Source organism: Ornithorhynchus anatinus, chromosome 2, assembly GCF_004115215.2.
Source record: "Ornithorhynchus anatinus isolate Pmale09 chromosome 2, mOrnAna1.pri.v4, whole genome shotgun sequence".
NCBI lineage: Eukaryota > Metazoa > Chordata > Mammalia > Monotremata > Ornithorhynchidae > Ornithorhynchus > Ornithorhynchus anatinus.
The window spans coordinates 141267414-141338253 of NC_041729.1; the positions used below are offsets into that span (position 1 = coordinate 141267414).

Here is a 70840-nt window from a genome sequence, read left to right on the forward strand (position 1 = left end):
AACAGTGCTCTGCACATAGTAAGCACTTAGCAAATACCAACATTACTATTATTATTATTTATTAATTTCTATTAATATCTGTCTCCCCCTCTAGACTGTAAGCTCTCTGTGGGTAGGGAATGTGTCTGTTGTGTTATTATGTCACAATAATAATGATGATATCTGTTAAGTGCTTACTATGTGCCAGGCACTGTACTCAGCGCTGGGGTGGATAGAGGCAAAACAGGTGGGACACAGTCCCTGTCCCATGTGGGGCTTGCAGTCCCAATCCCTATTTTACAGATGAGGTAACTGAGGCCCAGAGAAGTAAAGTGACTTGCCCAAGATCATACAGCAGACAAGTGGCAGAGTCAGGATTAGAACCCATGACCCTCTGACTCCCAGGCTGGTGCTTTATCCAGTAGGCCATGCTGCTTCCCTTGCCTTCCCTTTTCTCGTACTCTCCCAAGCGCTTAGTATGGTGCTCTGCACACAGTATGGGTTCAATAAATACTATCGATTGATTGGTTGATTGAGGGAGTGATGTCCAGTTGGTCCGCACACCAGGTCCCGGGGCCAGTCACAATCCCCAGATCTTCGCTGGAGTGTGAGTTGGGGCAGGTGGGGGAGCCCTCCAATACAGTGCTCTGCACAAGGTAAGCGCTCAATAAATACAATGGACTGACTAACCGACTGCTGTGACCTCCTGGTCGTGGTGCTGGAGGTCTGTGCGGGAGCTGGGGCCAAGTTCCAGACTGTGGTGGACTTCTATTAATAGTAATTAATAATACTAATAAGCAGAGTGGCTTATTGGAAAGATCCCAGTCTTGGGAGTCAGAGGTCAAGAGTTCTCATCCCGGCTCCGCCTCTTGTCAGCTGTGTGACTTTGGGCAAGTCACTTCACTGGGCCTCAGTTACCTCATCTGCAAAATGGGGATTAAGACTGTGAGCATTCCAAGTGCTTAGTACAGTGCTCTGCACATAGTAAGCACTCAATAAATACTATTGAATGAACGTGGGACAACCTGATAACCTTTTATTTATCCCAGAGCTTAGAATAGTGCTTGGCACACAGTAAGCGCTTAAAAAATACCATCATTATTATTTTTTGTGATTAATAATAATAATAACTGTGGTATTTGCTAAGAGCCCATAGCTTGCCAAGAACTTACTAAATTCGGAGAAAATATGCACATTGGTCAGTTCCTGTCCCCCACAGGGAGCTCCGCTAAATGAGGCGGTGGAGCATGAGACTCTTAATCTCAGAGTCAAGAGTTCGAGCCTAATGTTGAGCAATATTCTCCCTCTAAACTGTAAGCTCGTTGTGGGCATTCATTCATTCCATCGTATTAATTGAGCACTTACTTTGGGCAAAACAATGTACTAAGCACTTGGGAGAGTACAATCCAACAATAAACAGACACACTCCTTACCGACAACGAGCTTACAGTCTAGAGCACCGTCCCTTGGTCTCGCCTATCCCTCCGTCGACCCCCGGGCCACGTCCTCCCACGGTCCTGGAACGCCCTCCCTCCTCACCTCCGCCAAACTAATTCTCTCCCCGTCTTCAAAACCCTACTTAAAGCTCACCTCCTCCAAGAGGCCTTCCCAGACTGAGCTCCCCTTTTCCCTCTGCTCCCTCTGCTCCCCCTCTACCCCCCACTTCACCTCTTCTCAGCTAAGCCCTCTTTTCCCCCCTTTCCCTCTGCTCCTCCACCTCTCCCTTCCCCTCAGCACTGTACTCGTCCGTTCAACTGTATATATTTTCATTACCCTATTTATTTTGTTAAGGAGATGTACATCCCCTTGATTCTATTTATTTACTATTGTTTTAATGAGATGTTCAGCCCCTCGATTCTACTTATTGCTATTGTTCTTGTCTGTCCGTCTCCCCCGATTAGACCGTAAGCCCGTCAAAGGGCAGGGACCGTCTCTATCTGTTCCCGATTTGTACATTCCAAGCGCTTGGTACAGTGCTCTGCACATAGTAAGCGCTCAATAAATACTATTGAATGAATGGGGGCAGGGAATGTGTCTGTTATATTGTTAGATCCCGGCTCCGCCTCGTGTCTGTTGTGTGACCTGGGACAAATCACTTCATTTCTCTGAGTCTCAGTTATCTCATCTGTAAAGTGGGGATTGAGACTGTGGGCCCCACGTGGGACAGGGACTGTGTCCAACCTTATTTGCTTGTATCCACCCCAGTGCTTCATACAGCACCCGTCACATAGTAAGCCCTTAACAAATGCCATAATTTGTATTATGCTATTATCGTTATTATCAATTATCATTATTGTACTCTCCCAAGCCCTGTCAGGATCACACCTGGAGAGTTTCCAGTCCTCTACCAGTCTCAGCCATGGGAGGGAGAGTCAAGCGGAGGCCTATCCTTTCCATTCCTGGCTTGGCTAGTGGCTAGCGAGTGGCAGACCATCTGCTACGAGTCAAAACTCCCCCGTGCTGGGCAGCGGTGGCACGGGAGAGAGTCGAGGGCGGAGAATCGAGTTGACTGCGGAAGGGAGGCGCTTCCAGATTTTGACCAAGAAAACTCTCTGGATCCACTACCAGAATGATGGCAGACGGAGAGCAGGGCGTTCTGGGAGAGATGTGTCTATGGCGTCGCTATGGGTCGGACACGATCGACAGCATAAGACAACTCTCCCAAGGACTTAGTACAGTGCTCTGCACAGTAAGCACTCAATAAACAATAATGTTGGTATCTGTTAAGCGCTTACTATGTGCAGAGCACTGTTCTAAGCGCTGGGGGAGATACAGGGTAATCAGATTGTCCCACATGAGGCTCACAGTCTTAATCCCCATTTTACAGATGAGGTAACTGAGGCACTGAGAAGTCAAGTGACTTGCCCACAGTCACACAGCTGACAAGTGGCAGAGCCGGAATTCGAACCCATGACCCCGGACTCCCAAACCCGGGCTTTTTCCACTGAGCCACGCTGCGAGCTCACAATCTAAGTAGGAGGGAGAGATGGCATTTGGTCTCCACTTTGCAGAGGAGAAAGTGAAGTACAGAGAAGCTAAATGAATTACCAGAGGTCAGGCAAGTGGCAGAGGTGGGATTAGAATCTGGGTTCTCGGCATTTATTCATTCATTCATTCAACTGTATTTATAGAGCGCTTACTGTGTGCAGAGCACTCTACTAAGCGCTTGGAAAGTACAATTCGGGCATGCCAGACCCGTTCTCTGTCCACTTCTCCATCACCATGACTGTCTCCCTGGGACCACTGGCCCTGGGGGTCCCTGTCCTAAGCTTAAATCATTCATTCATTCATATTTATTGAGTGCTTACTGTCTGCCGAGCACTGTACTAAGCCCTTGGAAAAGCACAATACAATAATAAACAGTGACATTCCTTGCCCACAACGAGCTCACAGTCTAAAGCTGGGGAGACAGACATCGATACAAGTAAATAAAGTTACAGATTTGGACGTAAGTGCTTTGGGGCTGGGAGGCAGGAAGACCAAAGGGATAAATAAAATTATCTGGTCTCCACCCTCGGGATCGGCCCCTTGACAGTGTTTTCCCTGGGCTTCTCCCACCCACCCGGTCTCAGTCGGTGCCTATGACACCTCCAGTGCAGGGTTCTCTGCTTCCTACTGTTTGGACAAGACCAAGACCCTCTGTGGATCAGGGCCCTGAAGGAGGCTACGGGTGGCAAGTGGCACAATTCTGGGAGTCAGAAGAACGTGGGTTCTATTCCCGGCTCCTCCATTTGTCTGCCGTGTGACCTCGGGCAAGTCGCTTCACTTCTCTGGGCCTCAGTAACCTCGTCTGTAAAATGGAGACGAAGACTGTGATGTGGGACAGGACTGTGTCCAACCCGATTTGCTTGTATTCCCTCCCGGCGCTTAGTACGGTGCCCGGCATCTAGTAAGCACTTAATCATTTGGGGATCGGGGCAGCCACTTGGCTATTCCTACCCCCACACGAAAAGGCTCATTTTGATCCCTGCTATTTCAGGATGTCTCCGAGGCCCAGATTCCCAATACTGGGATTTGAATCTTCAGGCAGAGATCTCTCCGGAATCAGGTACGCTAGCCCAATAGAGCCAGGGAACACCCTCGTGTTTCTACCAGTAAACCAGAATTGAATCGATTCATTCTTTATCTACAAGCATATATTTCAATAGGGAAGCAGTGTGGCCTAGTGGATACAACAAGGGCATGGCAGTCAGGAGGGCCTGGGTTCTAATCCCGGCTCTCACATTTGTTTGCTGTGTGACTTTGGGCCAGTCATTTCACTTCTCCGCAGTCCAGTTTTCTCATCTGTAAAATGGGGATTAAGACTGTGACCCCCAGCCGGTACCTATCCCACCGCTTAGTACAATCCCTGGTACATAGTAAGTTCTTAACAAATACCATTAAAAGAAAAACACACACATGCACATACATACTTCCTCACACTCACACACACATATCTCCTCACAGACATACATAGTCTTCACAAACCTGGCCCCTCACACACACACACACACCTCCTCACTCTCACACAAACACATACTTCCTCACACACATTCATCTGTGCACTTGGATCCTTGACCTTTGGATATTTGATATTCGCCCCTCCCTCAGCCCCACAGCGTTTATGTACCTATCTTTAAATTATATATTATAAATTACATATTTATTTATATTAATGTCTCCCCCTATAGACTGTAAGCTCATTATGGACAGGAAGATGCCTGCTAATTCTGTTGTATTTTATTATTATTATTAGCAATAATAATAATATGTACCTGTCTTTAAATTAAACATTATAAATTACATATTTATTTAATGTCTCCCCCTATAGACTGTAAGCTCATTATGGACAGGAAGATGCCTGCAAATTCTGTTGCATTTCATTATTATTATTAGCAATAATAATATGTACCTATCTTTAAATTAAACATTATAAATTACATATTTATTTATACTAATGTCTCTTTCCCCCTATAGACTGTAAGCTTGTTATGGACAGGGAAGATGTCTGCTTATTCTGTTGTATTTCATTATTATTATTAGCAATAATAATACTATTAGTGGTGTCCGTTAAATGCTTACTATGTACTAAGCGCTGGGGTGGATACAGAGTAATCAGGTTGGACACAGTCCCTGTCCCACATGAGGCTCACAGTCTCAATCCCCATTTTACGGGTGAGGTAACTGAGGCCCAGAGAAGTGAAGTGACTTATCCAAGGTCACACAGCAGACAAGCAGCAGAGCCGGGATTAGAACCCATGATTTTCTAACTCCCAGGCTTGTGCTCAAACCACTACGTCATGCTGCTAGTACAGTGCTCTGCACACAGTAAGTACTCAATAAATACTGTCATCCATGCCCCCTACCACACAAACATGCCTCCCATATATAGAAGCCCCTCACACACACATACAATAACCCCCTTTACACACACACACACACACCCCCTCACCCTCACATTTATGTCTTTACACACATACATGCCTCTCACCCATATACAAGCCCCCTCGCACACGCATATGTACAATTCCCACCCCCTCTCACCACCCCGACACACAAACCACCTCACAATCTATTCTGGGGTCGGCCAAAGGACAGAGTGTTGATCTGAAGCTGGGAAACACCACATACACAACTCCAGTTGATGCAATAGTTCCCACAATCTCAGTAACTGTAAACTCATTCATTCATTCACTCAATCTTATTTATTGAGCGCTTACTGTGTGCAGAGCACTGCACTAAGCCCTTGGAGAGTACAATACAGCAATAAAGAGAGAAAATCCCTACCCAACAATGGGCTCACAGTCTAGAAGGGGGGAGACAGACATCAAAAGAAGTAAACAGGCATCAGTAGCATTATTATAAATAAAAAGAATTATATATATACATCATTAAAAATAAATAGAATTATCATTATAAACATGTATATATATACACAAGTGCTGAGGGGCAGGGAGGGGGTAGAGCAGAGGGAGCGAATCAGAGGGGAGGGGAAGCAGAGGAAAAGGGGGGCTCAGTCTGAGAAGGCCTCCTGGAGGAGGTGAGCCTTCAGTAGGGCTTTGAAGGGGGAAGAGAGTTAGTTTGGCGGAGGGGAGGAGGGGAGGGCGTTCCGGGACAGCGGGAGGACGTGGGCCGGGGGTCGACGGCGGGACGGGCGAGAACGAGGCCCAGTGAGGAGGTGAGCGGGGGCAGAGGAGCGGAGTGTGCGGGGTGGGGTGGAGGAGGAGAGAAGGGAGGTGAGGTAGGAGGGGGCGAGGGGATGGACAGCTTTGAAGCCAAGAGTGAAGAGTTTTTGCTTGATATGAAGGTCGACAGACCGGAGATTTTTGAGGAGGAGGGTGACAGGGCCAGAGCAGTTCTGCAGAAAGAGAATCCGGGCAGCGGAGTGAAGTATAGACTGAAGTGGAGAGAGACAGGAGGTTGGGAGATCAGAAAGGAGCTAGGCTGATGCACTAATCCAGTCAGGCAGGAACTCATTGCGGGCAGGGACCCTGTCTACCAACTCAGATCTATTGGCCTCTCCAAGGTGCTTAGTACAGTGCTCTGTACTCAGTAAGCATCAAATAAATACCATTGATTGACTGATACACCTTTCTTGTCTAAAATCATTCAGGATGCTTATGCCCCAGAGAGTCATCTTTTCTCTTACCTGCTCTCTCTCTGGAACGGACTGACATAGTTTCTGCTGACCTGCAGACAGTGCCAACTCCTCTCGGCATGTCCTACTCTTCAAGTATCTGGGAGGTGTTGTCCAAACACGTTCTCTGGGCGCGTCTCCAGGAACATTTTACAGTCAGCAGGCACAGATCCTCCGGGGGGGATACGCGGGAGGTTTTCTTTACAGTCTTCTCCGTAGTCCTCCACCCGTTTTTACCCATAGCACGGCCATGTTCATTCATTCGATGAGATTTATTTATTATCTTACTGTGTGCAGAGGAGTGTACTAAGCACTTGGGAGAGTACATTATAACAATAAACAGGCACATTCCCTGCCCACGACAAGCTCATATATACTCACGCATACAACCAGCTTATTCATCCACCCTCTCCGGTCCTTTCCCTTCCCTTGACATCCTGCCAGCAAATCCTGTTGCTGAAGGATTTATTCACTTGGGCCTGGCAGTACTTATTCAAAACCAATCTGTTCTCCTGCTCTTTTTAAATATAATAATAATGATAGTTATGGTACTCATTAAGTGCTTATTATGTGCCAAGCACTGGGGTAGATACAAGTCAATTAGGGTGGACACAGTCCCTGTCCCACGTGGGATTCACAGTCTTAACCCCTATTTTACAGTTGAGGTAATTGAGGCACAGAGAAGTGAAGTGACTTGTCCAAGGTCACACAGAATACAAGCGACAGGGCCAGCATTAGAACCCATGACCTCCTGACTCCCAGGCCCGTTTTTTTTTTTTTTTTAACTCTAATCCATTCTATCCCGTCAGAATATCAACTCCTTCAGGGCAGGGATACAGTACAGCCTCCCACCTCCTCACCGACCCTGGTCTCGCCTATCCCGCCGTCGACCCCGGGCCACGTCCTCCCACGGTCCTGGAACGCCCTCCCTCCTCACCTCCGCCAAACTAATTCTCTTCCCCTCTTCAAAAACCTACTTAAAGCTCACCTCCTCCAAGAGGCCTTCCCAGACTGAGCTCCCCTTTTCCCTCTGCTCCTCCCCCTCTCCCTTTCCTTCCCCTCAGCACTGTACTCATCCGCTCAACTGTGTATATCTTCATCACCCTATTTATTTTGTTTAATGAGATGTACATCACCCTGATTCTATTTATTTGCTATTGTTTTAATGAGATGTTCTTCCCCTTGACTCTATTTATTGCCATTGTTCTTGTCTGTCCGTCTCCCCCGATTAGACGGTAAGCCCGTCAAAGGGCAGGGACTGTCTCTATCTGTTGCCGACTTGTACATTCCAAGTACTTAGTACAGTGCTCTGCACATAGTAAGCGCTCAAAAAATACTATTAAATAGAATAGAATAGTACAGTGTCTTGGTCCCCATAGAAGCAGCGTGGCTTAGTGGAAAGGACCCAGGCTTGGTAGTCAGAGGTCATGGGTTCTAATCCCGGCTCTGCCACTTGTTAGCTGTGTGACCTTGGGCAATTCACTTAACTTCTCTGGGCCTCAGTTACCTCATCTGGAAAATGGGGATGGAGACAGTAAACCCTGCGTGGGACAACCTGATTACCCTGTATCTACCTACCCCAGGGCTTAGAACAGTGCTTGGCACATAGTAAGCGCTTAACAAATACCAACATTATTATTATAGGTGTCCAGTGCAGCATTCTGCACAAGATAGACGTTCAGTACAGCACTCTGTACAGTGACACCCTGCACACACTAAGGTTAAGGTCTACAGGGGGAGACAGACATTAAAATAAGTTACAGATAGGGAAAATGGGAGAGAAATAAGGATATGCTTGTTGAGGGCAGGGAACACGTCCAACTCTGTTATAGTATGCTCTCCCACAGTTAACTCTGTGAACAGTTAAGAGCTCAAAAAATACCACTGCTTGATGTATTCATTCATTCAATCGCATTTACTGAGCGCTTACCGTGTGCAGAACACTACTAAGCACTTGGATAGCCGGCACATAGTAAGCGCTTAACAAATACCAACATTATTACAATTCGGCAACAGATAGAGACAATCCCTGCCCAACGACGGGCTCACGGTCTTGAAGGGGGAGACAGATGACAAAACAAGTAGACAGGCATCGATAACATCAAAATAGATAAATAGAATTACAGATATATACAGGGCATATATATAAATGCTGTGGGGCTGGGATGAATATCAAGTGCTTAAGGGATACCCAACTGCTTAGGTGACACGCTTACTCTGCACACAGTAAGTGCTCAAAAAATACGATTGAATGAATTGAAAGAAGGGTGAGAGAGTAGGGAAAATGAGGGTTTAGGTGGGAAAGGTCTCTTGCAGGAGATGGGATTTTTAGGAAGGCTTTGAAGATGGGCAGAGCGGCGGCCTGTCGGATATGAAGGTTGTTGGGATTTCCAGGCCAGAGGAGGATGTGGACAGAGGGGGTATCGTCGAGACAGAGGAGACGGAGGTACAGTGAGTAAGTTAATAATGTTGGTATTTGTTAAGCGCTTACTATGTGCCGAGCACTGTTCTAAGCGCTGGGGTAGACACAGGGGAATCAGGTTGTCCCACGTGGGGCTCATAGTCTTAATCCTCATTTTACAGATGAGGTAACTGAGGCACAGAGAAGTTAAGTGACTTGCCCACAGTCACACAGCTGACAAGTGGCAGAGCTGGGATTCGAACTCATGATCTCCGACTCCCAAGCCCGTGCTCTTTCCACTGAGCCACGGTGAAATGAGCATGCTAGGTTGTAGCAGGAGACCAGAGAAATAAGACGAGATGAAGAGAGATTCTTGAATGCCTTCAAGCTGATGGTGAGGAGTTTCTCTTTGAGGTAGAGGCTGGGTAACAGTATCTGTGGTATTTGTTTGTTAAATGCTTACTATGTGCTAAGCACTGCAGTAAGTGCTGGGGCAGGTAAAAGATCCTCAAGTCCCAAATGGGACCCAGTCTAAGTTGGAGGGAGAAGAGGCATTGCAGATGAGAGAACTGAAGCACAGGAAAGTTAAGTGACTTACCCAAGATCACACAATGGTACATGGTGGAGCCGGGGTGAGTATCCAGGCCCTCTGCCTCCCAGACTGTGGAAACACTAGGCCAAGCAACTTCCCAGTTTGCTTCCCAGTTTCCCAGGTGGAGGGCTCGACGCGTGCTGTGCTCTCCTAATGGCTCAATATACTGCATTTATCGAGCCCTTACTGTGTGCAAAGCACTGTACTAAGTGCTTAGGAGGATACAATCCAAGAGTTGGTAGAGTCGGTATGGTATTCGTTAAGTGCTTACTATGTGCCAGGCACCGTACTAAGCGCTGGGGTAGACACAAACGAATCGGGTGGGACCCTGTCCCTTGTGGGCCTCCCAGTCTCAATCCCCATTTTACGGATGAGGTCGCTGAGGCCCAGAGAAGTGAAGTGACTTCACAGAGCAGACAAGTGGCAGAGTCGGGATTAGAATCCATAACCTTCTGACTTCCAGGCCCGGGCTCTATCCACTACACCGTGCTGCTTCAACTGCCCACAGTGAGTTTACAGTCTGGGGGGGAGGTGTACGTTAATATAAAGAAACTATGGATCTGGACATAGGCACCTTGGGGCTGAGGAGCTGCCGGAGGGTCTGGGGCGATTCATGGATGAGCGGTCCATGTCTGGGTCACTTGAGGGAAGGTCAGGGGTGTCGGATGACCCACCCCTAGCTATGAGGTCTGGCGGGGGGGAGGTGGGTGTCCTTCAAGAGTCCTGTTGCAGCTGGGCTGCCTGGACCACGGGACTGAGGCTCTTATATCCGCTTCGGTCATGCCCATACGCCAGCTGAACGACTGGCAACATCCCCCGTCTCAGGAGTGGAGGCCTACTTACTCTGCAAGGTTGTTAGACTCCCCTCCCCAAGCCCCAAGTGAGGTGGGACGTGTATAGGCCCGATGCTGACGTGACTTCTCTCTCTTCCATCTCAGGACTCCTGGGTCTCAGGAAAACAGGAGCAGTAGAATCAGGAACAGGGCAGGATGAGACCGGGGTCCCAACCGCGCGACGCCGGCAGTCGCTTCTTGCATTTGTCCCGACTTTATCGTCTCCGTCTCCTCTTCCTCCCCCTCCTCCTCTTCCTTTTCCCCCCCTTTTCCTCCTCCTGCTCTCCAAGCAGGTCCTCACGCCCAAACAGGAGATCATCAATTAAAGAACCAATAAATGGTATTTATTGAGCACTTACTGTGTACAGACACTGTACTGAGGCAGTCGGGACAGCACAAGACAACGGAATAGGTAGACACATTTCCTGCCCTCAAGGAGCTTCCGGTGCACGGGGGGGAGGCATTAATACACATACACTGTAAATGATAAATCGATATACATTAATACACTTAAATAAATTACAGCTACGGACACGTGTGCTGTGGGGCTTAGGGTGAGGTGAACGTCAACATCGAGTACAGATCCAAGTGCAAGAGAGAGATCCAGCAAGAGGGACTCGGACAAGACACAGGCTACAGACCAGGATTAAATCAGTCGATCGGTGGGATCGACTGACGGAGCACTTCCCGTGTGTACAACACCGTACGATATTTTTAAGAGAGAACAACACCACTGACAGACACACTTCCCTGCTCTCAGGGAACTTACGGGCTAAGGGCCTGGCCTGCAGCTTCCAACCCTCATTCCCAAACACCCAAGGGAGCAGCTGGGAATTTGGGGGCGAATCACCCTGGGCCTGTTGCGATCAGCTGAGCCTTCTGGGGGGCTCCTAAATCCCAGCACCTAGGTTCGGTTCCCGGCTGCCCCGGGGCGGGGTAGAAACGGGAAGAGTTCGGCCGGATGACCGGCAGCTGCAGGAGAGCGGTCGCGGTCGCTCTCCCCTCCCCCAGCGAGGATCACTTTGCTCAGGCTGTTGTGACTCAGCTGTCCCTCGGCCCCTCTCGACCGGCCGCGCGTCACGTTTGAGAGGCTGACGGAAGCTGGGGCCACGCAGACCTTCACCGTGACCACGAGGCGGGCGCAGAAAGACAGCGGGAAGCAAGAGCCCTTTCCCCTTCCCGCCAATCCCCCCTCCCCAACTCTCTCTCACCCCGCTGAGAGCCGGCCAGGCCTCGCTGACTCAGAGGCCCCGGGCTGGGCCCGTGTTTCTTTTTTTTTTCTTTTTTTGGTATTTAAGTTAAGCGTTTACTATGCGTCAAACACTGTTCAAAGCACTACGGTAGGTTCGGCACGGTGTGGTGGATAGAGAAGGGGCCCGGGAGTCAGAGGTCGTGGGTTCTAATCTCGACTCCGCCATTTGCCTGCCGTGTGATCTTGGGCAAGTCGCTTCACTTCCCTGGGCCTCGGTTACCTCATCTGTAAAATGGGGATTGAGATAAAATGGGGATTGAGACCGCGAGCACCACGTGGGAGAGGGACTGTGTCCAACCCGATTGAGATAAAATGGGGATTGAGACCGCGAGCACCACGTGGGAGAGGGACTGTGTCCAACCCGATCTGCTTGTACCCAGCGCCTATTACAGTGCCTGGCACATAGTAAGCACTTAACAGATACACATACAATTATCGATTGTTATTACCAGTGAATTAGATTGGCAGAGTCCCTGTCCCGCACTGGAAGCAGTCTAAATAGGAGGGAGAAGAGAACTGAGGCACAGAGAAGTGAAGTGACTTGCCCAAGCTCAACCAGCGAGCAATTGGCAGAGCCGGGATTTAGATGGCCGGTCTCCCGACTCCCAGATCCATCCATTCATTCATTCAATAGTATTTATTGAGCGCTTACTATGTCCAGGGCACTGTATTAAGCGCTTGTAATGAATTGTACATCGCCTGGATTCTATTTAGTTGCCATTGTTTTTACGAGATGTTCTTCCCCTCGACTCTATTTATCGCCATTGTTCTTGTCTGTCCGTCTCCCCCGATTAGACTGTAAGCCCGTCAGACGGCAGGAACTGTCTCTATCTGTTGCCGACTTGTTGATCCCAAGCGCTTAGTACAGTGCTCTGCACATAGTAAGCGCTCAATAAATACTATTGAATGAATGAATGAATGAATGAATGGAAAGTACAATTTGGCATCAGATAGAGACATTCCCTGCCCAGTAAAAGGCTCACAGCCTAAACGGCTCTTCCCACCGGGCCACACTGCTTCTCCACTCTTCCTTTTCTTCTCGACAAACACAAGTTCCCTTCCGGCGGGAGAGGACCGGGGAGAGGTCCTGCCTGTTGGTGGTGCCAGGAAAACCACGATGGCAGCAGCTTCCCCACTCGGGATGCCCCCCGGCTTCCCGGCCTCGGGGGCTGCCATCCCGCCTCTCCTGGCTCCCAATCGCCCGAGCCCCGGAGACGGGTTCGAGAGGGTCCCAGCCCGGCGACCGAACGGCTGAGCGACGGGCCACCAAACTGCGATCCCAATCGATCGCATTTATCGAGCGCCGCCTGCGCGCAGGGCACCGTACTGAGCACTCGGGAGAAGACAACACGACAGTCTAACGGACGCATTCCCCGCCCAAATCAACGCGGGATCTGGATGACATCTGGCCGAGGTGGCCGCCAACCGCCCTGCTCGGGGAAACCCCGTCACCTCGCCGCTCCCCTAGCCTGCCGGGAACACTCCCGTCCTCCTCCGGGAGGCCTTCCTGATTAATCACCTCGGAGAGAGAAGCCCGGGACTGGAAGAGACGGGCTGGGAGACTACTCCCAGTTCTGCCATTTGCTGTGTGATCTTGGGCAAGAACCCCCACTTCTCCGGGTCTCAGATTCCTCGTCTGTAAAATGAGAATAAAATACAGATTCCTCGTCTGTAAATTGAGAATAAAATACACGCTCTCCCTTCCTCTTAGACCGTGGGCCCTGGTGAGATAGAGACCACGCGTGATTGAGCGTGGTGCTGGGTCTGATCTGATTATCTACCCCCAACTCTCAGCACAATGTTTGGTGCTCTGTAAGCTCCTCGAGGGAGGGGATCATGGCTGCGGACTACTTCATATCGTACTTTCCCAAGAAATGAGTGTAGCGCTCTGCACACAATAAGCGCTCAATAAATACCATCATCATCATCATCATCATCAATGGTATTTATTGAGCGCTTAGTGTGGGCAGAACACTGTACTTAGCGCTTGGGAGAGTAATAATAATTATAATTGTGGTATCTGTCAAGTGCTCGCTACGTGCCACGCACTGATCTGAGTACTGGGGTAAGGTACAGGGTAATCGGGTCGGACGCTGTCCCTGTCCCGCTTGGGACCCGCAGGCGTAATCCCCATTTTCCCGATGAGGCGACCGAGGCCCAGAGATGTGAAGGGACTTGCCCGAGGTCACGCAGCAGTCGGGTGAGAACCCGCCTTCTCTGCCTCCCGAGCTGCCTCCCTACAGTGACATGGAGTTGGCAGACACGTTCCCCGCGGGCAACGAGCTTTCAAGTCTAACGCTGATTAAGTGATCGATTGTCACAGTCGACACTGAAATAAATATCATCACATTTAGAAATCCGGGCAAAGCTTCATCCTGTGCCCTGATAGGTTCAGTCCTTGCTGGGCTGGTTCCCCCGGGGACGGGGAGGGGAGGAGGGAGCGTTGCAGCCAGGGTTTCCACTGAGAGGTTGATATTTACTAGATGCCAAACACTGAAGGGGATCCAGTACTTGCAAATCGGACACGGTCCCTGTCCCACGGGGGGCGTTTTCGGTTTAAGGGGGAGGGAGAAGATCCCCACTTTACAAATGAGGAAACTGAGGCCGGATGCGTGTGATTCCTTTTTTGTCCCGAACCCTTGCGGGGCTCCGCCCCCAACCCTGGCGTGTGGGCCTGGAAGTTTTACGGGGGGGGAGGCCCGAGGGTCCCGTCGTCACCCCTCCGAGCACCCGGTGCCGTGGGGGCACGGAACCAGGTAGGTGCTCAGACTTACTGCCGGTGGAAAGCAACCTCACACTGATCCCTGCCCAACGCACTGGCTTTTTCTTCTCAGCCTAGCGGAAAGAACCCAGTCCCGGGAATCAGGGGACCGGGCCTCTATTCCCGGCTCCTCCGCTCACCCGCTACGTCACCCCGGGTGGGTCACTTAACCCCTCTGGGCCTCAGTTTTCTCATCTGTAAACTGGGGATGAGACAGCCGCTCTCCCCTCTTCGACCGAGAGCGTTGCGCGGGACGGGGACTGTGACCCGCCCGATCGTCCCGTAGCTCAGCACAGGGTACGGGCCCTAGCGAGGCGGGAACGAACGCCATCGTCCTATCACCATTGTGCTCGACAAAAGGGAGCGAGAATCTGTCCCCGGGGCGGCCGGAAAAAGGCCCGCCACGTCCAGGGATAACCTTCCAGCTTAGGCGAGTGTCCGTGTGCCACCTCGGTGGGTTCGGTAACTTCGTTGCTTCATCTGAACCTGTCTTTTCCCCCCCGGGATCGTGTGCAGCACGATCAGACGGCCATTTCCCTGGGCAGACACCGGGCCTTCCACACTTTTGGCATCCACGCCCAACCACCAGGTAGAGGGTTCGGCGGCCCCAAGGGGTTCCCCCAGACCCCGGTAGACGAATTCCTTGCCGAATCGTATAGTCCAAGCGCTCAGTACAGTGCTCTGCACACGGTAAGCGCTCAATAAATACTATTGAATGAATTCTGCCTTCTAGCCGTGATCCCTCCCAAACACGGCGGTGTCGTCCCGCTTGGGGACGGGTCTGTGGCCCTTTCGGGCCGACGGGGTCGAGCGGCGTGGCGCGGTGGATAGACCAAGGGCCCGGGAGGCGGAGGTCTCGGTCCCGGCTCCGTCGCCCGTCCGCCGCGTGACCTTGGGCCGGTCACTTCCCTCCTCGGGGCCTCGGTTCCCTCTTCTGGAAAACGGGGATGGAGACCGCGAGCCCCAACTGGGACGGGGACCGTATGCGACCCGATTTGCTTGGGCCCCGCCCCGGCGCCCAGCACAGCGACTGGCGCACGGTAAGGGGGGGCCTCGACGGACACCACCGTTTGGATGCCCGTCAGAAAGAAGTCGCAGGCGGCGCTCGGGCGGAGGGGAGGGTCCGACCGACTCCACCGAGACCGTAGACTTCCGTCCCGCTGGCCGACGGTCGCGGGGCACAGGTCGTCCGGGTGCTCGCGTTCCCGACCCGGGCCTCGGCTACCCGGCCCCGAGACTCCGACCCCGGGATCGGGGTTAGAGGCGGGCCCTGGGGTGTTCCAGTCCGGGGGGAGCGAGCGGCCCGCCCCGTCCGTCCCCCCCCCACCCCGCCCCCGCCCCCACCCCCACCCCCGGCCGGGCTCCCGTCTAGTCTTCTTCGGGCCGGACGCGGTCCAGGAGCTGCCGGCCGGTGAAGAGCCGGAAGGCGATCTGCTCGCACTCCCGCTTGACCCCGCGCTCGAACAGGCAGCCGAAGACCCCTCCCTCCTCCCCGGCCCCGTCCTCCAGGACGGCCAGGTCCGAGTAGCCGCTGGGCCCCCGGTGGAGGACCCAGGGGCGGGACCAGGGCCCGGCCTCCAGCGGGGCGCGGTTGAGGCGGACGCCCAGGTCCACCCTCCGCTTCCGGCCCGTCGGGTGGGAGAAGACGAGCCAGGTCCCCCCGGGGGGCCTCGGCGTCGCCGCGGCCGCCGCCCCGTCGGCCGCCCCGTCCGCCGGCCCGGGGTGGAAGCTGACCACGCTGCCCTGGCAGCCCCGCGGGGGCTCCCGCAGCTGGCGGGACAGGACCGGCGGGCGGAAGCGCTCCCCGCCGTCGGGGCTGAACGCCTCCGCCCGCCACCCGGCGCCCGTGCGGGCGTTGCAGTAGAGCACGACGGGCCCGCCGGACGTCCCCCCGGCCGCCACCTCCGCCACCTCGCACTCGCCCGTGTCCGCCGCCAGGACGGGGGCCCCGTGACGCCACGTGGCGCCCAGGTCGATGCTGTAGAGCACGAAGGCGTGGGGCCGGGGGCGGCAGGGCGGGGCCGGGGGCAGGGGCAGGGGCAGGCAGGGGCAGCGGGGCCGTCGGCCGTAGGCGTAGGCCGGCACCACCAGCCGCCCGTCCTGCAGCTGCACCCCGTGGCCCGGCCCCACGGCGAAGGTGGCCCAGCGCCGGGAGTCCGGGCCCAGGGCCTCCCGGGTCACGTCCGTCGGCGGCCCCCAGTGGCGCCCGTCGTCCGAGCTGGACACGAGGCAGATGCGGGCGGCGCTGCGGCCCGACAGGATCTGCCGCCGCTCGCTGACGTGGTCCCGCACGCACAGGAAGAAGAGGAACAGCTCGCCGCTCTTCCACTCCCGCACGGGGCACGGGTTCATCGTGCGGTAGCCGGGCAGCCGGGCCGTCGTCAACGGCTCCGCGGGGCCCCACTGCCGGGGCGGGGACGGACGGACGGACGGACACGGAGGGCCGAACGGGGGGTGGGGGGGGAGAGAGAGGGACGGAGACGGACAGAGAGAGAGAGAGCACCACAAACCGACAGTAAAAACCACTGCGAACTCCTCAGTGATCACCCTGATAATTACAGTGGAATAATAATGGCGCTTATTAAGCGCTTACTAGGTGCCACGCACCCAGTGGGGTAGAGACAAAGTTACCAGCTTGTCCCACGGGCTCTGGGCCTCAGTTACCTCATCTGTAAAACGGGGACGAGGATGGCGAGCCCCATGTGGGACGACCCGATCGCCTTGTTAGGGAAGCAGCGTGGCTCAGTGGAAAGAGCACGGGCTTGGGAGTCAGAGTCATGAGTTCGAATCCCGGCTCTGCCACTTGGCAGCTGTGTGACTGTGGGCAAGTCACTCAACTTCTCTGTGCCTCAGTTACCTCATCTGGAAAATGGGGAGTAAGCCCGTGAGCCTCACGTGGGACAACCTCATCACCCTGTATCTACCCCAGCGCTTACGACAGTGCTCTGCACACAGTAAGCGGTTAACAAATACCAACATTATTATTGTATCCCCCCCAGCGCTTAGAACAGTGCTTGGAACATAGCGCTTAACAAATGCCATCATCATCATTCTTATTATAATGTGTCATATACCGTTCTCAGTACTTGGGTAGGTACGAGCTCATCAGGTTGGACACGGTCCACGTTCCACAGGGGGTTCACAGTCTGAATCTCCCTTTTCCAGATGAGGGAACCGAGGCCCAGAGAAGGAGAATAATGATAATGATGGTATTCGTTAAGCACAAACTATGTGCCAAGCACCGTACTAAGCGCTGCGGTGGATACCGGCAAATCGGGTTGGACCCAGTCCCCGTCCCTCTTGAGGCTCACAGCCTCGATCCCCGTTTGTCAGACGAGGTAACTGAGGCCCAGAGAAGCGAAGTGGCTCGCCCAAGGTCACGCGGCCGACGAGCGGCGGGGCCGGGACCTGAACCCACAACCTCTGACTCCCAAACCCGGGCTCTTTCCACCGAGCCACGCCGCCTCTCAATCTGTTAAGCGCTTACTGTGTGCCGGGCACCCTATCGAGCACTGGGTTGGTCGCATTCCCTGTCCCCCGTGGGGCTCACGGGCTCCATTCCCATTTTACAGATGAGGGAACTGAGGCCCAGAGAAGCGAAGGGACTTGTCCAAGGTAACAGAGCAAACAGGGGGAGGAGCCGGGATTGGAACACACGACCCTCTGACTCCCAGACCCGGGCTCCATCCACTCCGCCACGCCGCTTCTCAGTCTATCAGTGATATTGAGTGAATGGTCCCTGTGCGCAGAGCACTGAGCTAAACGCGCTATCCCAGGAGCAAAGCTTGACTCCAGTCCCTTCAAAGACTCAAACACAAATCTGTGTTGCCCTGACGTCAGCTGGCAAGGGGGCTGGGCCCGTTTAACGGGACTTAATGGAAGGGGACAAGGGGGCCTCCCCCTTCTTTTTTTTTTTTAATGACATCTGTTAAGCGCTTATTCTATGCCAGGCACTGTACTGAGCGCTGGCTTGGGAGTCAGAGGTCGTGGGTTCTGATCCCGGTTCCGCCGCTTGTCAGCTGGATGACTGTCACTTCACTTCTCTGGGCTTCAGTGACCTCATCTGTAAAATGGGGATGAAGACGGTGAACCCCACGTGGGACAACCCGATCACCTTGTATCTCCCCCAGCGCTTAGAACAGTGCTTGACACATAGTAAGCGCTTAAATACCATCATTTTTATTATCATCCAAGATACGCCGCAAGCATTCCCTCTCCCACTTGGGGCTCTCGGGTGGAGTAGATAGAGGTCAGGCCTGGGAGTCAGAAGGTCATGGGTTCCAATCCTTGCTCTGCCACTTTGCTGTGTGCCCCTGGGTAAGTCACTTCACTTCTCTGGTCATCAGTAAACTCATCAGTAAAATGGGGATGAAGACTGTGAGCCCCATGTGCGACAGGGACCCTGACCAACCTGATGTCCTTCTATCTATCTATCTACCCCAGCGCTCAGAACAGTGCTCGGCACATAGTAAGCGCTTAACTTAGAAGCAGCGTGGGTCAGCGGAAAAGAGCACGGGCCGGGGAGTCAGACGTCATGGGTTCAAATCCCGGCTCCGCCGCTTGTCAGCTGTGTGACTTTGGGCAAGTCACTTCGCTTCTCTGGGCCTCAGTTCCCTCATCTGGAAAATGGAGATGAAGACTGTGAGCCCCACGTGGGACCACCTGATCACCTTGTATCCTCCCAACACTTAGAACAGTGCTTTGCACATAGTAAGCGCTTAACAAATACCATTATTATAACAGATTTTTTTAAAAAAGCAAACCGCCTCCCCCAAGGCGAAAACCCAAAACGAAACCTGGCCAACTGCCCGGTGGGGGGGCAGCCACTGCCGGTGCCGAGAGCCTCGGCCCCAAGCGCTCTCTGTGACGGACCCCTGGAAATTTTGTGGGGAGGGGAGACTGTATGACCGGGGGGGGTGTCTGGCGGGCTGCCCCGCAACGGTGACCCGTACGGTCCGTTGAGCTGCAGGAAACCCGGCTGCGCCGGCCGCGGGGCTACAGAATCACCGAGCCTGGGCTGCAGGGCGGGGAGGGGGACGGACGGTGGCCCAGGCCCTCGGCTTTCAGCGTTGGGAGGCCTAGGGGAGAACGGCGAGGGCTCGTGTCAGAGGACCCGTGGTCTGATCCCGGCTCCGCCCCTCGCCTGCTGTGTGACCTTGAGCATGCACTTGTATTCCCTGGGCCTCAGTTTCTTCATCTGTAAAATGGGGAATTAATCCCCGTTCTCCCTCTCACCTAGGCCCTGAACCTCACGTGGGACAGGTAGAGAAGCAGCATGGCTCAGTGGAAAGAGCCCGGGCTTGGGAGTCAGAGGTCACGGGTTCGAATCCCGGCTCTGCCACTTGGCAGCTGTGGGACTGTGGGCGAGTCGCTTCACTTCTCTGGGCCTCAGTTACCTCATCTGTAAAATGGGGATTAACTGCGAGCCTCACGTGGGACAACCTGATTCCCCTGTATCTACCCCAGCGCTTAGAACAGTGCTCTGCACATAGTAAGTGCCTAACAAATACCAACGTTATTATTAGCGCCTGAGGTAATTATCTTGCACCTATCCCAGTGCTTAGCACATTGCTCGGGACATAGGAAGCACTACCACCCGTCCCGTCTCACAAGCCCGCGACGTTGGCGTCATCCTTGACTCCGCTCTCTCGTTCACCCCACACATCCGATCCGTCACCAAAACCTGCCGGTCTCGCCTTCGCAACACGGCCAAGATCCTCCCTTTCCTCTCCATCCAAACTGCTACTTTGCTGGTACAAGCTCTCGTAATATCCCCACTGGATTACTGCGTCAGCCTCCTCTCTGATCTCCCATCCTCCCGTCTCTCCCCATTTCAGTCTATACCTCACTCTGCTGCCCAGATTATATTTCTACAGAAACGTTCTGGACACGTCACTCCCCTCCTCAAAAGCCTCCAGTGGTTGCCTAGCAACCTCCGCACGAAACAAAAACTCCCCACTCTTGGCTTCAAAGCTCTCCATCCCCTTGCCCTCTCCAACCTCACCTCCCTTCTCTCCTTCTCCAGTCCAGCCCGCACACTCCGCTCCTCTGCCCCCGCTCACCTCCTCACAGTCCCCCGTTCTCGCCTATCCCGCCGTGGACCCCCGGCCCACGTCCTCCCGCGGTCCCGGAACGCCCTCCCTCCTCAGCTCCGCCAAACTAACTCTTCCCCTCTTCAAAGCCCTACCGAGAGCTCACCTCCTCCAGGAGGCCTTCCCAGACCGAGCCCCCCTTTGCCTCCGCTCCTCCTCCCCTCCCCATTCCCCCTACTCCCTCCCTCTGCTCTTCCCCCTTCCCCTCCCCACGGCACTTGCGCAAAGCTGTACAGATTTATTATTCTATTTATTTTATTAATAATGTGTCTCTGCCTCTAATTCTAATTATTTATATCGATGGTATTGATGCCTGTCTACTTGTTTTGATGTCTGTCTATCCCCTTGTAGACTGTGAGCCCGTTGTTGGGCAGGGATTGTCTCTATTTGTTGCTGAATTGTACTTTCCAATGGCTTAGTACAATATTCTGCCCTCAGTAAGCGCTCGGTAAATATGATAATGAATGAACTTAACAAATACCACCACTATTATTATTATTAATAATAATAATCGATCCATTGTGCTGGTTGGAGCGGAGGAAACTGAGAAGGACTGTGGCCTACTGGATAGAGCACGGGCCTGAGGGTCAGAAGGACCTGGGTTCAAATTATAATAACTGTGGTATCTGTTAAGTGCTTAGTATGCGCCAGACACTGTACTAAGCACTGGGGTGGATACAAGCAAATCAGGTCGGACCCAATCCGTGGCCCACATGGGGCTCACAGTCTCTATGCCCATTTTATACCTGAGGTAACTGAGACCCAGAGAACTGAAGTGACTTGCCCAAGGTCACGCAGCAGACGAGTGGCGGAGCCAGGATTAGAACCCATGACCTTCTGACTCCCAGGCCCTTGCTCTATCCATTGCACCACGCTGCTTCTCTGATCTCAGGTTCCAATCCCGGGCCCACCCCTGGACTGCGGTGTGACCTCGGGCAAGCCCCTTAACTTCTCTGGGCCTCGGTCACCTCATCTGTAAAATGGAGATTCAGTCTGCGAGACCCACATGGGATGGGGACTGTGTCCAAACCGATTTGCTCATAATTTTTTAAAACGGTATTTGTTAATCGCTTCCTGTGTGCCAGGAAATTGTACTAAATGCTGGGATAATTACAAGGTCGTCAGACTGGACACAGTCCCTGTCCCGCACGGGGTTCAGAGTCTTAACCCTCATTTTAGAGATGAGGAAACTGAGGCACACAGAAGATAAGTGGCTCAGTGAGAAAGTGAGAAGCACTAAGTGAGAAGCAGCCTGGCTCAGTGGAAAGAGCACGGGCTTTGGAGTCAGAGGTCATGGGTTCGAATCCCGGCTCTGCCACTGGTCAGCTGTGTGACTGTGGGCGAGTCACTTCGCTTCTCTGTGCCTCAGTTACCTCATCTGGAAAATGGGGAGTAAGACTGTGAGCCCCACGCGGGACAACCTGATTCGCTTGTGTCTACCCCAGCGCTTAGAACAGTGCTCTGCACATAGTAAGCGCTTAACAGATACCAACATTAGCGGGTTGTCTGAGGTCACACAGCCGACGAGTGGCGGAGCGAGGATTAGAACGCAGGTCCTCCGAGTCCCAGGCCTGTACTCTATCCACCAGGCCGCGCTGCTTCTCCATCGACCCCAGCGCTCAGTACAGTGTCCGGAAGAGAGTAAGCGCTTAGGAAATACCGTGAAAACAACCAGACTGGGGGAAGTGGTCCGGGGCAGCCGGGGCGAGGCGTGGGGGCCGGGACCCACCTGGACGGAGAGTCCGTCCCGCAGTCCGCGTCTGAGCACCAGGTGCAGGGCGTCTTCGTCCTTGGCGGAGGAGCGTTTCTCGGCGAAGGCCAGCAGCGTGCGGGAGGGTGGGATGTACAGCAGGGCCGGGATCCGGTAGGTCACCCCTCCCACGCTTTCCTGCTGGAACAGGGGCACGTTGGCCGCTCCGGGGTCGGCCTCCTCCATCGTCTGCGGACGCGCAAGAGAGGCAGCCGTTACCGACCGGGGCTCACTCCCCCTTTTCGTTCCCAACGCTAAGCGCCTACTAGGGTGCCGGGCGCTGTACTGAGCGCCGGGGGAGATCCCGGCTAATCGGAACGAGGTGAGATTGGACAGGGTTCCCGTCCCACGCGGGGCTCACAGTCCTCGTCCCCATCTGACGGAGAAGCGCGGAGAAGTGAAGTGACTTGCCCGAGGTCACACCGCTGGGATCAGATCCCAGATCCTTCTGACTCCCAGGCCCAGGGGTCGTGAGTTCTAATCCCGGCTCCGCCGCTTGTCAGCTGGGTGAGTTTGGGCAAGTCATTTCACTTCTCTGGGCCTCAGTGGCCTCATCAGTAAAATGGGGATGAAGACTGTGAGCCCCACGTAGGACAACCTGATCACCTTGTACCTACCCCAGGGCTTAGAACAGTGCTTGGCACATAGTAAGCGCTTAACAAATACCAACATTATTATTATTATTATTATTGGGACAGCCTGGTTCCCGTCCCAGATGGGAGAAATGGGGGCCAAGGGGCAGATAAGATGCAGTCAGATACAGGGCTCCCACTCCCAGGCCCCCCAAAACTCTGGTCCGCCATCCCCCCCACCCCCCGCTGCTGACCGGCAGCCGACCCTCGGGACCCCCAATTATCGTTCTCGCCGGGTGCCGTCGTGTCGTTCCCCATTCATAGCGACTCTTTGGATCTACTTTTGGCAGAACGTCCCGTCTTCTGCCATAATCTGCAACCTTTCTAACGGTTCCTCCGTTACCGTTGCTACGGTACTGCCAAATTGTACTTTCCAAGCGCTTAGTACAGTGCTCTGCACACAGTAAGCGCTCAATAAATACTACTGAATGAATGAATGAATGTAGTCTCTATCCATCTAGCTGCCGAGCTGCCTCTTCCATATTTTCCCTGGACTTTTCCTAGCATGAGTGTCTTCTCCAGAGAATCAGTCCTCCTGATGATGTGTCCAAAATATGCTCATCTGAGTCGAGTCATTTGTCCTTCCAAAGACCACTTTAGTTGAATTTGCTCCAAAATCCATTTGTTCATTTTTCGGGCAGTCCAGTATGGTTAGTGGCTAGAGCCCAGGCCTGGGAGTCAGAAAGTCACGGGTTCTAATCCCAGCTCTGCCCCTTGTCTGCTTTAGACTGTGAGCCCGTCGTTGAGGAGGGATTGTCTCTATCTGTTGCCGAATTGTACGTTCCAAGCGCTTAGTACGATGCTCTGCACATAGTAAGCGCTCAGTAAATACGATTGAATGAATGAATGGATGTGACCCTGGGCGAGTCGCTTCACTTCTCTGGGCTCAGTTACTTCATCTGTACAATGGGGATCGAGACTGTGAGCCCCATGTGGGACAGGGACGGCGTCCAACCCAATTTGCTTTTCATTCATTCATTCAATAGTATTTATTGAGCGCTTACTGTGTGCAGAGCACTGTACTAAGCGCTTGGAATGTACAATTCGGCAACAGATAGAGACAATCCCTGCCCATTGACGGGCTTACAGTCTAGTCGGGTGCTTGTATCCACCCCAGTGCTTAGTATAGCGTCTGGCACATGATGATGATGACGGCATTTGTTAAGCGCCTACTGTGTGCCGAGCACTGTTCTAAGCGTTGGGGTAGATACAAAGTAATCAGGTTGTCCCATGTGGGGCTCACTGTCTTCATTTCCATTTTACAGACGAGGTCACTGAGGCACAGAGAAGTTAAGTGACTTGCCCAAGGTCACACAGCTGACAAGCAGTGGATTAGAAACTATGACCTCTGACTCCCAAGCCCGGGCTCTTGCCACTGAGCCACGCTGCTTCTCACATCGTAAGTGCTTAACAAATACCATAATTACTATTATTATTCGCAAAAGCCTTCTCTAACACCACATTTCAAAAGAATAGATTGCTCCGTTCGATCGTATTTATCGAGCGCTTACTGTGTGCACAGCACTGTACTAAGCAATTGGCACTGTACGAAGTGCTCGGCACTGTACATGCTTAGTACACGCTTAGCACAGTGATAATAATAATAATGTTGGTATTTGTTAAGCACTTACTATGTACAGAGCACTGTTCTAAGCGCTGGGGTAGACACAGGGGAATCAGGTTGTCCCACGTGAGGCTCACACTCTTCATCTCCATTTTACAGATGAGGTAACTGAGGCACAGAGAAGTGAAGCGACTTGCCCACAGTCACACAGCTGACAAGTGGCAGAGCTGGGATTCGAACCCATGACCTCTGACTCCCAAGCCCGCGCTCTCTCCACTGAGCCACGCTGTGCTCTGCACACAGTAAGTGCTCAATAAATACGATTGAATGAATCACTGTCCAGCTTTGGGATCCAGACATTGTCACCGGAAATACTGTGAAAGTGACCATTTGTATTTGTGTGGCAATCGCTACATCAGCTCACCTGGAATTTTATTTACTTGCTGTGGGCAGAGTGTCACCGTTTATCGTTGTAATGCCCTCTCCCAGGCGCTCAGTACACTGCCCTGCACCCAGTAAACCCTTACAAAATACGGCTGAATGAATGAGTGCTCTTTCCATCCTTTTTCTTTTCTCCACTCTCCAGCTTTGGGATCCCTACGTTGCCACTGGAAACACCGTGAAAGTGACCATTTGTATTTCTGCGGCAGTGGCTACATCATCTGTAATTTTATTTACTTGTTTTGATATCTGCCCTCCCTCACGCCCCCCTCCATCCCCAGACTGTGAGCTCGTGGTGGGCAGAGACTTTCACTGTTTATCGTTGTAATGCCCCCCACCCAAGCGCTCAGTACAGTGCCCTGCACCCAGTAAATGCTCAATTAATACCACTGAAAGAATGAATGCTCTTTTTATGCTTTTTCTTCTTCTCCACTGTCCAGCTTCGGGATCCCTACACTGCCACTGGAAACACCCTAGAATGGATCATTCGTATTTTTGCGGCAATTGCTCCATCAGCTCACCTGGAATTGTATTTACTTGTGATGGGTCGAGACTGTCACTGTTTATAGTTGTAATGGCCTCTCCCAAGCGCTCAGTACAGTGCCCCGCACCCAGTGAACCCTTACAAAATACGACTGAATGAACGAATGCTCTTTCTATCCTTTTTTTTCCCCCCATTGTCCAGCTTTCAGATCCCTACGTTGCCACTGGAAACACCCTAGAATTGACCATTTGTATTTCTGCGGCAACTGCTACATCAGCTCACCTGGAATTTTATTTATTTGTGGTGGGCAGAGATTGTCACCGTTTATGGTTGTAATACCCTCTTCCCAAGCACTCAGTACAGTGCTCTGCACACAGCCCTCAATAAATATGACTGAATGAATGAATGCTCTTTCTATCCTTTTCCTTCTCCCCGCTGTCCAGCTTTGGGATCCCTACATTGCCACTGAAAACACCCTACAATTGACCATTTGCATTTTTGTGGCAATCGCTACATCAGCTCACCTGGAATTTTATTTACTTGAGGTGGGCAGAGACTGTCACTGTTTATGGTTGTAGTGCCCTGCACCCAGTAAACCTTTACAAAATACGACTGAATAAATGCTCTATCCTTCCCCCCCCCCCCCCCCCCCCCCGTCCAGTTTTGGGATCCCTACATTGCCACTGCAGACACCCCAGAATTGACCCTTCGTATTTCTGCGGCAATTGCTACATCAGCTCACATGGAATTGTATTTACTTGTTTTGATATCTGCCCTCCCCCCGACGACTGCGAGCTCGTGGTGGGCAGAGATTGTCACTGTTTATCGCTGTAACGTCCTCTCCCAAGCGCTCGGTACAGTATCCTGCACACAGTAAGTCCTCAATAAATACGACTGAATGAATGAATGCTCGTTCTATCCTTGTGTTTTTCCCACTGTCCAGCTTTGGGATCCCTATACTGTCACTGCAAACACCCTAGAATTGACCATTCGTATTTTTGTGGCAATCGCTACATCAGCTCACCTGGAATTGTATTCACTTGTGGTGGGCAGAGACTGTCATTATTTATTGTTGTAAAGTCCTCTCCCGAGCGCTCAGTACAGTGCCCTGCACCCAGTAAACCCTTACAAAATACGACTGAATGAATGAATGCTCTTTCTATCCTTTTTTTTCCCCACTGTCCAGCTTACAGATCCCTACATTGCCACTGAAAACACCCTAGAATGGACCACTTGCATTTTTGCGGCAATCGCTACATCAGCACAGCTGGAATTTTATTTACTTGTGGTGGGCAGAGACTGTCACTGTTAATGGTTGTAGTGCCCTGCACCCAGTAAACCCCTACAAAATATGACTGAATGAATACCGAATGCTCTTTCTATCCTTTTTGTTTTTCCCCCTGTCCAGCTTTGGGATCCCTACATTACCACTGCAAACACCCTAGAACGGACCATTCGTATTTTTGAGGCAATTGCTACATCAACTCACCTGGAATTGTATTTACTTGTTTTGATAACTGCCCTCTCCCCTACAACTGCGAGCTCGTGGTGGGCAGAGACCGTCACTGTTTATCTTTGTAATGCCCTCTCCCAAGCGCTCAGTACAGTGCCCTGCACCCAATAAACCCTTACAAAATACGACTGAATGAATGAATGCTCTTTCTATCCTTTTTGTTTTCCCCACCGTCCAGCTTTGGGATCCCTACGTTGCCACTGGAAACACCCTAGAATGGACCATTCGTATTTCTGCGGCAACTGCTACATCAGCTCACCTGGAATTTTATTTACTTGGGGTGGGCAGAGGCTGTCACTGTTTATGGTTGTAATGCCCTCTCCCAAGCGCTCAGTACAGTGCCCTGCACCCAGTAAACGCTTACAAAATACGACTGAATGAATGAATGCTCTTTCTATCCTTTTTGTTTTTCCCACCGTCCAGCTTTGGGATCCCTACGTTGCCACTGGAAACACCCTAGAATGGACCATTCGTATTCCTGCGGCAATTGCTCTATCAGCACACCTGGAATTGTATTTACCTTTAGAGACTGTCACTGTTTATGACTTGACGCCCTCTCCCAAGTGCTCAGTACAGTGCCCGGCACCCAATAAACCCTTACAAAATACGACTGAATGAATGAATGCTCTTTCTATCCTTTTTGTTTTCCCCACCGTCCAGCTTTGGGATCCCTACGTTGCCACTGGAAACACCCTAGAATGGACCATTCGTATTCCTGCGGCAATTGCTCTATCAGCACACCTGGAATTGTATTTACTTTTGGTGGGCAGAGACTGTCACTGTTTATGGCTGTGATACCCTCTCCCAAGCGCTCAGTCCACTGCCCTGCACCCAGTAAACCCTTACAAAATACGACTGAATGAATACCGAACGCTCTTTCTATCCTTTTTGTTTTCCCCCCCAGTCCAACTTTGGGATCTCTACCTCAGCGCTTAGAACAGTGCCCTGCACATAGTAAGCGCTTAACAAACACCAGCATTATTATCCCTACATTGCCACTGCAAACACCCCAGAATGGACCATTTGTATTTCTGCAGCAATTGCTATTTCAGCTCACCTGGAACTGTATTTACTTGTGGTGGACAGGGACTGCCTCTGCTTAGGGCTGCAATGCCCTCTCCCAAGCGCTCAGTACAGTGCCCTGCACCCAGCCAACCCCTGCACCGAATAAACCCTTAGAAAAAACGATTGAATGAGAAGGAATGCACGCAGACTGACCGGCAGGCGAAACTGGGGACCTCGAGCCCGAGCGGCAGCTGCTCCTCTAGGCCTCTGCTGTCACTGAGCTGCAAGCAGAGCCGGAGCTCCACCTCCAGCGCCCTTCACTTCCCCGGAACCTTAAAGCGGGTCCTCCTCTGGGTCCCCCGCAAACCCGGTCCCCCGCGGCACTTCCGGGTCCCTTCTAGCCCCGCCGACTCGGTGGTCATCTCCCCGTCTTCCGCTTCAGCCGCCGGGGAGGGGCCGAGCTCCCTCCCGCACACTTCCGGTCCCCTCTAGGATCTCGGAGGACTCCCCTCTTTGGTGATCTCGCCCTCTGGCTCCCTCTCTGGGTCGTCGGGGCACCTGCAAGGCGCGCAGGGGCTGGGGAGGCCGGGGGAGCCAAGCAGTCCCAGCTATGTAGTGAGCGCTTCCTGGGGGCAGAGCGCGCATTCGGTGGAGTTTATTGAGCGTTTACTAGGTGCAGAGCACTGTATGAAGCGCTTGGAAAGTACAGTTCGGGAACAGAGAGGGACCATCCCTGCCCCACACTGTAATCATGATAATAATAAAGTTGGAATTTGTTAAGCGCTTACTATGGGCCAAGCACTGTTCTAAGCGCTGGGGGAGAAGCAAGATCATCAGGTTGTCCCACGTGGGGCTCACAGGTTTAATCCCCATTTTACAGATAATAATAATAATAATAATAATGGTATTCGTTAAGCCCTTACTATGTGCCAAGCACTGTTCTAAGCACTGGGGGAGATACAAGGTGATCAGGTTGTCCCACCTGGGGCTCACAGTCTTCATCTCCATTTTAGAGATGAGGGAACTGAGGCACAGAGAAGTGAAATGACTTGCCCAAAGTCACACAGCTGACAAGTAGCAGAGCTGGGACTAATAATAATAATAATTATAATTATGGTATTTGATAAGCGCTTACTATGTGCAAAGCACTGTTCTGAGTGCTGGGGAGGATACAAGGTAATGAGGTTGTCCCACGTGAGGCTCACAGTCTTCATCCCCATTTTCCAGATGAGGGAACTGAAGCCCAGAGAAGTGAAGCGACTTGTCCAAGGTCACACAGCTGACAAGTGGCAGAGCCGGGATTGGAACCCACAGCCTCTGACTCCCAAGCCCGGGCTCTTTCCACTGAGCCATGCTGCTCGTATTTATGGAGAGCTTACTATGTGCAAAGCACTGTACTAAGCAGTTGGGAGAGTAAAATATAGCAACAGATTCCTGCCCACAAAGAGCTCACGGTGTAGAGTCCCTGCCCAGGGATGAAGACTGGGAGCCCCACGTGAGACAACCTGATGGCCTTGTATCGACCTCAGCGCTTAGAACAGTGCTTGGCACATAGTAAGTGCTTAACAAATACCGTCATCATCATCATAACCATAGGAGCTATGTCCAACCTGATTCTCTGGCATCTACTCTTGGCCTAGTGGAAAGACCCCGGGCCTGGGAGTCAGAGGACCTGGGTTCTAATCCTGACTCTGCCACCTGTCTGCTGGGTGACCTAGGGCAAGTCACTTCACTTCTCTGGGCCTCAGTTCCCTTATCGCCATTGTTCTCGTCTGTCCGTCTCCCCCGATGAGACCGTAAGCCCGTCAGACGGCAGGGACCGTCTCTATCTGTTGCCGACTTGTTCATTCCAAGCGCTTAGTACAGTGCTCTGCACATAGTAAGCGCTCAATAAATACTATTGAATGAATGAATGAATCTGTAAAATGGGGATTGAGACTGGGAGCTCCATGCGGGACAGGGACTGTGTCCAATCTGATTAACTTGTATCTACCCCCCAGCACTTAGAACAGTGCTTGGCACATAGTGAGCACTGACAAATACCATAGGTATTATTTTTATTATTATTTTGTAGGGCAGGGTCTGTGTCCAAGCTGATTAGCTTCTATCTCCCTTAGCGCTTAGAACAGTGCTTGGCACATCGTAAGCACTTTCCAGTTATTATTATTACTCCAGTGCTTAGAACAGTGCTTGGCACATAGCGAGCGTTTGTAACAAACACCATAATTATGATTTTTATGATTATTTTGTAGGACAGGGATTGGGTCCAACCGGATGAGCTTCCATCTCTCCTAGCGCTTAGAACAGTGCTTGGCACATCGTAAGCACTTTTCAGTTATTATTATTACTCCAGTGCTTAGAACAGTGCTTGGCACGTAGCGAGCGTTTGTAACAAATACCATAATTATGATATTTCTGACTATTTTGTAGGACAGGGACTGGGTCCCACCTGATGAGCTTCTGCTACTGCTGAGAACAGTGCTTGGCACTGTGAGCCCGTCACTGGGCAGGGATTGTCTCTATCTGTTGCCGAATTGTACGTTCCAAGCGCTTAGTACAGTGCTCTGCACACAGTAAGCGCTCAATAAATACTACTGAATGAATGAGTGGCACATGGCAAGCACTTATTATTATTATTACTCCAGTGCTTAGTTCAACGCTTGGCACATAGTAAGGGTTGAAGAATACCATAATTATTATTTGCCTCTCGAGGATGTGGCTCAGTGTCCAGAATGGACAAGGGCGGGAGGAAGAGAAGGGGAGACTCCCCGATGGCTCTTCGCTTCCAAATAAAAGAGGAAAGTGGCAGAGAGTCTTCAGCCATTCAATGGATTCATTCAATAGTATTTGAGCGCTTACTATGTGCAGAGCACTGTACTAAGCGCTTGGAATGGACAATTTGGCAACAGATAGAGCCCATCCCTGCCCATTGACGGGCTCACGGTCTAATCGGGAGGGTGACTTCTTAAACGTCCACGGGGAAGGTGCAACTCCTAGCTTTTTTTTAAAACAAAATAAATTACATTATCGGCAGAGATTTTGAGAAACTATTGCAGTAGAGAAGCAGCGTGGCTCAGGGGAAAGAGCCCGGGCTTGGGAGTCAGAGGTCATGGGTTCGAATCCCGGCTCCGCCGCTTGTCAGCTGTGAGACTGTGGACAAGTCACTTCACTTCTCTGCGCCTCAGTTGCCTCATCTGTCAAATGGGGATGAAGACTGTGAGCCTCCCATAGGACAACCTGATTACCCTGTATCTACCCCAGAGCTTAGAACAGTGCTCTGCACATAGTAAGCGCTGAACAAATACCAACATTATAATTACAGCTCACTGCCTCTAATAATATTAATAATAATGGTATTTGTTAAGCACTTCCTATGTTCCAGGCACCGTCCTAAGCGCTGGGGTGGATACAAGCTAATCGGGTTGGACCTGGTCCCCGTCCCACATGGGGCTTAGTCTTCATCCCCATTTTACAGAGGAGGGAACTGAGGCACAGAAAAGTGAAAGGACTTGCCCAAGGTCCCACAGCAGACGAGTGGCAGAGTCGGATTAGAACCCACGACCTTCTGACTCCCAGGCCCGGGCTCTATTCACTATGCCAGGCGGCTCCCTAGGCAGGGATGACTAAAGCAGCAGCGATGCTCAGTGGAAAGAGCCTGGGCTTCGGAGTCAGAGGTCACGAGTTCGACTCCCAGCTCTGCCACTTGTCAGCTGTGTGACTGTGGGCAAGTCACTTAACTTCTCTGTGCCTCAGTTCCCTCATCTGTAAAATGGGGATGAAGACTGTGAGCCCCACGTGGGACAACCTGATTCCCGTGTCTACCCCAGCGCTTAGAACAGTGCTCGGCACCTAGTAAGCGCTTAACAAATACCAACGTTATTATTATTATGATTCCCCCAGGGCAGATGTCTGCTGTGTCGTTTAGACTGTGAGCCCCTTCTTGAGCAGGGATTGTCTCTATCTGTTGCCAGATTGTACATTCCAAGCGTTCAGTACAGTGCTCTGCACATACTAAGCGCTCATTACGATTGAATGACCTTGGGCAAATCACTTCGCTTCTCTGTGTTTTGATTACCTCATCCGTAAAGTGGAGATGAAGACTTTGTGTCCCATATGGATCACAGACTGTGTCCAATCTGATTAGCTTGTATATAGTGTGCTTTCCCAAGCGCTCAGTACAGTGCGTTGCACACAGTAAGCGCTCAATAAAAACGATCGAATGAATCTACCCCAGTGCTTGAACAGTGTCTGGCACGTAGTAAATGTGTAACAAATACCATAAAAAAAGAAAAAAAAAAAGATGAGCACCTATTCCCTTTTAATGGCGTTTTTTAAGCACTTACTAGTGTGTCAGACACTGTTCTAAGCACTGGGGTAGGTACAATTAGGTCAGAAAACTGTCCTAGTCTCACTTGGGGCACCTAAGTCTAACTAGAATAAGAGATATTTAATCCCCCTTCGACCGTTGGGGGAACTGAGGCACAGAGAAGTGAAATGACTTGGTCACAGCAAGCAACTCACATTCATTCATTCATTAGTATTTATTGAGCGCTTACTATGTGCAGAACACTGTACTAAGCACTTGGAATGTACAATTTGGCAACAGACAGACAATCCCTGCCCATTGACGGACTTACAGTCTAATCGGGGGCACTGTACTAAGCGCTTGAGGTCACATGAGGGAACAGGCACAGAGAAATGACTTGTCCAAGGTCTCGCAGCGGACTAGTGGTAGAGTGGGAATTAGAATCCAGATCCTGTGATTCCCAGACCCGTGCCCTTTCCATTAGGCCACGCTGCTTTACTGTGGGTAGAGCACTGTACTAGAGCTTCCGAAAAGATGTTCACGGTGGTCTCTGCCCTAGAGGAATTTAATCACCGGGAGGAAGATCGGGCTTTCCCTTTAACCCATGAAGACCGCCACACAGCTTTCACATCACTTCTTTGCTTTTATTGAAAAAAACTTCATTTAGAAAACGGCAGTTAACGAGGGGCACGCTGAACAGGAACCGGCGGCAACACGCCGGTGGGAGAGAACACGGAGAACACACAGAGCCTAAAAAAAAGCTATTACTCTATCTACCGGCAAAGAGCCTCAGAGCTCGACATGGACAGTACAACCTGCCATTTCAAGTCTATTTTCCACAAAATTAAAAAAAAAAAAAAAAACCCATCCAAATAAATACAGAAATTTAAGCAAAGGCCTTCGAGGGACCCGCCTGCATGTACTTTGAGGGTTCCGCTGGGCGGAGCTACCAGGAGAGGGTCGTAAAAATAAAAGGAATTCAGTGGATAAGATGAGACGGGCAAAGCATCCACATTGAAAGAGGATTCCCCAGATGGGATTTGGGCACAGAGCTACTTCAGAGAAAGCGTTGCGAGGTATAAAGGAGGGTGTCTATTCAGCTCCAGGCAGAAACTTCTTCCCGGAGTCCTAGGATCCCAGACTCCACGCCGCCCATTCGAGGACTAGAGCGACGGGCCGAGATGGATGGCCACTGGTCACAGAGTAGCTCCGGCAACTCGGACCCGCACGGAGGAAATCCGGCTTCTCCAGAAGAGAACAGACAGCCAGGACAAAACAAGAGGCATTAACATTCCTTATTTTGCTTTATTGGGGCCCTTTTTTTTGTTGTTTTTTTCTCTTTTTCTTTTGGGAAGGGGGGAGGGAGTGCCGTTTCATTCGATTTTATCGAGCGCGATCCCAGCCGGGGAGGGTGTCGCTCAACGGCTATTTGATTTTTCTTTCCGTGGCAAGGCTGTCGTGGAGCTTGGAGATTTCGGGCTCGTAAGTCTCCATTACTAACATGCCACTGTCGTCGAAGAAGGCGGCGATGGACTTGGTGAACTCTGCTTCCCGCTGCTGCCAGGTTTTGCCGCTGATGAAGGTCAGCTTCAGGGTGTATTTGTCATCGAACCTGCTCCCGGGAAGACAAAAGTAGGATGGCGGTTAAGCTGCCCACAGAGCCAGCGGGCGCAGAGGCTTCACAAGCAACCCAGGCACGTCTGACTGATGCCCCACACCAAATCCTGAATCGTCTGGGCCAGTTCTGGATTCAGCAGAGAATTCCCCCATGGTTGATCCTGTCTAGGAGACCCAGAACTTAGTTTTACTCCAATCTCAAGTGTAGAGTTCAGCGCTCTCCCCTTCACCTCCCCTCAGCTAAGCCCCCTTTCCCTCTGCTCCTCCCCCTTCCCCTCAGCACTGTGCTCAGTTGTATCTATTTTTATTACCCTATTGATTTTGTTAATGAGGTGTCCATCCCCTTGATTCGATTTATCGTGATTACGTTGTCTTGTTTTTGTCCGCCCGTCTCCCCCGTTAGACTGTGAGCCCGTCACTGGGCAGGGATTGTCTCTATCTGTTGCCGAACTGTACATTCCAAGCGCTTAGTACAGTGCTCTGCACATAGTAAGCGCTCAATAAACACTATTGAATGATCTGCACACAGTAAACTCTAAATCAATATCATTATTGGACTGGAACCGGTACCGTCCCCCCATTCAGGGTCTCATCTGGAGAGTTTCCAGTATTCTACCAGTCTCGATGATGGGAGGGAGAATCAAGAGGCATATCCATATTCACTCAATAGTATTTATTGAGCGCTTATTATGTGCAGAGCACTGTATTAAGCGCTTGGAACGTACAATTCGGCAACAAATAGAGACAGTCCCTGCCCAATAAAGGGCTCACAGCTTGTGCGGTGGCTAGCGAGTGGAAGGCAATCTAGTACAAGTTAAAACTCACCCGTGCTGGGCAGCGGTGGCACGGGAAAGAGTCGAGGGTGGAGACTCAAGTTTATTCATTCATTCAATAGTATTTATTGAGCGCTTACTATGTGCAGAGCACTGTAAGTAAGGAGATGTACATCACCCTGATTCTATTTATTTGCTATTGCTTTAATGAGATGCTCTTCCCCTTGACTCTATTTATTGCCATTGTTCTTGTCTGTCCGTCTCCCCCGATTAGACCGTAAGCCCGTCAAAGGGCAGGGACTGTCTCTATCTGTTACCGATTCGTCCATTCCAAGCGCTTAGTATAGTGCTCTGCACATAGTAAGCACTCAATAAATACTACCGAATGAATGACTGTACAATTCAGCAACAGACAGAGACAATCCCTGCCCGATGACGGACTCACAGTCTAATCGGGGGAGACGGGCGGACAAAAACAAGATAACGTAATCACGATAAATAGAATCAAGGGGATGGACACCTCATTAACAAAATTAACAGGGTAATAAAGATATCTACAAATGAGCACAGTGCTGAGGGGAGAGAGAAGGAGAGGAGCAGAGGGGAAGGGGGCTTAGCTGAGGGGAGGTGAAGGGGGGCAGGGGGAGGGAGTAGAGGGCGGGGAGGGAGCAGAGAGGGAGCAGAGGGAAAAGGGGAAGCTCAGGCTGGGAAGGCCTCTTGGAGGAGGTGAGCTGTATTAGAGAAGTGTGTGAGTTGTATGCTGCGCAGAAGGAGGCAGTGATCAACTACTTTGAGATTTTGACCAAGAAAACTCTACGGATCCACCACCGGAATGACGGCAGATGGAGGTGGGGCCTTCTGGGAGAGATGCGTCCACGCTGTCGCGATGGGTCGGAGACGACTCGACGGCATCGGACAAGACAACCACTACCCAGGGCTACTGAACCTATTTCTTCCATCTGGGAGAGGAGAGTCATGGTCTCTTAGGACCGATGTCCCGGCTCTTAGTGGAGAGGCCCAGGAGACCGAGTCAATCGAGCCTCCTGCTTTCCTCCTGGTTTATTTGATTAATGCAGATTAATCCTGTCCACGCTCAGACCTTCCCACCCCAATTCCCTTCTCAGGGACAGGGAGGTGCCGGAAACGGTATTTCGGCTCCCCAAGTATCAGACCAAATTCCACCCGGGAATCTGACGGGGAAGTTGCCGTCTTTTCCCTGCCTTCTCTGGGCGCGACGGTGAACCGACGGGAGCAGTGCTAATGCCACCCCACAAAGCCTCTCTTCGCCCAAGCCCTCAGAACGCAATCGCATCTAACAGTTCTCTGTGTCTTTACAATATCCCTGGAGATTGACGGGGAGACGGGGGTCCGGCCCCAAATTTTGCAAAAAGGGGAGCAAAACCTAAAAAGTACTTGCTCAAGGGGCGCGGGAAGATTCAGAGACGGAGGGCGGAGGGAAGCCTCTTGGCCCGCACGCTCTCTGCACCCCAGAGACGTAGGAGGATCCCCCTTTCCAGGCTCATGCGAGAGGGGGGCCAGAAGGACCCAGCTGTAGCGCAGTTACGGAGGGCGACCTCACCGTTTGAGGCTGGAAGACAGCTGCCAGATGTCATCGGGGTCCATGCCGGCTGGATCTTTCCGGTGGGCCACGAGGAAGATGCTCTTCTCCTTGTAGGAGGTGTAGATGGTCAGGATTCCCATCATCACAAAATAGGTGCGGGAAAGGTTAAGGAATACAGCTGCAGGGACGGACGTCGGCACCGAAGGATGCCCGCGGGAAGCGTTCCAAAGGTTCGACCCTTTTGGGAACTGGAAACCTGGACCTGGGAGTCGGAGGACCCGGGTTCTAATAATAATGATAACGATATTTGTTAAGTGCTTACTATGTGCCAACCGCTGTTCTAAGCACTGGGGCGGATACGAGGTTATCAGGTTGACCCACATGGAGCTCACAGTATTAATCCCCATTTTACAGGGGAGGGAACTGAGGCACAGAGAAGTGACTTGCCCGAAGTCACACAGCTGACAGGTCGCGGAGCCGAGATTAGAACCCACGATCTCTGACTCCCAGGCCCGGGCTCTTTCCACTAAGCCATGCTGCACCGGTAATTAGCACACAGCCTTCGCCATGGAGTTTCAGGCCCTACGACCGGTCTGCTGAGAAGAGAATAGCTTGGAGTCTGAGCCCTGGGTTCCAGACCCGCCTGCTGGGGCTACACCATAAGTATGGAACCAGCTACGGTATTCCGTGGAAACCCGGATGACGCAGGCAGGGAAGAGCGCACTGCTACCGACGTGGAGGAATAGAAGCAGCATCGTGTATTCGATAGAGCACGGGCCTGGGAGTCAAAAGGACCTGGATTCTAATCCTAGCTCTGCCACTTGTCTGCTGTGTGTCGTGGGCAAGTCACTTCACTTCTCTCAGCCTCAGTCACCTCATCTGTAAAACGGGGATTGAGACTGTGAGCCCCATGTGGGACAGGGACTGTGCCAACCCGATTGCTTGTATCCACCCCAGTACTTAGAACAGGGCCTGGCACATAGTAAGTGCTCAACGAATGTCACAATTATTATTGTTATGATGCGAATGGCACTACATCAGTACGTTAGGGTCACTTTGACCATAAACACCTGAATGTTACACGTAACGCTGCTCTGAACACAGCTGGCAGAGAAGGCAGAATGCCAGCAGGTCGGGGCAAACCACCATCAATATAATCAGGTACCTCACGCAGATTCCCGGCCCTCAAATTTCAGGTCCGAGGCCCATTCCCCATTTTCGCCGGGGGACTCCGTCTATCACCAGCCAATCGACAACAAAAGGGAGAATATATAAAGCCAGAGATAAAGCTAGCATCTGTCCTGACTATATCCCGACTCCGGTGACCCCCTTTGGAATACGCCGCCCCCCCCGACCCCAACTTCCAACTTCCGGAGTTGGAAGGGAGACAGTGAGCCGGTTCAGGATCCGATGCCTGCGGTGAAGGATATGATATGACACAGAAAGCCAGGACCGGCTTGGACTCCGGGAAGGGGTGAAGGTAATCCCAAACCAAAGCCACCATGGCAAAGAGGCAGGAGATTGTGCAGATGATGAGACGGCCATCGATCAGACAGAAGTTCTCCACGTACTTGTACTTCTCTAGAAGAATCTGAGGAAAACGAGGAGCCCAGTTAACAGCGTATTTGGCCGTTGGAGTTGACCAGCGGTAAACATTTTGAGACTACATTCCCGACCGAGACTTTTACACGCAGTTGTATTTCATGCCTGAGAAGGATGCGAAGGAGAAGATTTTAGGGAAGATGGATTTCATCCACTTGTTCTTTCACAGTCTGGCTTTTTGGGGCAGTCAAGAGGGAGAGGAATTCTCCCAACAGGTAGAATTAACTTCTCAGACTGAGCCTGCTTTTCCATTTCCTCTGAGCCCACAGCTTAAATGCTCCATCTCAGATGGCCGCACCAAACCAAAAGATGGGGGATTTCACAATCTTTCCTTCATTCCAAAAAAGTGCACCTTGCAGCTGGCTATCATTTTTTGCTACAGCCTATCTCACGGTCTCTAAATTGCATAACAAAAGTCTTCGGGGTAGTAGTCAAGAGAAGCTTGATTCTATGAAGACAAACAACATTCACTGTCTCTTTCCCAGTGAGAACCACTTGAAGCCATTAGCAGTCAGGGTCGGAGAAGATTATTATAAATAGACAACTGGAGATCAACAAAAAAGCACTCTACCAGGCAGCAATGTTCAAGGACAACCTCATCTGGGTAATTTCACTGGCCACAAGGACAACCTCAACTGGCAATTTCACTGGCCGAAGAGTACCTTTTTGGCCGAATCATCCAGGGAGTTTTTCACAGCAGAGCCATCCCACTTGTCAATTTTGACGGGTTTGTCGTCAATCTTCCACTGTAACACAAATGGAAGAGTTTTGCATCGTGAGTCTGGCGTCTTCCTGAAACAAAAGCATTTACCTTCACCGGTGTGAGGCCCTTTAGAGGCATCGTGGGCTGGACAGGAATGGCTGCAGGTGGGTAACGGATAATGTTCATTTCCATCCACTGATGGCGTCTTAGGCATTACATGGGGCTACGGCTCCCACCGCTCCTCTGTCACAGTCTGCTAAAGCTAAAGACCCCACACTGAAACAGTAATAACAATGACAAGAACCACAGCGATATCTGTTAAGCGCTAAGCACCGTGAAGTGTGCACTTTACACGTCCATACACCGCGTTAAATTTAACTCCCTTCGGCATACCCATATCGTGTCCTGGGATGAGTCAGGTGAGCCAGGCCGGTTGGGTCCAAGGGAAGACCTAAATGTTGGTACACTTGCAGGGGTGGAGGGGCGGGGAGGGATGTTTTCTAAGAGCAGAAAACAAGAGGTAATTGGTCGATTAGGGCCATTATGGGGAAGAAGCTCCGTGTAATGGTCCACAAGGATAGAGTAAAGGCAGGAGGGAAACAGCCTGTCCCTGCTGCTGTTATCCAAAAGGACAACTGAGACAGCCCGGGCTGGGACCCTGGCCTGTACTTGGCTGCTTACTATCCTCTGAAGGGAGGGGAGGGACGGCCCAGTCCGGAGGGACCTCTTGGCCGAGAGACGCCCGGGCCGGAACGGGACTCGTCGTCCCGTGATAGGAAATTCTCAACGTCCCTGGGTCGAGGGCTTCAATAGTGTCAGAGATCTCATCGCCCCTGGGTTGAGGCCTTAACAGAAGCAGGATCCGTTGTGCTTGATGTTTTTCTGTATGTTAATAAACGTTTCTTCCTGTGATACGCGATATGGTGGTTTATTCCGTCGGCAAAGCGGAGTCACGAACCCCTATCCCTAATTGATTCTATTGGGACCTAACAAGTTAAGCAGGTGGGACACCGTCACCGTGACAGTCTAAGTAAGAGGGAGGACAGGTACGGAATCCCTATTTTACAGCTGAGGAACCGAGGCACAGAGCAGTTAAGTGAGCCGCCCAGTCGCATAGCCGACAAGTGGCGGCGGGGGGGGCGGAATTGGAACCCACCTCCTCTGAGTCCCAGGCTCTTTCCACTACGCCACACCGGTTCTCGGAAGCTTGCCTTAATTTGAAGCCACCTGATTTCTCCAGCTTGCAGTGGAGAAGGGGGTGGTGCAGAGGAGCAAGAAAGCCATCACTTATTAGCAAGGCTCCTGGTGGGAAGAGCACAGGTCTGGGGGCCAGAGGACCCGGGCTCCAATCCCGGCTCTGCCACGCAACCCCAGGTAAGCCAGCCAACCTCCCCATGCCCCGGTCTCCCCATATGCAAAATGAGATCAATTACCTGGTCTCCCACTTAGACTGTGAGCTCCACGTGGTCAGGGACTGTGTCCCACCTGATTATTGGAATCCTGCTAAGTCAAGGGGCAGGAGACTCTCAAAAAGAAATCATACATTCTGAGTTCCTTAAAGGCAATCACTCAGATAAAGATGTGGACATACGGGGACAAAAACACACACACACATACACGCTTCTAGCTAACAAAAATGCAAAAGACATCTGCCTAAATGAAATTGGAGATCTTAGAGGACCTGGCTCAATCAACAATGTCCACTTAAAAACTGGCTCGCTCCTTGAAAAACCCTCCTGCAAACCTATAAATCTCAAACCCTGAGTTGTTTATTTTTTCAGGCCGGCCCTCCCTTCAGGGCAGGTGGGCAAATCCCTTAGGTGCCCACCCAGAGGGGCAAACTGGCTCTAGAATGCAAGGCTGCAGGTCACACAAATGGGTCACTCGGCAGGTCGGGGGCCCTCCCTTAAGACACCGGTGTCTATACAATAGCAGCAGAACAGTTTTACTTCCTCACTGAAGGGGAGAGAGAATTGAAATATCAGTCTAATCGATCACTCCAGGGGTGACTGATGATCAACCAATGGTTTTTACTGTGTGCCTGCAGTGTGCAGAGCACCGGACTAAGCACTTGGAAGAGTACAACATAGCAGAGTTGGTAGACGCGATCCCTGTCCCCGAGGAGCTTACGGTCTGGAAGACCCATTTTTTCCTTCCCTGCCCTGTAGTCAAGTTTCCTACATCTGATTAGATAAGGGCAGTTTCCAAACTGTAACTGAACCAAGGAAAACCAATTGCAAGTGGTTCAGTGGGAAGATGCAAATGCCATGAAACATCAAAGCTGAAGTGATTACGATCCAGACAACTCCAGTTTTTCTCCTCTGCCTTATTAAAATGATATTTTTCCTTCAGTAAACGCCATCTGGCAGTCTGCTACAGTATTGATTCACGCAGTCTTCAGTAAACACCTGTCGAGGCTATAAGTCAAAAGTGACGACTCAATTACAAATACTATTTAACCAAGAAGGAATACACGAATATTTGGGCCAAAAGGCTCTCACTTAACAACCAAGCTAAAATAAGGGGACACTTCATTCATTCAATAGTATTTATTGGGCGCTTACTATGTGCAGAGCACTGGACTAAGCGCTTGGAATGAACAAGTCGGCAACAGATAGAGACAGTCCCTGCCGTTTGACGGGCTTACGGTCTAATCGAGTTTTGGATGCTGAGGGCCTCGAATTACTGATACGAGGAAGTTAACGAAAAGCCACTAAATATCAGGGTGTTTGAACTACACAGGAATTTTCCTCCAAAACACAGCCATGCACCATTTTGGGCAGTGAAACACTGAGAAACATGTCTCGTCTTCCAGTTCCCAGCATATCTTCTCTTGGCCATTTTCAACTCTGAAAAGCTGTTATGCATAGGTTAAAACAAATCCAGTGTTACTGCTTAAGGCTGAACAGACAAACAATCCTGGATGAGATGAACTGGAGCAATCTGAAATAACCGTGGAGTTAGAACTAGAGGTGCGACGGCTTGTCTGTTCCAAAAAGCGTCGTCAATTCCCAAGCGAACACTCCTTCCGCCGAAGACAAGCCGATTAAAGGAGGAAGCGGGAAGTTGGGTTTCGAATTTTGCTACGCATCTTATGAAACAGCCAAGGACTGAACAACCTTCTTATTTCGTTCCAATTAAGTTTTTCCATAGCCAACCTCTTTCAAGAAACCTATTCTCTTGCTCTCTCTTTACCTTCCATTCAGTCCTCCTCCTCCTCCATGGGGTTTTAGCGACTTCAGAGATACTCACAGGTATCTTTGCTAGCTCTCTTTTAAGCATCCTTTCTTCAGGGGCTGAAGTGCGCTGCTTTTCAACCTCTGCTTCCCGTTCTTGGGCTAGCTGCATTCTGGTCTCTACTCTCTCCTGCTTCAAAGCTTTAATGAAGGCACACCTCCTCCAAGGGGCCTTCCCTGACTACACCCTCCTTTCCTCTTCTCCCACTCCCTTGTGTGTCGCCCTGACTTGCTCCCCTTACCCAGTCCCACCGCGCTTCCGTCCATACCTGTCATTTATTTCTTTCTATTCATGTCTGTGTCTCCCTCTAGACGGGATGCTCATTGTGGGTAGGGAATGTGTCTACTTATTGATATACTGTGCTTTCCCCAGTGCGAAGTTTAGTGCTCTGCACACAGTAAGTGCTCAATAAATACAGCTGAATAAATGAATACTCTTTGAGTAGGTCCCGCAGGTGAATTTCTCTCCTGAGCTCCACAACAAATTTGAAAAGAAAGCTTCGTACTTATCACGGGGAGTCTGAAGAGCAAGGTCAGCCACGCTGCAGTCACTACTTCTGAAAAAAGGGTTAACAATTCTTAAACCTGCAGTCACCCCCCCCCCCCCCCCCCCCGCACCGCGTCAGCTACATTCCTCCTGTTGCCCCCAGGATCAATTCTCAAAATTCCCATTCACACCTATTTATTGAGCGTTTACTGTGTGCAGAGCACTGTACTAAGCAACTGGAAGAGTACAATATAACAACAGACACAATCCTGCCCATAACGAGCTCAGAGTGTAGAGGGGGAGATGGACATTTATATAAATAGATAAATTGCAGGTATATATACATATGTGCTGTGGGGATGGGAGGGAGGATGAATGAAGGAGCAAGTAAGAGCGGCAGAGGAGGGAATGGGAGAAGAGGTGAGGAGGGTTTAGTCAGGGAAGGCTTCATGGAGGAGATGGGCCTTCACTGAGGTTTTGAAGGCAGCGAGAGAGCAATGATCTACTTGATATTCATGGGGCTCACAGTCTCAATCCTCATTTTACAGATGAGGTCACGGAGGCCCAGAGAAGTAAAATGACTTGCCCAAGGTGACACAGCAGACAGCGGGAGAGCCGGGATCAGAACCCTTGACCTTCTGCATCCCAGGCCTCTGCTCTATCCATCATTTCAGGGTGCCTAGCTTAGCAGACATCTTGCTGTGGGCCAAATCAACGAGGATAAAGTGTTTTAACGCCATGGGATAGAGCAGTGACTAAAACCAAGCTCTTCCCTTGAAAATCCATTAAGTCTAATTCTACGGTACAAATTTTAACCCTGCCTCATTTTTACGGGGGCGGTTGAGAGACGCTGCACTGGGGAAAGGTGGCTTCTTTGTGGTTGAATCTGGCATTGAAACGAGCCTAAATTGGAAATGACGACAAACAAATTAGATAATGCAGATGGCACATTAGTGGAAACACCTCAAGGAAGTTTTTGCTCTTCCAATTTATATCCCCATGAAATACTCTAATTAGATTCACCAAGTGTTTCACAGAGGGGAAAAGTTCGTAGTGTCAGACCTGTCTGGGCACGCTATCTTGCCAGTCACATCCTCATCACTTTCTTAATTTATTCACTTGCTCTTTCTGTATCCGTCCTCACACTCTTAACTATTGTTTCATGAATTTACGTCAACTGGCTTTGCTTGCTGGCTCCTCCGTGGCAGTTAGGCTTTTTTCGAATCTCTCCTGAGTGCAGTGTTCTACACACCTAATGGTGAGCGGTCAATACCGGTGACAGAGAGGAAGAACAGGGCTTGGCACGTAGGAAGCGCTTAACAAAAACCATAAAAAAGGGGGAAAATTTAGGAAGGCTCGTAGTTGGGAGATGGCCTACTTAAAGAATCGATAGATTTGTGATGAACGATTAGAGGGAACGTGTTGGGATGTTAAAGGATACAGTTTGCACTTTCGTAGATAATAAAACTAATTCTGGTATTGGTTAAGTACTTACATTGTGTCACACATTGTACTAAAAGCTGGGGGAAGTACAGCAAAATAAAGTGGGACAAAGTCCCTGTCCTCATCCTGTTTACCATATAACTATGGTATTTAATAATGTTGGTATTTGTTAAGCGCTTACTATGTGCAGAGCACTGCTCTAAGCACGGGGGGAGATACAGGGTAATCAGGTTGTCCCACGTGAGGCTCACAGTCTCAATCCCCATTTTCCAGATGAGGTAACTGAGGTCCAGAGAAGCGAAGTGACTTGCCCACAGTCACACAGCTGACAAGCGGTAGAGACGGGATTCAAACCCGTGACTTCTCACTCTCAGGCCCGGGCTCTTTCCACTGAGCCACGCTGCTTGTCTAAAATAATAATGTTGGTATTTGTTAAGCCCTTACTATGTGCAGAGCACTGTTCTAAGCGCTGGGGTAGATACAGGGGAATCAGGTTGTCCCACGTGAGGCTCACAGTTCATTCCCATTTTACAGATGAGGTCACTGAGGCACAGAGAAGTGAAGTGACTTGCCCACAGTCACACAGCTGACAAGCGTCAGGGCTGGAATTCGAACCCATGACCCCTGACTCCAAAGCCCGGGCTCTTTCCACTGAGTCACACCGCTTCTATGTTAAGCGCTTCATATGTGTTAAGCATTACACTACGCGCTGGGGGTAGACGCAACATAATCAGATCCCACATGAGACTCACAGCCCAAGAGGGAGGGAGAAGAGGTATCGAACCCCCATTTTATTCAATCATTCAATCGTATTTATTGAGCCCTATGTGCAGAGCACTGTACCAAGGCCTTGGAATGGACAATCCAGAAACAGATGGAGATGCCATGTGCAGATCAGAGAACTGCGGCGCAGAAGTGAAGTGACCTGCCCAAGGTCACACAGCTGCTAAGTGTCGGAGGGAGGATTAGAACCCACGTCGTCTGACTCCCAGGCCCCCTTCGTTCCTAGAATCTCCAGCTGTGCCAACTAACCAGTCATCTCCAGCATTTTGCAGTTATTTATTCGGATCCTAGCCACTTTAAGATAATGCTAGTCCACTGTACGGTCACTGATTGCTCTCTATTTTCATATTTTCCTCCCCCATTACAATGCAATTTCCTTACGGGACGGGAATGTGTCGGTTTGCTTGTTCTTCTCAAGCTCACGGCACAGTGCATCGCGCCTAGTGGATACAATAAAAAAACTATTACTAATCATCATCGCTGTAGTATGTGTTAGGCCTTTACTATGTGCCGAGCACTGGGATACGTACGCTAGAGGCAGATAATAATGTTGGTATTTGTTAAGCGCTTACTGCGTGCAGAGCACTGTTCTAAGCGCTGGGGTAGATACAGGGGAATGAGGTTGTCCCACTTGAGGCTCACAGTCTTCATCCCCATTTTACAGATGAGGTCACTGAGGCACAGAGAAGTGACTTGCCCACAGTCACACGGCTGACAAGGGGCAGAGTCGGCATTCGAACCCATGACCTCTGACTCCCAAGCCCGGGCTCTTTCCACTGAGCCGCGCTGCTTCAGACACCTTTCCTGACCTAAGTGTGACTCGCAATTCATTCATTCATTCATTCATTCATTCATTCATTCATTCATTCAATAGTATTTATTGAGCGCTTACTATGTGCAGAACACTGAGGGAGTGACCACGAGCTATTTTATCCCCATTTTACAGATGAGGTAACGACTTCTAGACAAGAGAAGCGATAGAGAATTTAAGGTTTTCTACAGGGGGGGATTTTTAGGATTCTCTAAGATTGCTAAAAGGGTGATGTGGTAACAGGTAGCACGGAAAGATTGAGGTGGAGTTTGGGGGAGGATGTATATAATGGGGATTTGAATTAAACTCAATTCAGTGGCATTTACTGAGCGCTTCCTAGGTGCAGAGCACTGTACTAAGCGCCTGGAATGTACAACTTGGCAACAGCTAGAGACAATCCCATATTTGAGGGGGGATGTATCTAATGGGGAGATTTGAGTTAAATTCAATTCAATGGCACTTACTTAGCACTTCCTATGTGCAGAGCACTGTACTAAGCGCTTGCAATGTACAACTCGGCAGCAGATAGAGACAATCCCTGCCCAACGACGGGCTCGCGGTCTAAACATCAGGGAAGGCCTCCTGGAAGAGATGTGATTTCGATCAATGATATTTATTGACAGCTTACCTCAATCAATCCTATTTATTGGGCGCTTACGGCGGGCAGAGCACTGTACTAAGCGCTTGGGCAAGTATGACATAACAATGAACAGTGACATTCCCTACCCACCACGGGCTTAAAGTCTAGATGAATAATATATGGTCTTTGTTGAGTGCTTACTATGTGCCAAGGACTGTACTAAGCGCTGGGGTAGACACAAGCAAATCAGGTTAGACGCGGTCCCTGTCTCACCTGGGGCTCGCAGTCTCATCCTCCATTTTACAGATGAGGGAACTGAGGTCCAGGGAAGGGAAGCGGCTTGCCCAAGGTCACACAGCAGACAAGTGGCAGAGCCGGGATTAGAACCCACACCCTTCTGACTCCCCATGCCCCTGCCCTATCCACTAGGCCACGTTGTTGACTGCAGGCAGAGCACTATGCTAAGCATTTGGGAAAGTAATAATAATAATAATAATAATGATAGTACTTGTTACGCATTTACTACGTGTCAAGCACTGTTCTAAGCCCTGGGATGGATACAAGTCAATCAGGTTGGACACAGTCCCTCACCGTCTTCATCCCCATTTTCCAGGTGAGGGAACCGAGGCCCAGAACAGTTAAATGACTTGTCCAAGGTCACACAGCAGAAGAGGAGGTGGAGGCAGAATTAGAACCCATGTCAGAAACAGAATTCTGGGCGGGATGGACCCGTCATCTGAACTTGGGGTGGCTCAGTGGAAAGAGCCCGGGCTTGGGAGTCAGAGGTCATGGGTTCTGATCCTGCCTCTGCCACCTGTCAGCCGTGTGACTTTGGGCAAGTCACTTAGCTTCTCTGGGCCTCAGTTACCTCATCTGGAAAATGGGGATTAAGACCTTGTATCCATCCCAGTCCTTGGAACAGTGCTTGGCACTAGAGCAAGCGCTAAAATACCATTATTATTATTTTTTTACAGTCTTTAGATGGACACAACTCAGTTGCAATAATTTGTAGTCGTGATTACAACCCCCATCTGCCATTCTGGCCCTTCGGCACCACCTAAAGCGCTAAAGTACTCACGCCACCCACCCGCCGAGCAGCACAGTGGATTTTTATATTTTATTTCTTCCTCCTATCTGTAGGTGGTATTTGTTAAGCGCTTACTATGTGCACAGCACTGCTCTAAGCGCTGGGGCAGATCCAGGGTAATCGGGTTGTCCCATGTGAGGCTCGCAGTTAATCCCCATTTTACAGATGAGGTAACTGAGGCCCAGAGAAGTGAAGTGACTTGCCCACAGTCACCCAGCTACAAGTGGCAGAGCCGGGATTCGATTCAAAGGGCAGGGACTGTCTCTGTTACCGATCTGTCCATTCCCAGCGCTTAGTACAGTGCTCTGCACATAGTAAGCGCTCAATAAATACTATTGAATGAATGAACCCATGACGGCCAGTCAATCCTATTTATTACACGCTTTCTGCGTGCCGAGCACTGTACTAAGCGCTCGGGAGAGTACAATATAAGAGGCACATGCCCTGAGCTCAGAGTCTAGAGGTGGGCAGTCATTAATGTAAATAAATGAGAGGTACGGACATAAGTGCTGTGGGGTCGGGACGAATAAAGGGGGCAAGTCGGGGGGGGGACGCAGAAGGGAGTCGAAGAAAAGGAAAAAAGAGGGTTTCGTCGGGGAAGGCCGCTAAGTGCTCGGGAAAATACAACACTACAGAGTCGGTAGATCGGATCCCCGCCGAGGATCGTAGAATCTGTGGGGGGGAGACACATCTGCAAAATGGGGATGAAGCCTGGGAGCCTCAAGTGGGACAAGCTGATGATAACGTTGGTATCTGTCAAGCGCTAACTATGTGCAGAGCACTGTTCTAAGCGCTGGGGGAAATAGAGGGTAATCAGATTGTCCCACGAGGGGCTCACATTTTTTAATCTCCTTTTTTTCAAGATACAGATAATCCTCTATCTCCCCCAGCGCTTACAACAGTGCTCTGCACATAGTAAGTGCTTAACAACATTATTATTACTGCACATAGTAAGCGCTTAACATTATTATTGCACATAGTGTTTAACAACATTATTATTATTGCACATAGTAAGCGCTTAACGTTATTAATATTGCACATAGTTAGCGCTTAACAACATTATTATTAGACATAGTAAGCGCTTAGCAACATTATTATTGCACATAGTAAGCGCTTAACATTATTATTACACATAGTAAGCGCTTAACAACATTATTATTGCACATAGTAATCGCTTGACAACATTATTATTGTTGCACATAGTAAGCGCTTAACATTATTATTACTGCACATAGTAAGCGCTTAACAACATTATTATTACTGCACATAGTAAGCGCTTAACAACATTATTATTGCACATAGTAAGCGCTTAACCACATTATTCTTATTGCACATAGTAGGCGCTTAACATTATTGCACACAGTAAGCGCTTAACAACGTTATTACTACTGCACATAGTAAGCGCTTAACAACATTATTATTATTATTGCACGTAGTAAGCGCTTAACCACATTATTATTGCACATAGTAAGCGCTTAACCACATTATTCTTATTGCACACAGTAAGCGCTTAACAACGTTATTATTACTGCACAGAGTAAGCGCTTAACAGCATTATTATTATTGCACATAGTAAGCGCTTAACAACATTATTATTACTGCACATAGTAAGCGCTTAAGGAATACCAACATTATTATCGTCACTTGTCCGAAGCCGCCCGGCTCCTAAGTGTGGGGATTCGAACCCACGCCCTCAGACCCCCCCCAGCCCGGGCTCTTGCCGCGCTGCTTCTTATCATCGAAGAAGGAGAAGGGTTGAATACTAAGTACAATCGAAGAATAAGAGCATTTTATGACGCTAGTGGGGGCGGGCGAGAGGGGAGGTGGAGCGGCGCTCAGTACACAGGACCGGACGATGGGAGGGACTCCCCCCTCCCCCCTCCCCCCCGCCGCCCGCACTTACACAGGCCGGACAGGGACGGGCCGGGGTCCGTGCCGGCCGGGCTGCCCTCACCTTCTCCAGCAGGCCGTTCTTGCCGGGCCCGGGTCGGGCGGGCTGAGAGGGCTGGGCCTGGGCCTGGGCCGCCGCCGCCATCTTGCGCTGCCCTCGGCCTCCCGCCTCCTCCGGCCGCCAGCGCGCAGGCGCCCCCGCCCCCCGGGGGACGCCGGGACTCGTAGTCCGGCCCGGGGCAGGCTGGGACTCGTAGTCCTCCCCTCGCTCGGACTTGTCCGCCTCCCCTTGGACGCCCCGACCTCGGCGGGAGGGGCGGCCCCGGGGGATGCCGGGACTCGTAGTCCGGCCCGGGGGAGGCTGGGACCCGTAGTCCTCCCCTCGCTCGGACTTGTCCGCCTCCCATTGGTCGGCGCAGGAACCTCGGCGGGAGGAGCGGCCCCGGGGGATGCTGGGACTCGTAGTCCGGCCCGGAGGATGCTGGGACTCGCAGTCCGCCCCCCCATCTCCTCAGACTTGTCTGCCTCCCATTGGTCGGCACCCGAACCTCGGCGGGAGGGGCGGCCCCGGGGGATGCTGAGACTAGTAGTCCGTCCGTCCCCCCCAGTTTATCTCTTCGGATTTGTCCGCCTCCCATTGGTCGGTGGCCGGACCTCTGCGGGCGGGGCGGCCCCGGGGGATGCCGGGACTCGTAGTCCGCCCCTCGCTTTAGCTCCTCGGACTTGTCCGCCTCCCATTGGTCGGCGCATGGACTCGGCGGGAGGGGCGGCCCCGGGGGGTGCTGGGAATCGTAGTCCGGCCCGGGGGGATGCTGGGACTCGTAGTCCGCCCCCCCCCCCCCATCTCCTCAGACTTGTCTGCCTCCCATTGGGCGGCCCCGGGGGATGCTGAGACTAGTAGTCCGCCCCTCGCTTTAGCTCCTCGGACTTGTCCGCCTCCCACTGGTCGGCGCCTGAACCCTCCGCGGGAGGGGCGGCCCCGGGGGGTGCTGAGACTCAGAGTCCGCCCCCTCGCTTTAATCTCCTCGGACTTGTCCGCCTCCCATTGGTCGGCGCAGGAACCTCGGCGGGCGGGGCGGCCGCGGGGGATGCCGGGATTCGTAGTCCGGCCCGGGGGCTGCTGGGACTCGTAGTCCGCCCCCCCGCCCCCCCGACTTGTCGGCCTCCCACTGGTCGGCGGGCGGGGCGGCCGCGGGGGATGCCGGGATTCGTAGTCCCCGCCCGGCCCCGGGGGATGCTGGGAATCGTAGTCCGCCCCCTCCTAGGAGACGCGTCCTCGTTGCTAAGGAGGAGGGCCAGGTAATGGCGGGATGGTCCTCCTGGTGGCCCCTGCCTGGCCCAATGACTGGCCCGTGCCCGGCCTCTGCCTGACCTTTTCCTGACCTTTGCCCAGCCCCCGCCCAAGGGTCTGGCTTTGGACTTCCGGTGGGCTTCGGCCAACCAGGCCTCGAGTTGGCCGTCGTCCACCGCCGCCAACCAGGCCCGGGCCTTCCTCGGCCACGGGGCGGCCATCCCTCCCCTCCGGGCCTCGCCATCGCTCCCCCTCCAGCCATCGAGGAGCAGCCTGGCGTCGTGGACCGGGCGAAGGCCCGGGAGGCGGAAGGGCCCGGGATGGTCCTTGCTGGGTGGCCGGGGGGCCAGGCGCTTCGCTCCTCTGGGCCTCGGTTAACTCGGCTGGAAGATGGGCATGGAGAGTGTGAGCCCCACGGGGACGGGGACCGGGCCCGACGTGATCTGTCGGTATCCGCCCCAGTGCTCAGTGCGGCGCCTGGCACGTAGTAAGCCCTAGACTGAGCGCCCCACGTGGGACGGGGACTGTGCCCGACATGATCTGTCGGCATCCGCCCCAGTGCTCAGTACAGCGCCTGGCACATGGTAAGCACTAGACTGAGCGCCCCACGTGGGACGGGGTCTGTGCCCGACATGGTTTGTTTGCATCCACCCCAGTGCTTAGTACAGCGCCTGGCACATAGTAAGCACTAGACCGAACGCCCCACGTGGGATGGGGACTGTGTCCGACCTGATTCGTTTGTATCCGCTTCGGATACTACCCTATTTACTTGGTTAATGAGGTGTCCATCCTCTTGATTCTATCGATCGTGATTACGTTATCTTGTTTTCGTCCGTCTGTCTCCCCCGATTAGACTGTAAACCCATCATTGGGCAGGGACTGTCTCTATCTGCTGCCCAATTGTCCACTCCAAGCGCTTAGTACAGTGCTCTGCACCTAGTAAGCGCTCAATAAATACGATTGAATGAATGCTTAGTACAGTGCCTGCCACATAGTAAGCACTAGACTGAGCGCCATACACGGGACGGGGACTGTGTCCAACATGATTTGTTTGTATCCGCACCAGCGCTTAGTACAGTGCCTGGCACATAGTAAGCACTAGACTGTGAGCCCCATGTGGGACGGGGACTGTGTCCAACCTGATTTGTTTGTATCTTCCCTAGTGCTTAGTACAGTGCCTGGCATATAGTAAGCACTAGACTGAGCGCCCCACGTGGGACGGGGTCTGTGCCCAACATGATTTTTTTTTATCTGCCCCAGTGCTTAGTACAGTGCCTGGCACACGGTAAGCACTAGACTGTGAGCCCCATGTGGGACACGGATTGTGTCCAACCTGATTTGTTTGTATCCATTTAGACTGTGAACCCATTCTTGGGCTGGGATTGTCTCTATCTGTTGCCGAATTGTCCATTCCAAGCGCTTAGTACAGTGCTCTGCGCATAGTAAGCGCTCAATAAATATGATTGAATGAATGATGCACCCCAGTGCTTACTGCGGTACCTGGCACATAGTAAGCACTTAATAAATGCCATCATTATTATTATGGCACCCAGAGATATTCTGTTCCACACCAATGAGGCATAATACTCATAATAATCATTCATTCGTTCATTCAATCGTACTTATTGAGTGCTTACGGAGTGCACGGAGAAGCAGCGTGGCTCAGTGGAAAGAGCCCGGGCTTGGGAGTCAGAGGTCATGAGTTCGAATCCCGGCTCTGCCACTTGTCAGCTGTGTGACTGTGGGCAAGTCACTTCACTTCTCTGGGCCTCAGTTCCCTCATCTGTAAAATGGGGATTAACTGTGAGCCTCACGGGGGACAACCTGATGACCCTGTATCTACCCCAGCGCTTAGAACGGTGCTCTGCACATAGTAAGCGCTTAACAAATACCAAAATTAATTAAATTAATGATGCACCCCAGTGCTTAGTACAGTACCTGGCACACAGTAAACACTTAACAAATGCATCATTATTATTATGGCACCCAGAGATATTCTGTTCCACACCAGTGAGGCATAATACTCATAATAATCATTCATTCATTCAATCGTATTTATTGAGTGCTTACTGTGCACGGAATGATACTTGTGAACTTAATGGTCATAATAATGGACTCTGTGTGACCTCAGGCAAATCCCTTCACTTTTGTACCTCAGTTTCCTCATCTATAAAAAAGGAGGGCAAATGACCCAAGTTAGCTCGCTATGGGCAGGGAATGCGTCTGTTTATTGTTCATTCATTTAATCTCATTTATTGAGCACTTACTGTGTGCAGAGCACTGTCCTAAGCTCTTGGGAGAGTACAGTCTAACAACAGACACAGTCCCTGCCCACAGTGAGCTCACCGTCTAGGGAGCAATATAACAATATTGTTATATCGTAATGATAATAATAACCAATTGTATCTGTTAAGCCTTACTGTGTGCCAGGCACTGTACTAAGTACTGGGATGAATACAAGCAAACCGGTCGGCTGTCCCAGTCTCAGTCCCCACTTTCCAGATGAGGTAACTGAGGCCCGAAGAAGTGAAGTGACTTACCCAAGGTCACACAGCAGACAAGTGGCAGAGCTGGGATTAGAACCCATGACCTTCCGACTCTCGGGCCTGTGCTCTCTCCACTAAGCCGTGCTGCTTCTCTATTGTTCTCTTTCAAGCGCTGAGTACAGCGCTCTGCACACAAGACGGATGAGCCCATCGTTGGGCAGGGATTGTCTCTATCTGTTGCCGAATTGTCCATTCCAAGCGCCTAGTACAGTGCTCTGCACATAGTCCGCGCTCAATAAATACGATTGAATGAATGACTGTGCACTCGATAAATACGATCGACTAAATGAATCGGAAGAATGAAGGAATCCCTCTCTCCCTCAGCCTCGTGTGGGAAAGGGAGTTTGTCCGATCTGCTTATCTTGTATCTGCCCCATTCATTCAGTAGTATTTATTGAGCGCTTACTATGTGCAGAGCACTGTACTGAGCGCTTGGGATGTACAATTCGGTAACAGATAGAGACAGTCCCTGCCCTTTGACGGGCTTACAGTAATCGGGGGAGACGGACAGACAAGAACAGTAGCAATAAATAGAATCAAGGGAATGAACATCTCATTAAAACAATAGCAAATGAATAGAATCAAGGTGATGTACATCTCATTAACAAAATAAATAGGGTGATTAATAATAATAATAATGATAAATAGGGTAATGGGGTGAGGTACCCCAGCCCTTTAGCACAATGCCTAGCACCGAGTAAATGCATAACAAACACCATAATTATTCCGACTGTTTTTCCTTTTTCTTTCCTTCTCCTTAGATTTCCTTATTCCCAGCTACCCGTCACCCAGGTTTCTTCCATGACCTGACTTGTCACTGAAGGCAGCGACCTCTGCTTCATTGAGTAAGTAGCGAAAAACAACTTTTCTATCAATCAATCACATTCATTCATTCAATAGTATTTATTGAGCGCTTACTATGTGCAGAGCACTGTACTAAGCGCTTGGGATGAACAAGTCGGCAACAGATAGAGACGGTTCCTGCCGTTTGACGGGCTTACGGTCTGATCGGGGGAGACGGACAGACAAGAACGATGGCAATAAACAGAGTCGAGGGGAAGAACATCTCGAAAAACAATGGCAACTAAATAGAATCGAGGCGATGTACAATTCATTAACAAAATAAATAGGGTAACGAAAATATATACAGTTGAGCGGACGGGTACAGTGCTGTGGGGATGGGAAGGGAGAGGTGGAGGAGCAGAGGGAAAAGGGGAAAAAGAGGGTTTAGCTGCGGAGAGGTGAAGGGGGGATGGCAGAGGGAGTAGAGGGAGAAGAGGAGCTCAGTCTGGGAAGGCCTCTCGGAGGAGGTGAGTTTTAAGTAGGGTTTTGAAGAGGGAAAGAGAATCAGTTTGGCGGAGGTGAGGAGGGAGGGCAATTCCAGGACCGCGGGAGGACGTGACCCGGGGGTCGACGGCGGGATGGGCGAGACCGAGGGACGGCGAGGAGGTGGGCGGCGGAGGAGCGGAGCGTGCGGGGTGGGCGGTAGAAAGAGAGAAGGGAGGAGAGGTAGGAAGGGGCGAGGCGATGGAGAGCCTCGAAGCCTAGAGTGAGGAGTTTTTGTTTGGAGCGGAGGTCGATAGGCAACCACTGGAGTTGTTTAAGAAGGGGAGTGACAGGCCCAGATCGTTTCTGCGGGAAGATAAGCCGGGCAGCGGAGTGAAGAATAGACTGGAGCGGGGCGAGAGAGGATCCTAAAAAAAAAGCACATTTATTGAGTGCTTACAGTGTGCACAGCACTGTAGTAAGCGCTTGGGAGCGTGCAATATAACAGAATCCGTCGACACGTTCCTTGCCCACAGGGAGAGTAGTCACGTGGCTTGGGGGATAGAGCACGGTCCCGGGAGCCGGAAGGACCTGGGTTCTAATCCCAGCTCCGCCGCTCGTCTGCTCCGTGACTTGGGGCAAGTCGTTTTACTTTTCTCGGCCTCAGTGACCTCGTCTGTAAAATGGGGATTAAGACTTGCGAGCCCCATGTGGGACATGGACTTTGTCCAACCTGATTAACTTGTAGCTACCCTAGTGCTTAGTTCAGTGCCCGGCACGTAGTAGGTGCTTAACAAATACCAGTTTACAGTCTAGTTTAGAGTTTCCTACATGTAGAAATGCACCACTGCTACGTTCGCCAGAAGTGTTTGAACCTGGTGGAGACACAGTGGTCCCAGAGGCTGAGGATGGCGCCCGGAGATATTCTGTTCCGCACCAATGGGGAATAACGGTAATAATAATAATAAAAATAATAATAGGACGTGTTAAGTGCTTACTATGTGCCAAGCACTTAACACGTCCTATTATTATTATTATCGTGGTGCTGGGGTAGGTACACGTTAATCATGTTGGCCACAGTCCCTGTCTCGCACGGGGCTTTAACGAGAAGTGAAGCAGCGTGGCTCACTGGGAAGAGCACGGGCTTTGGAGTCAGAGGTCATGGGTTCGAACTCCGGCTCTACCACTTGTCAGCTGTGTGACTTTGGGCAAGTCACTTAACTTCTCGGTGCCTCAGTTACCTCATCTGTAAAATGGGGATTAAGACTGTGAGCCCCACCTGGGACAACCTGATTCCCCTGTGTCTACCCCAGCGCTTAGAACAGTGCTCGGCACATAGTAAGCACTTAACAAATACCAACATTATTAAGTGAAGGAAATCTTTTCCTGATTGACTTTGGGTTTCTATTCTGGCTTACTGAGAGAATTTTCTCCTTGCGTTAGAGTAGCCCCTGGGGCAAGTTCATTCGATAGTATTTATTGAGCGCTTACTATGTGCAGAGCACTGTACCAAGCGCTTGGAATGTACAATTCGGTGGAATGTACAAGTGGAATTAAGGGGGAATGGCACCATTCATTTCTCCAGTATCTGAACCTTGGCAGCGATGGGGAGATTTTACCCTAAAGTAACGGGCTGGAGGCATGGCCCAGTGGAAAGAACATGAGCCTGGGAGTCAGAGGACTTGGGTTCTAATCCCAGCTCCGCCACTTGCCTGCTGTGTGACCTTGGACAAGTTATCATTATTATTATTATTATATTAAGTGCTTATTGTGTGCCAGGCACTGTCCTAGGCACTGGGGTAGATACAAGGTAATCAGGTTGGACACAGTCCATGTCTCACATGGGGCTCACAGTCTCCATCCCCATTTTACAGATGAAGGAACTGAGGCCCAGAGAATAATAAATAATAATAATGATATTGGTATTTGTTAAGCACCTACTATGTGCAGAGCACTGTTCTAAGCGCTGGGGTAATCAGGATAGTCAGGTTGTCCCAGGTGAGGCTCACAGTCTTCATCCCCATTTTACAGAAGAGGGAACTGAGGCCCAGAGTAGTGAAGTGACTTGCCCACGGTCACACAGCTGACAAGTGGCAGAATGGGATTCAAACCCATGACCTCCGACTCCCAAGCCCGGGCTCTTTCCACTGAGCCACGCTCCTATCAGGGTAACGATCAGGTCTGAGCTCCCCAAAGTCACCCCTCCGCCTCTCCCCTCCCCCCCAACAACCCCCTCCCCTACTTTCCCATCCTTCCCTGCAGTATCCTCAGAGGAGATCTCCTCCCTCCTCGCAAGTGCCACCCCCTCCACCTGCGCCTCGGACCCCATTCCCTCTCACCTTCTTAAAACCATCGCCCCTGCCCTCCTCCCTTCCTTAACTTCTATTTTTAACCACTCAATCTCCAAGGGCTCCTTCCCCTCTGCCTTCAAACACGCCCACGTCTCCCCCATCCTAAAAAAACCCGCTCTCGACCCCACTTCCCCCTCCAGTTATCGTCCTATCTCCCTACTACCCTTCCTTTCCAAAATCTTAGAATGAGTCATCTACGATCGATGCCTAGAATTCCTTAACTCCCATTCTCTCCTAGACCCCCTCCGATCTGGCTTCCGTCCCCTCCACTCTACCGAGACTGCTCTCTCTAAGGTCACCCGTGACCTCCTTCTTGCCAAATCCAATGGCTCCTACTCCATTCTGATCCTCCTTGACCTCTCTGCTGCCTTTGACACTGTCGACCGTCCCCTCCTCCTCCTTACCTTATCTCACCTTGGCTTCACGGACTCTGTCCTCTCCTGGTTCTCCTCTTACCTCTCTGGCCGATCATTCTCGGTCTCCTACGCTGGAGCCTCCTCCCCCTCCCATCCTTTAACCGTTGGAGTTCCTCAAGGGTCAGTTCTCGGCCCTCTTCTGTTCTCCATTTACACTCACTCCCTCGGTGAACTCATCCGCTCTCACGGCTTCGACTACCATCTCTACGCAGATGACACGCAGATCTACATCTCCGCCCCTGTCCTCTCCCCCTCCCTTCGGGCTCGCATCTCCTCCCGCCTCCGGGACGTCTCCACCTGGATGTCGGCCCGCCACCTAAAACTCAACATGAGCGAGACTGAGCTCCTCATCTTCCCTCCCAAGCCCGGTCCGCTCCCAGACTTCTCCATCACCGTGGATGGCACGACCATCCTTCCCGTCCCGCAGGCCCGCAATCTCGGTGTCATCCTTGACTCGTCCCTCTCGTTCACCCCACGCATCCTATCCGTTACCGAGACCTGCCGGTTTCACCTCTACAATATCGCCAAGATCCGCCCTTTCCTCTCCACCCAAACGGCTACCTTACTATTACGGGCTCTCGTTATATCCCGGCTAGACTACTGTGTCAGCCCTCTCTCTGACCTCCCTTCCTCCTCTCTCGCCCCGCTCCGGTCTATTCTTCACTCCGCTGCCCGGCTCATCTTCCTGCAGAGACGATCTGGGCATGTCACTCCCCTTCTTAAACAACTCCAGTGGTTGCCTATCGACCTCCGCCCCAAACAAAAACTCCTCACTCTAGGCTTCGAGGCTCTCCATCACCTTGCCCCTTCCTACCTCTCCTCCCTTCTCTCTTTCTACCGCCCACCCCGCACGCTCCGCTCCTCTGCCGCCCACCTCCTCGCCGTCCCTCGGTCTCGCCTATCCCGCCGTCGACCCCCGGGTCACGTCCTCCCGCGGTCCTGGAACGCCCTCCCTCCTCACCTCCGCCAAACCGATTCTCTTTCCCTCTTCAAAACCTTACTTAAAAATCACCTCCTCCAAGAGGCCTTCCCAGACTGAGCTCCTCTTCCCCCTCTACTCCCTCTGCCATCCCCCCTTTACCTCTCCGCAGCTAAAGCCTCATTTTCCCCTTCTCCCTCTGCTCCTCCACCTCTCCCTTCCCATCCCCACAGCACTGTACCCGTCCGCTCAACTGTATATATTTTCGTTACCCTATTTATTTTGTTAATGAATTGTACATCGCCTCGATTCTATTTAGTTGCCATCGTTTTTACGAGATGTTCTTCCCCTTGACGCTGTTTAGTGCCATTGTTCTCGTCTGTCCGTCTCCCCCGATTAGACCGTGAGCCCGTCAAACGGCAGGGACTGTCTCTATCTGTTGCCGACTTGTTCATCCCAAGCGCTTAGTACAGTGCTCTGCACATAGTAAGCGCTCAATAAATACTATTGAATGAATGAATGAATAATGAGGTTGTCCCACGTGAGGCTCACAGACGAAATCCCCATTTTACAGATGAGGGAACTGAGGCCCAGAGGAGTGAAGTGACTTGCTCACGGTCACACAGCAGACGAGTGGCGGAGCTGGGATCAGAACCCGGGTCCTTCTGACTCCCGGGCCGATGCTCTATTCACTAGGCCACGCTGCTTAACTTTTCTGTGCTTCAGTTTCCTCAACTGAAATGGGGATTCAATGCCTGTTCTCTCTCTCACTTAGACTGTGAGCCCCATGTGGGACAGGGACTGTGTCTTTCCCGATCAGACCCTATCGATTCGTAACCATCCCAGTGCTTAGGACAGTGCCTGACACATAGTGGCTTAGAAATCAGTGTGTCTTAATGGATTGACCAGGCCTGGACGTCAGAAGGACCCGGGTTCTAATCCTGGCTCTGCCGCACGTCTGCTGTGTGACCCCGGACAAGTCACTTAACTTCTCTGTGCCTCGGCGACCTTATCTGTAAAATGGGGATAAGAGGGTGAGCCCCATGTGGGACAGGGACTGTGCCCGACCTGGTTAACTCGTGTCTATCCCAGCATTTAGAATGGGGCTTGGCACATTGTAAGTGCTTAACCGGTATCATAAGAATTATTATTATTACGTAGTAAGCCCTTAACAAATACCATTAAAAAAAAGTGAGACAATTGTCTTTATTGCCATACCAGCAGGCCTGCCATCAGCCTGGAGATCAATCTGGGAACCATGTGTTAGCACGGTCTGTGTTTTGACCATCTCTACCCTAAGCACATGACCGAAAATAATGATCGTAATAATAGTGATAGTAATAATAGTAATATCTGTTGAGCATCTACTATGCACAAAGTACTGTAATAATAATAATAATGATGGTATCTGTCAAGTGGATACAAGTAAATCGAGTTGGACGCAGTCCCCGTCCCATGTGGGGCTCACGGTCTTCATCCCCATTTTCCAGATGAGGTAACTGAGGCCCAGAGAAATGAAGCGACTTGCCCAAGGTCACACGGCAGTCAAGTGGCAGACCTGGGACTAGAATCCATGACCTTAACTTTTCTGTTCCTCAGTTTCCTCATTTAGAAAATGGGGATTCAATCTTATTCCCTCCTACTTGACTGGAAGGCCCAATGTGGGACCGAGACTGTAGTAAGCACTTAATTAAAATACTACTACAATAATAATAATGGCTCATATCCCAGCCCCACAGCACTTACGTACATGTCGGTGATTCGTTTATATTACTCTCTGTAAGCTCGCTGTGGGCGAGGAATGTGTCCGTTTATTATTCTATGGTACTCTCCCAAGCTGTTAGTACAGAGCTCTGCACGCGGTAAGCGCTCAATACATACGATTGAATGAATGAGTGAATGAATGAATGAATTCCAAGAGATAGGGAGAACGAGTATTTTATCACAGATGAGATAACTAAAGCCTAGAACTCTCTGCCCCGATGCCTTTCCCCCACTTCAAAGCCTTCCTGAAGGCCCAAATCCTCCGAGAGTCTTCCAAGACTGAACCCTCATTTCCTCTTCTCCCACTCCCTTCTGCGTTGCCTTTTCACTTGGATTTTCATCCTTTCCTCACCTCTCCCTCAGCCCCCTATCACTTATTTCCATACCTGCAATTTATTGATTTATTCATTCATTCAATAATACTGTTGGTATCTGTTTAGCGCTTACTAGGTGCAGAGCACTGTTCTAAGCGCTGGGGTAGACACAGGGGAATCAGGTTGTCCCACGTGGGGCTCGCAGTCTTCATCCCCATTTTACAGAGGAGGGAACTGAGGCACGGAGAAGTTAAGTGACTTGTCCACAGTCACACAGCTGACAAGTGGCAGAGCTGGGATCCGGACTCATGACCCCTGACTCCAAAGCCCGTGCCCTTTCCACTGAGCCACGCTGCCTCTCTCAATTCAGTAGTATTTATTGAGCGCTTACTATGTGCAGAGCACTCTACTAAGCACTTGGAATGTACAGTTCGGCAACAGACAGAGATAACCCCTGACCATTGACGGGTTTACAGTCTAATCCGGGGAGAGAGACGGACAAAAACAAGACAACATAATCACGATAAATAGAATCAAGGGGATGGACACCTCATTAACAAAATAAATAGGGTGATAAAAATATCTACAGATGAGCACAGTGCTGAGGGGAAGGGAGGGGGGAGGAGCAGAGGGAAAGGAGGCTTAGCTGAGGGGAGGTGAAGGGGGGAAGGGGGAGGAGCGGAGGGGGAGCAGAGAGGGAGCAGAGGGAAAAGGGGAAGCTCAGTCTGGGAAGGCCTCTTGGAGGAGGTGAGCTGTATTAGAGAGGTGCGTGAGTTATATCGTAGTAGGAGATCCGCCAGGTGAGGTAGATGTGGAGAGCTGATTAAGTGTCCTAAAGCTGAAGGTAAGGCATTTCTTTTGGATGTGGAGATGGTTTATATTAACATCTGTCTCCTTGTCCAGATTGTAAGCTCCCTGTGGGTATGCTGTACTCTCCCAGCATCTCTGCACACAGTACGCGCTCAAAAAATATTACCGATTGATCGTTTGAGCACTAAATGACTCTCTCAGGGTGACTTGAGAGGCAGCGAGGCCTAGTGGATAGAGCACAGGGCTGGGAGTCAGAAGGACCTGGGGTTTTCATCCCAGCTCCGCCACTTCCCTGCCTTGTGATCCTGGGCAAGTCACTTGGCTTCTCTGGGCCTCAGTTACCTCAGCTGTAAAATGGGGATTAAGACTGTGAGCCCACTGGGAGGCAGGGACTGTGCCCAACCTGATTAGCTCGGATCTACTCCGGCGTTTAGAACTGCGCCTGGCACATATTAAGCGCTTAACAGATATCATTTTAAAAAGCGGTCGCACGGCAGGCAGGTGGCGGAATCAGGTTTAGAATTCCGGTCCTCTGATTCCCAGGCCCACGTTCTATCCCCTAGGCCAAAGCTATTGTTCTCAGATTCTCTATTGGACCATATAGATTCATTGAGCATACGTAGGAGGAAGGTAGGTGCTTCTAATAATAATAATGTTGGTATTTGTTAAGCGCTTACTATGTGCAGAGCACTGTTCTAAGCACTGGGGGAGATACAGGGTAATGAGGTTGTCCCACGTGAGGCTCACAGTCTTCATCCCCATTTTACAGATGAGGTCACTGAGGCACAGAGAAGTCAAGTGCCTTGCCCACAGTCCCACAGCTGACAAGCGGCAGAGCTGGGATTCGAACCCATGACCTCTGACTCCCAAGCCCGGGCTCTTTCCACTGAGCCACACTGCATGCAGCATTCATATCAATCAATCATATTTATTGAATGCTTACTGTGTTCAGAGGACTGTGTTAAGCACTTGGGAGAGTGCGATATAACAGAGTTGGTAGACACGTTCCCTCCCGACAACGATTTTACAGTTTAGACGGGGAGGCAGACGTTAATAGAAATAAATTATGGCTATGTAATTTATATAATATATATATATATATGTATATATAAGTGTTGTGGGGCTGGAGGAAGGGGGGAATAAAGGATGCAAATCCAAGTGCGAACGTGATGCAGAAGGGAGAGGGGGAAGAAGAAACGAGGGCCTTGTCGGGGAAGGCCTCTTGGAGATGTGCCTATAATAAGGCTCTGAAGGAGGGGAGAGGGATCGTTAGTCAAATATGAAGGAGGAGGGCGTTCCGGGCCAGAGGCGGGATGTGGGCGAGAGGTTGGTGGCGAGATATATGAAATGGAGAAACAGTGCCGAAAGGTTGGCGTGAAGCGAAGAGAGGTGGGTGGGTTGGGTTGTAGTAGGAAGTCAGTGAGGTAAGGTAGGAGCGGGCAAGGTGATTGAATATTTTAAAGCCCCCAGTGAGGAGTTTCTGTTTGATGCGGAGGTGGATGGGCAGCTTTTTGGAGGTTCTGGAAGAGTGGGGAAACATGGGCTCAACATTTCTGTAGGCAAATGATCCAGGCAACAGAGTGAAGTCTCGGCCTGGAGTGGGAGAGACAAGAGGCAGGGAGGTCAGTGAGGAGGCTGATCCGGGCAGGATAGGATGAGTGCTTGGATTAACGGGGTAACAGTCTGGACAGAGAGGAAAGGTGGATTTTAGCGATGTCGTGAAGGCTGAAATAACAGGATTTGGTGATAGACTGAATACGCCGATTGAATGAGAGAGATGAATTGAGGACAGCGCCAAGATTATGAGCTTGTGAGACAGGAAGGATGGTGGTGTCCTTTTCAGGGGTGGCGAACCTTTTCAGTTCATCCTTTTTTTAATGCTGCTTGTTAAATGCTTATTATGTGCCAGGCCCTGTACTAAGTGCTGGGGTAGATACAGGTTAATCAGATTGGACGCAGTCCACGTCCCACGTGGGGCTCACCGTCTTCATCCTTGTTTTACCGGTGAGGTCACTGAGGCCCAGTGAAGTGAAGTGACTTGCCTAAGGTCACAAAGCAGATGTCCTGCCCATGTCCCGCCTCTGGCCTGGCACGCCCTCTCTCCTCAAATCCGACAGACAATTCCTCTCCCCTCCTTCAAAACCTTATTGAAGGCACATCTCCTGCAAGAGGAGTCCCCCGCTTTCCTCTTCTCACACTACCTTCTGCGTCACTTACTCCCTTTGTTCATCCCCCACTCCAACCCCACAGCCCTAATGTAATATCTGTCATTTATCCATTCATTCATTCATTTATCGAGCACTTAATGTGTGCAGAGCACTGTACTAAGCACTTGGAAAGTACAATTCGGCAACAAGTAGAGACACTCCCTACCCGACAACCGGCTCACAGTCTGGGGAGGGAATTTTATTTATATTAATGTCCACATCTGTCTCCACCCCAATCCCCCCCCAAACTGCAAGCTTATTGTGGGCAGGGAATGTGTCTGATAATTGTTGTTTTGTATCCTCCCAAGCACTTAGCCTAGTGCTCTGCACAGAGTAAGAGCTCAATAAATAGGATTGAATGAATGAATCGCACCTTAACTCACAATGACAATAGAGCAGGGAGATTCTCTTGCCTCAAACCTTATTTTGTGTAAAACATATCCCTGCTCCAGAGACATGACATTTTCTCCATAACTACAGTAAGAGTTGTTCCTGTGAGCTTTTCAATTGTTCCTTTTTTTTCCCTTGATTTTCTTCCCAGCAGCCCTCTAAAAGAGAGGATGGCAACGGGACTGTATAAATTTGATGATGGAAATCCTTCTTGGGCTAACTGCTTTCCTGCCAGAAACCACTTTCGGAGCCGGGAAGTTGGTAATGTTCATTCATTCTGTGACTGTGGTGGTGCTAGGCAACGGCACTGTGATTTCTTTGTTTCTTTCCCTCACTCTTTTTCTTCTTTCTCTCTTACTTCCTTCTTTTGTTTCCTTTCTTTCTTCTTTTCCTTTCTTCTCCTTCCTTTCTTTGTTTCCCTTCATTCATTCTTTCTTTCCTTTCTTCTTTTCCTTTCTTCCTTCCTTCCTTCCTTTCTTCCTTCCTTTCTTTCTTCCTCCCCCTCTAGACTATAAGCTCGCCATGGGCAGGGAATGTGTCTGTTTATTGTTATACTGTGCTTTCAACACAGTATGTGCTCAATAAATACGATTGAATGAAGGAATGAATGAATAGGACATTGAGACACCACTGTATTTCCTTTTTTCGGAATCATCCAGATTAGTCATCCACGTCAGTGGGCCCCAATCTGTTGGAAGACACTGGGGGAATCTTTGTAATCCCTCACTGATCCCTCCCTTCTAGGGAGACCCCTAGAAATCTGAGGATGGGAGAGGTCAGTGAGGGGTTATGGAGATCCCCCAATGTCTTCCAATGTCTGATATGAGGGATCTGGGTTGGTGATGGTGGGTGAGGAAAAAACAGGGAAGAGAAAAATCCAGAACCACCACACTGAAAGCCACAAAAATGTAATCTGCATTTGAAAATTGTCCGAGTCTAGACCACTCATGGAAATAAACTTATGGCCTTCCTAACTGTTCTGCTCCCTGGGAAAATCCTAATAAAACAAAGCCATTGGTTTAGACCGTCTTTTAGAGTCACGACAAGAGTGACCAAATAGACCTTCGTTAGAACAGAAGGGTAAAAAAGGTCGGCAATATGAATATTCAGGTTCCTTCAACATCAAATTCTCAATGGTAACTACCATCTAGAACAGATATTTCTGCCCTGAATTCTCTTTGTCATTATCAGTATCATTATACTAGACGGAACCCTGAAGATTCTGCCGGGGAACCTAAAATCCCAGGTCTCTCTTCTCCCCACTGACCCATTTACGCCCTATTTTCTGACATCAGTGTTTTTTTTCCCCGTCATTGCTGCCCGTTCTCAGGTGCAAGAACCCTCAGTTGAATGATGTCACTCTTTTCATCTCTGTTAACAACAATGATAATAATAATTATGATAATTGTGATATTTGTTAAGCACTTACTGTGTGCCAGGCACTATAGTAAGCACTGGGGTAGATAGAAGGTAATCAGATTGGTAATCAGTCCCTGTCCCAGTAGGGCTCACAGTCTTAATCCCCATTTTACAGATGAGGGAAGTGAGGCCCAGAGGAGGTAAGTGACTTGCCCAAGATCACGCAGCAGAGAAGTGATGGTGCTGGGATTAGAACCCAGGTCCTTCTGGCTCCCAGGCCTGTGCTCTTCTGTTCCCCAGTGTCTTTCTGAACCCCTGCTGATTTTTCTCCTCTCTCTCTACCTTTCCTGCACTTCCCAGACATGGCCAATGCTGATGGGCAGAGGGAGAGCAGGGTTATTTACCAGGTCAATGAATCGATCGATCCTATTTTTCGAGCGCTTTCTGGGTGCCGAACACTGTACTGAGCCCTTGGGAGAGGACAACAGAATTAGGGGACATGTCTCCTGCCCGTAACAAGTTTGCAGTCTAGAGGGGGAGACAGGCATTAATTTGAATTTGGTCGTGGGTTTGTGGGTTTAATACGAATACGGTCGTGGGTTCTGATCCTGGCTCCGCCACTTGTCAGCTGTGTGACTCTGGGTAAGTCACTTAACTTCTCTGCACCTCGGTTACCTCATCTGTAAAATGGGGATTAAGACTGTGAGCCCCACGTAGGACACCCTGATTACCTTGTATCTACTCCAGCGCTTAGAACGGTGCCTGGCACATAGTAAGCGCTTAACTAATACCGTCATCATTAGTAGTAGTAGAAGTCACTAGAGAAGCAGTGTATCTTAGTGGGAAGAGCCCGGGCTTGGGAGTCAGAGGACGTGTGTTCTAATCCTGCTCCGCCACTTATTTGCTGTGAGACCTTGGGCGAGTCACTTAATTTCTCTGTGCCTCTGTTACCTCATCTGGAAAAATGAGGATTAAAAAACGTGAGCACCACGTGAGTCAATCTGATTACTCTGTATCTACCCCGGCGCTTAGAACAGTGCTCAGCACATAGTAAGCGCTTAACAAATACCATAATTATTATTTATTTAGTATTATTAAATAAGTAATTTATGAAATATAATTTAAAGATATGTACTGAAGTGCGTTGGGGCACTTGGATGAATATCAAATGTCCAAAGGTCACAGATCCAAGTGCATAGACGACACAGAAGGGAGAGCCAGCTGGGGAAAAGAGGGCCTCTTGGAGGACATGTCAACTGGAGAGTATTAGTTTACAGGACATTTGTTGTACAATGGGGTGAAATTACAGCGAGAAGGATTTAAGTTAGACTGAGGAAAAACTTCAGGACTGTGAAACCTCGACAGGGACGACTGGGAGTGGATGCGGCTCTGCCTTCCCAACGTTGCGATATCATTCAGTACGGCGTCCGTTTCTGTGTGTATAAAGAAATGATCAGAACTTCTGTTTCCCGTGCGTCTCTCTTGGACCCCTTTCGTTATTCTCGCAGCGGGCAGAGGGCACTGGGTCGTAGCTCAAAGAGCTACCCTGCGGAACCACTTCCAGGCCGTGGTTCGTGCTCTCACCGACTACCAGAAGGAGGGTAAAAGCGAGACTCCGCCAGTGAAGGTAGAGGACCTGTATCGGGAATGGCCTGGATTTGAAAAGCTCCTCAACGGACGGATGAAACGGGTCTTAGATTTGCCCTTTTTGGTGAGTATAACTGCCTCTTCCCATGCCTGGCTCAAAAGGAGGTACATTCAGGTGAATCCGTATTCCTTTCATCAATCAATTTCTTCCCCCCTCTAGACTACGAGCTTGAAGGGGGCAGAGAATGTGCCAGTTTACTGTTATACTAGGCTCGCCCAAGCACTTCACGCAGCACACAGTAAGCGTTCAATACATACCATCGATTGACTTAATCCGACTCCCAGGCCCGTACTTAGAGAAGCAGCGTGGCTCGGTGGAAAGAGCCCGGGTTTGGGAGTCAGAGGTCATGGGTTCTAATCCCGGCTCCACCACTTGTCAGCTGTGTGACTTTGGGCAAGTCACTTGACTTCTCTGGGCCTCAGTTCCCTCATCTGTAAAATGGGAATGAAGACTGTGAGCCCCACGAGGGACAACCTGATCACCTTGTATCCCCCCCAGTGCTTAGAACAGTGCTAAGTGCTTAACAAATACCAACCTATTATTATTATTTACTCTTTCCACTAGGCCATGCTGCTTCCCTTAGGCCTGGCTACTTTCTTTTGCACTTAACCAAACTTGGTCAGACTCCCCAAACCCTAAAATTTAATTATTTAAACTTACGTTCGATCTGCTGGTTTTCATAGCGGTGACCCTAGCGTGTCCTAGGAGAAGCAGCGTGGCTTAGCGGAAAGAGCCCGGGCTTGGGAGTCGGGGGTGTGGGTTCTAATCCCGGCTCTGCCGCTTGTCTGCTGTGTGACCTTGGGCAAGCTACTTGACGTCTCTTGCCTCAGTTACCTCATCTGTAAAATGGGGATTAAGACTATAAGCCCCATGTGGGACGACCTGATTACCTTGCATCTACCCCAGCGCTTAGAACAGTGCTTGACATGTAGTAAGTGCTTGACAAATACCATTATTATTATTAGGAAAAGAGCCTGGGCCAGCTAACCTGGGAATCATATTAATAATAATAATATAACAACATCAATAATAATAATAGTATTCGTTAAGCACTTACTATGTGTCGCTTACTACGCTACTTCTCCTTTGTGGTCCATACTTCGCTCTGCTTCCCAGATTCTTTTTCTTAGGTCAGCCCACGTCTTCCCAATCCTCAAAATCCTCCAGCGGTTGCCCAACCATCACCACATCCAACAGAAATGCCTTACCTTCAGCTTTAGGACACTTAATCAGCTCTCCACATCTACCTCACTTGGCTGATCTCCTATTACGATACAACCCACACATTTCTCTAATACAGCTCACCTCCTCCAAGAGGCCTTCCCAGACTGAGCTTCCCCTTTTCCCTCTGCTCCCTCTCTGCTCCCCCTCCACCCTCTGCTCCCTCCCCCTTCCCCCCTTCACCTCCCCTCAGCTAAGCCCCCTTTCCCTCTGCTCCTCCCCCTCCCCCTCAGCACTGTGTTCATTTCTATATATTTTTATTTCCCTATTCATTTTGTTAATGAGGTGTACATCCCCTTGATTCTATTTATCGTGATTATGTTGTCTTGTTTTTGTCCATCTCCCCGGATTAGACCGTGAGCCCGTCACTGGGCAGGGATTGTCTCTCTCTGTTGCGGAATTGTCCATTCCAAGCGCTTAGTACAGTGCTCTGCACAAAGTAAGCGCTCAATAAATACTATTGAATGAAAGAATAATACCAACCTACTCAGCCTAACTCCATCTTGTCTGTCTCACCCCCTCTGACCCCTTGCCCACCTTGTCCCTCTGGCCTGGAACTCCCTCCCACCTCACAGCCAACGGACCATCTCTCTCCCCGTCTTCACAGCCCCGCTAAACTCTTATCTCCTCCAAGTGGCCCTCCCTGACTAGCTCCTCATTTCTCCACCCTATCTGCCTTCCCTTCGGTGTCACTTATGCACTTGAGTCTGTAGCTTGTAAGTTCTTGATAATAATAATTAATAATTATCATTGCTTAAAGGGGTTTTATAGAAGGTGTTCAGATCCCATGTGGGGCTCACAGTCCTAGCAGGAGTGAGAACAGGTATTGAATCCCCATTTTGCAGACGAGGGAACTGAGGCCCAGAGAAGTTAAGCGCCCAAGGTCACACAACAGAGAAGTGGCAGAGCCAGGGTTAGAGTCCAGGTCCTCTGACTCCCAGGCCCGTGCTCTTTCCACTGCTTCTCACCCCATGGCACTTATTTACATATCCTTAGATGCTCCCATTTCCTATCCATTCACTCATTTATTGAGCATTTACTGTGTGCAGAACACTGTTCTAAGCACTTGGGAGAGTAAGTACTATACAACAGTGAACAGACACGTACCCTGCCCACAACTTACAGTCTAGAGTGGGGGAAGATAGACATTAATATAAAGAAATAAATTACACATATGTACGTATGTGGTGGGCCTGGGAGTGGGGGATGAACAGAGGGAACAAGACAGGGAGACAGAGAAAGGAGTGGGAGAGGAGGAAAGGGGGGCTCAGTCTGAGAAGGCTTCTTGGAGGAGATGGGCCCTCAATAAGGCTTTGAAGTGGGGGAGAGTCGTTGTCTGTTGGATTTGAGGAGAGAGGATGTAGGCAAGGGTCAGCGGCGAAATAGATGAGATTCAGGCACAGTGAGAAAGTGAGAATCAGAGGAGCGAAGTGTGCGGGCTGGATTGAAGAAGGAGAGTAGCGAGGTGAGGTAGGAGGGGGCAAGGTGATGGACTGCTCTAAAGCCCGTGGTGAGGAGTTTTTATTTGACGCGGAGGCGGATGGGCAACCACTGGAGTTTCTTGAAGAGTGGGGAAACACGTCCCGAGCGTTTCTGTAGAAAAATGATCCAGGCAGCGGAGTGAAATGTAGACTAGAGTGGGGAAAGGCAGGAGGTTGGGAGGTCCGCAAGGAGGCTGATGCAGTCATCTAGGCAGGATGGGATGACATGGTAGCAGTTTGGAAGGAGAGGAGAGGGCAGATTTTTGCCATGCTGTGAAGGTGGGACCGACAGGATTTAGTGATGGATTGAATTTGGGGGGCTGAAGGAGAGAGAGGAGTCAAGGATAAGGCCAAGGTTCCGGGTCTGGGAGACAGGATGGGTGGTGGTGCCGTCTACAGTGATGGGAAAGTCGGAGAGTCGGAGCTCTGTTTTGGACAAGTGAAATTTGAGGTGACAGAGGACATCCAACTAGAGATATCTTGAAGGCAGAAGGAAATGTGAGACTGCAGAGAGAGAGAAGGAGAGAGATCAGGGCCTTATCTGTAATTTATTTTAATTTCTGTCTGCCCCTCTCTACTGTAAGATCCTAGTGGACTGAGATCTACTAACTCTTTTGTATTATCCTCTCCCAAGCGCTTAGTATAGTGCCCTGCACAGAGTAAATGCTCACTAAATAAGATTGCTTGAATGACTGGCATTTCCTTATAGTCCAAGTAAATCCAAAATACCCGACTTCCGGCCATGGGATTCGGCTGGCTGTTTTTTGAATGTGGTCGAGAGATAATTTCTTTTCCATTGCATAAACTCGTATTACTTTGGGCCGAATGAGTGATTTTACATAAAAACCGTGGCATCGATGATGGTGATGATGATGGTATCTGTTAAGCGCTTACTATGTGCTAAGCATTATTCAAAGCACTGGGGTAGATACGGGGTCATCAGGTTGTCCCATGGGGGGCTCGCAGTCTTAATCCCCATATTCCAGATGAGGTAACTGAGGCAAAAAGAATGTAAGTGACAAGGTCACACAGCAGACAAGTGGAGGAGCCGGGATTAGAACCCACATCCTCTGACTCCCAAGCTCGTGCTCTCTCCACTAAGCGATGGAAAGCCTTGCAACTAAACTATTTGAACGAAAAGTGCCTTACTGGACTGTGAGCTCCTTGAAGGCAGGGATCATGGCTACCAACTCTAGTGTACTGCGCTCTCCCAAGCGCTTTGAGAAGCAGCGTGGCTTAATGGAAAGACCCCGGGCCTGGGAGTCAGAGGTCATGGGTTCTAATCCCGCTCCGCCACCTATCAGCTGTGTGACTTTGGGCAAGTCACTTCACTTCTCTGTGCCTCAGTTTCCTCATCTGGAAAACGGGGATTAAGACCGTGAGCTCCACGTGGGACAACCTGATGACCTTGTATCAACCCCAGCGTTTAGAATAGTGCTTGGCACATAGTAAGCGCTTAACAAATGCCATCATCAATATTATTATTATTATTTTTCCAGTGCCCCGCACACGGTAAGTGCTCAGAAAATACCACTGATTGAGTCAGTGATTTGCGCTCTGAGTGGCTGATGGAGAGGACTAATCCTTGGCCTGTTTTTCCAGCTGAAGCATCACTCTGTGGAGAGCCCTTCGGAGTTGTGCTCTTTGAATGTCAGTGGGCAAAATTTGTACATGGTAAGTATGAATTGCTTCCAATCACAGTATAATAATCATCATCATCACATTTATTATGTCCCAAGTACTGTATTGATTGCTGGGGAGCGCTTAGAACGGTGCTTGGCACATAGTGAGCACTTAACAAATGCCTCATTATTATTATTGAAAGATAATCAGGTCCACATAGGGATCACAGTCTGAGTAGGAGAAAGACCAGGTCGAAGCAGCGGGGCCTAGTGGTTAGAGCCCAGGCTTGGGAGTCATAAGGACATGGGTTCTAATCTCAACTCTGACACCTGTCTGCTGTGTGACCTTGGGGAAGTCACTTTGCTTCTCTGGGCCTCAGTGACCTCATCTGTAAAAAAAAAAAAAAGAGGTTAAGACTGTGAGCCCTATGTGGGACAGGG

At 50.7% G+C, this 70840-nt stretch overlaps 3 protein-coding genes across 7 annotated transcripts in view; 1 reads left to right on the forward strand and 2 right to left on the reverse strand.

Annotated features, from left to right (window-relative positions):
• Positions 1-15786: 15786 nt before the first annotated feature.
• NEU3 (neuraminidase 3) lies at positions 15787-28221 on the reverse strand. Its single transcript, XM_029058523.1, has 3 exons — positions 28129-28221; positions 22256-22465; positions 15787-16837 (listed from the first exon to the last, which is right to left on the reverse strand). Exons 2-3 carry the CDS (start codon positions 22460-22462, stop codon positions 15803-15805), a joined length of 1242 nt encoding a protein of 413 aa, XP_028914356.1. The 5' UTR covers positions 22463-22465; positions 28129-28221; the 3' UTR covers positions 15787-15802.
• Positions 28222-33589: 5368 nt separating this feature from the next.
• Positions 33590-49297, reverse strand: SPCS2 (signal peptidase complex subunit 2). Of its 2 annotated transcripts, none has more exons than XM_007665910.4 (5): positions 48808-49297; positions 38437-38520; positions 37603-37763; positions 36191-36325; positions 33590-33833 (listed from the first exon to the last, which is right to left on the reverse strand). In XM_007665910.4, the coding sequence occupies exons 1-5, from the start codon at positions 48937-48939 to the stop codon at positions 33647-33649; spliced, it is 699 nt and encodes a 232-aa protein (XP_007664100.2). In that variant the 5' UTR covers positions 48940-49297; the 3' UTR covers positions 33590-33646. The 2 variants fall into 2 exon arrangements, with proteins under 2 accessions (XP_007664100.2, XP_007664101.2); XM_007665911.4 differs by having other exon boundaries at positions 48859-48955.
• Positions 49298-53396: 4099 nt separating this feature from the next.
• The window catches only part of XRRA1 (X-ray radiation resistance associated 1), a 68094-nt gene continuing 50650 nt past the window's right edge, over positions 53397-70840 (forward strand). The window contains exons 1-4 of one of the 4 annotated variants that reach the window (XM_039911220.1): positions 53397-53476; positions 63220-63329; positions 65936-66138; positions 70380-70451. In XM_039911220.1, coding sequence (XP_039767154.1) covers positions 63239-63329; positions 65936-66138; positions 70380-70451 — 366 coding nt within the window. In that variant the 5' untranslated portion in view covers positions 53397-53476; positions 63220-63238. The remainder of the gene's footprint in view (positions 53477-63219; positions 63330-65935; positions 66139-70379; positions 70452-70840) is intronic. The other 3 variants (XM_039911221.1, XM_029049656.2, XM_039911222.1) reach the window with 3 other exon arrangements.

What these genes read in the sequence shown, in the direction of transcription:
- NEU3 (XM_029058523.1), bottom strand. Translation starts at nt 22,462, where the DNA reads ATGGAGGAGGCCGACCCCGGAGCGGCCAACGTGCCCCTGTTCCAGCAG. An exon ending in GGGACGGACTCTCCGTCCAG is followed by an intron (nt 16,838 to 22,255) that starts GTGGGTCCCGGC and finishes CCGCCCCGGCAG; the next exon opens with TGGGGCCCCGCGGAGCCGTT.
- SPCS2 (XM_007665910.4), bottom strand. Translation starts at nt 48,939, where the DNA reads ATGGCGGCGGCGGCCCAGGCCCAGGCCCAGCCCTCTCAGCCCGCCCGA. An exon ending in CTGGCTTTCTGTGTCATATC is followed by an intron (nt 36,326 to 37,602) that starts ATATCCTTCACC and finishes CCTTTCCCGCAC; the next exon opens with CTATTTTGTGATGATGGGAA. An exon ending in CTGTCTTCCAGCCTCAAACG is followed by an intron (nt 33,834 to 36,190) that starts GTGAGGTCGCCC and finishes TCCCGGGAGCAG; the next exon opens with GTTCGATGACAAATACACCC.